The sequence below is a fragment of the Trichechus manatus genome, unplaced genomic scaffold (genome assembly GCF_000243295.1).
Source record: "Trichechus manatus latirostris isolate Lorelei unplaced genomic scaffold, TriManLat1.0 scaffold00015, whole genome shotgun sequence".
Classification (NCBI taxonomy): Eukaryota; Metazoa; Chordata; class Mammalia; order Sirenia; family Trichechidae; genus Trichechus; species Trichechus manatus.
The window spans coordinates 11,602,490-11,663,972 of NW_004443951.1; the positions used below are offsets into that span (position 1 = coordinate 11,602,490).

Genomic DNA, 61,483 nt, shown 5'->3' on the forward strand with positions numbered 1-61,483 from the left:
AGCCTATTTCTAATTTCCAGGCCTCTGCGCCCTCTTGTGGCCAACTGTTTACAAGACACTAGCTGGTCCCAGAGTAGACAAGAGGCTCAGAATGGTTATCTACCCTTTAGGCTCCGGGGTTCTGTGGCAGAAATGGTTCCCGGAGGTGTAAGCCCGGGGACCCCTGTTATCCACAGCCAGGGCCTTGAATAATAGACCCCTTTACCTCCCCTTTCCAGGCTCCCAACGTGGCTCAGGAGCTGAGCGGGGGCTGCCACGGCTTCTCCCACAAGTTCATGCGCTGGCAGGAGGAATTGCTGCTGGGGGGCATGGCCAGAGACCCCCAAGGACAGCTGCTGAGGTAGGACCGCCCTTGGGAGTTGGTGAGGAGACTCAGTCATGGGAATCCACACTCAGGTACCAGGCAACTCTGGCAGAAGCCCCCTGTACCCCCACCCCCATGATGGGGCCAGCTCTGACCCCTAGTTCCTTGCACCCTCACCAGGGCAGAGGCCCTGCAGAGCACCTTCCTGCTGATGAGTCCCCGCCAGCTGTATGAGCACTTCCGGGGTGACTACCAGACGCACGACATTGGCTGGAGCGAGGAGCAGGCCAGCACTGTGCTGCAGGCCTGGCAGCGGCGCTTTGTGCAGGTCAGTGTGGACACGGCCCAGGGGCTGCCCTGAGGCCACTCCTCCTCCACCTGCTCAAACCCACCCTGTCTCTCCAGCTGGCTCAGGAGGCCCTGCCGGAGAACACGACCCAGCAGATCCATGCCTTCTCCTCCACCACCCTGGATGACATCTTGCATGCCTTCTCTGAAGTCAGTGCTGCCCGTGTGGTGGGAGGCTATCTGCTCATGGTGGGTCCTGCCCCTGGCACCTTACCCCCACCTTCACCAGTGCCCACACTGGGAACCCCTGTCCAAGATGTGCCCTGTCTCCCACAGCTGGCGTATGCCTGCGTGACAATGCTGCGGTGGGACTGTGCCCAGTCCCAGGGTGCCGTGGGCCTGGCCGGGGTGCTGCTGGTGGCCCTGGCCGTGGCCTCAGGCCTCGGGCTCTGCGCGCTGCTCGGCCTTGCCTTCAATGCTGCCACCACCCAGGTACACCAGGGCCACAGGGCAGACTTGGGTGCTGACAGCCTAGACTGCACAGTCCCTCCAGCTGCCCACCCCTCTACCCCTTCAGGTGCTACCCTTCTTGGCGCTGGGCATCGGTGTGGATGACATATTCCTGCTGGCACATGCCTTCACGGAGGCTTCACCTGGCACCCCTCTCCAGGTGAGTCCTCATCCTCCAGCCTGTGCTCATGAGCCAGCTCAGCAGAGTGGTTAAGAGCCTCATGGCTCAAGTGACATTGGACTGGTACCTAACCTTTCTGTGCCTCAGTTTCCTCATCTGTAAAAGGGGATAATAACAGTGTTTGTGTCAGAAGGGTTGTTGTGTGTGTTCAGTGAGACAACGCAGGACAAGTGCTTAGAACAGTGCGTGACGCATACTTGATAATAAATGTTTGCTGCTGTGTTAGTATTGTGTCACCTCTACCACCCCAAGTTCCTGAGCCTCTGCATGACCCTACCTTAAAGACCCATGGCCTCCGCGCCCCTGTAACTGGAGGGCACGTCCCTGCCCCCCGCCCCATCCTGCAGGAGCGCACGGGCAAATGTCTGCAACGCACGGGCACCAGCGTCACACTCACGTCTATCAATAACATGGTTGCCTTCTTCATGGCGGCCCTAGTGCCCATCCCTGCATTGCGGGCCTTCTCCCTGCAGGTGAGGCCTCACAAATGGGCCTGGGCTTAGGGTGGGCTTGGCACTGTGCAGGCTTCATCCAGCCTTTGTGCCCCTCCTGTCCACCCCCAGGCAGCCATAGTGGTTGGCTGCAACTTTGCAGCCGTGATGCTTGTCTTCCCAGCCATCCTCAGCCTGGACCTGCACCGGCGCCACTGCCAGCGCCTTGATGTGCTCTGCTGCTTTCCTAGGTACTGTCCCCACAGCCCCCACCCCAGCCAGGTCTTCTTGACCCCCTCCCAGCCTGACCCCTGACCCACTCCCAGCCTGTCCCCTACCAGCATTTCAAGGCATGAGTGTGTCATCCCATCTCTGCCTCTTCCAGCCCCTGCTCTGCTCGAGTGATTCAGATTCTACCCCAGGAGCTGGGAGACAGGACAGTCCCAGTGGGCATTGCCCACCTGACTGCCACGGTTCAAGCCTTTACCCACTGTGATGCAAGCAGCCAGCATATGGTCACCATCCTGCCTCCTCAAGCCCACCTGGCACCCCCACCTTCTGACCCACTGGGCTCTGAGCTCTTCAGCCCAGGAGGGTCCACACGGGACCTTCTAGGCCAGGAGGAGGGGACAAGGCAGAAGGTGGCCTGCAGGTCCCTGCCCTGTGCCCACTGGAATCTTGCCCACTTCGCCCGCTATCAGTTTGCACCCTTGCTGCTCCAATTACACACCAAGGTAAGACTTCAGGCCTGGGGAGGGGATGGGATGGGGCTGGGTAGAGGCTTGAGTGTCTCTGGGCCCCAAGGAGGGCAGAGGACCTGGCCCACCACCAGAGGGCTGCATGGCCTCCTTAGGCCTCCAGCTTAGCTGCCATTTCCCACAGGCCCTGGTGCTGGTGCTCTTTGGGGCTCTTCTGGGCCTGAGCCTCTACGGAGCAACCTTGGTGCAGGATGGCCTGGCCCTGACCGATGTGGTGCCTCGGGGCACCAAGGAACATGCCTTCCTGAGCGCCCAGCTCAGGTACTTCTCCCTGTATGAGGTGGCCCTGGTGACCCAGGGTGGCTTCGACTACGCCCACTCCCAACGCGCCCTCTTTGATCTACACCAGCACTTCAGTTCCCTCAAGGCCGTGCTGCCCCCGCCAGCCACCCAGGCACCCCGCACCTGGCTGCACTATTACCGCAACTGGCTAGAGGGTGAGAGGCGAGAGGACCGCAGGGAGGGGTGCTGCAGGGAGAAGTCGCCAGGTCCACAGGCTGACCATCCCCTCTGCTTTGCTCCCCCAGGAATCCAGGCTGCGTTTGACCAGGACTGGGCTTCTGGGCGCATTACCCGCCACTCCTACCGCAATGGCTCAGAGGATGGGGCCCTGGCCTACAAGCTACTCATCCAGACCGGGGATGCCCAAGAGCCCCTGGATTTCAGCCAGGTTGGGAGAGGGCTGGAAGGGCCAGGGAGCCCAGCGAGGCGCTAGGCCTCACAAACCAGGCTGCTGGGGCCTGCACCCGCCTTCAGTCCTCTCTGCCTCTGCAGCTGACCACAAGGAAGCTAGTGGACAAGGAGGGCCTGATTCCCCCGGAGCTCTTCTACGTGGGGCTGACTGTGTGGGTTAGCAGTGACCCCCTGGGTCTGGCAGCCTCACAGGCCAACTTCTACCCGCCACCCCCTGAATGGCTGCATGACAAGTACGACACCACCGGGGAGAACTTTCGCAGTGAGTCCTTGGGGCACCCAGTGAGAGCCTCGGCCCCAGCCCATACAGGCCCCTGCCCTGCTCGGCCACCTATGCTCACTGCCACCCGTCTCGCCCTGCTTTCCCCTCCCCTCCACAGTCCCGGCGGCCCAGCCCCTGGAGTTTGCCCAGTTCCCCTTCCTGCTACGCGGCCTCCAGAAGACAGCAGACTTTGTGGAGGCCATTGAGGGGGCCCGGGCAGCATGCGCAGAGGCAAGCCGGGCTGGGGTGCGCGCCTACCCCAGCGGCTCCCCCTTCCTCTTCTGGGAGCAGTATCTGGGCCTCCGGCGCTGCTTCCTGCTGGCCGTCTGCATCCTGCTGGTGTGCACTTTCCTTGTCTGTGCCCTGCTGCTGCTCAACCCCTGGATGGCTGGCCTCATAGTGAGTACTTACAGGATGGGTCAGAGACCCAGTGGTCCTCCGTCCTCCCTCCTCCCAGGAGCCCTGGCTGAGCCCTGCCCTCCCCAGGTGCTGGTGCTGGCCATGATGACTGTGGAGCTCTTTGGCATCATGGGTTTCCTGGGCATCAAGCTGAGCGCCATCCCCGTGGTGATACTCGTGGCCTCTGTAGGCATCGGCGTGGAGTTCACGGTCCACGTGGCCCTGGTGAGCACAGGCCCCCAGGGGAGGGGGAGGTCAGCTCTTTCAGTTTCCAACAGGTATTTATCAAGCATCTACTATACGCAAGGGATTCCTAAGGATTGGGGCTCTAATAGCAATACGGTGTTTATTTTCAAGGAGTTTATATTCTAGGAGCTAGAGATAGGTAACAAACAAGTAAACAAGTAAATAAGCAGCCATTTCAGTATAGAGAAGGGGTCAAAGACCTGACTGGAATCGGCCGAGGACGGGAAGAGAGGTGGGAACGTGGGAACCAACAGTTCTCTTGAATGGTTCTGCTGTGCAGGGGATCAGAGAAAGGGGGTGGTAGCTGGATGGCAATGTGGGCTTGAAGGAGGATTTTACAGACGGAGATCCTAGAACTGAAGAAGGCGCTAGCCTCACTCTCCTAAGGCTTCATGCTTTCTGGCAGAGGCAGGAGTGGGAGGTGGGGGTGGGCACCACAGACCAGCCAGAAGACCCAACACACACCTGGCCACACCCCATAAATAGCTCCCTTGGGGAATAAAAACACAGCATGTAGAAAAGCACAAAGAACTAGAAATCCTCTCAAATACTACCCTGAGAAGTAACTATTATCACTTTGGTAATCATCCTTCTAGACCAGGGCTTGGCAAACTTTTTCCATAAAGCGCTTCGTGGGTTTTAAGGTCTTTGTCTTGGCTCTGCCTCGACTCTACCATTATAGCACAAAAGCAGCCGTAGACAGTAGGTAAACGAATGGGTGTGGCTGTGTTTCAACAAAATTTTATTTGTAAAAACACGTGGCAGGCTATAGTTTACGAACCCCCCTTCTTGACATCTCTCTGTGTCTGAGCTTACCAAACACGTCTATACAGTGTTACCTAAACGGGTTCATGCCTGCTTCCTGGACAGTTGCCACAAACTCAGTTCACCTGGCCCTTAGATCCTTCTGTGGGCCAAGGAGGCACTGGGGACGGAGGAGTAGAAGTTGGGGACATGGATAAGCTGGCCAGGGGCATGCAGGACCCCAGGTTGGCAGAGGAGCAGCCCTAGGTCTACTTTGTTCCTCCAGGGCTTCCTGACCACCCAGGGGAGCCAAAACCTGCGGGCCGCCCGGGCCCTGGAGCACACGTTTGCCCCCGTGACCGATGGGGCCGTCTCCACGTTGCTGGGTCTGCTCATGCTTGCTGGCTCCAGCTTTGACTTCATCGTAAGGTAGGGGAGGGCGCAGGGCAAGGAGGCAGGGCCTGCGGGTTTTGGCACAGGGCCCGCCCAGGCTGACCAGCCCACTCCACCCAGGTACTTCTTCGTGGTGCTGACGGTCCTCACACTCCTGGGCCTCCTCCATGGGCTCGTGCTGCTGCCTGTGCTGCTGTCCATCCTGGGTCCCCCGCCAGAGGTGACCACACCCTCCCTCCATTCCCAGCCCCGGGCATGGGGTGGGGACAGGCAAGGGAAGGGACAGAGCCAGGACAGAATGCCCTCAGTGGCTGGCAGACAGGGCTCAGCTCACAAGGACCCTTCCCATCTGAAGATGGCAGCCTCCTCCTTTTCCCAGACACCCTGTCCTGCCCCTCAGCCCTCCTGGTTTCTGCATGGAACCCCCCTCAGCCTTTCAGGGCTGCAAGCAAGGAGCAGGGTTTGCCCCAGACCTGACACCCTGAACCTTGTCAGCTCTGGTATCCTGCCGGAGACCAACAAGGGCCCCAGTTTCCCAACAGTCATGGTGATGGGGAGGGGTGAGGTTCCAGGGAGGTGCCAAAGGAGGGTTGTGGCCCCAGGAGCCTCTGGGCTCACTTGGCTGGTGTCTCCCTCCAGGTGGTACAGATCTACAAGGAGAGCCCAGAGATTCTGAGCCCCACAGCTCCACAAGGAGGGCTCAGGTGGGGCGCATCTCCCACCCTGCCCCAGAGCTTTGCCAGAGTGACTACCTCCATGACCGTGGCCCTGCACCCGCCCCCACTGCCTGGTGCCTACATCCACCCAGCCTCGGAGGAGCCTGCTTGGTCCTCTGCTGCCACCCCAGCTGCCTATGTCCCCGACAACCTCAGTTCTAGGGGACTGTGTACAGATACTGAGTGAAAGGGCAGCTGAAGCCTGGAGACCTTGCTTGGGCCACATGAAGTCCCTGGGAAGCAATGGCTGGGGTATTGAATTCAGGATGGACCTCTGAGGGGTCCTGCTGCTGCTGCTGTCTGCATCCCCTCCTCTGACTCAGCCATCACAGACCTCCTTGGTACCCATGCAAAACTGACACCCCAGGCTGTGAGCAGCCCTGCATGTCCCAGGGCCTGTGTGTGCAAATGCGTCTGCCTCTGCCTGGGGTTGAAAGCCTGGATGTGAGCGGATGTGAGCATGTGTGGAAGAAGTGCCTGGGCCTGTGTCACGGGGGGGGGGGGGGGGAAGAGGGGGGGGGGGGGGGGGGAATATTAAATAGGCAATAGACAAAAAAGGTGGGGGGGGGGGGGGGGTTGAAAGGCATGTTGTCCCCTCTCCCCACCCCCACTGCCTCCACTGCTGCCCTCACTGCTGCCCTCCAAGCAGACCAAGCCTAAGGGGCCCTCTAGCACCCTGGGCCAGTCGCAGCCCCCCACTGCTTGGTGACCCACCAGGTAGGCTCTGTGTATCCCTGTCTACCTTCTATCATAGAAATTATTTATATGAAGAGGTTTATTTTTGTAGTTTGTATAGGTGTTAGCTATGCTGAAAGTTTTATATTTAAAGAGTAAAATATATTCTATATGAACTCATCTCAAATGACTTCAGTGCTCTTCTTCCCGGCAGAGTTGGGAGGTTGCAGTTGGTGCTTAGATATTGGAGGTGGCTTTTGGGGCATCAGGGCCTGAGGTCCTGGGGCTTCCCTGGTCCATGGTGGGAAAAGATCCAAGTTCTGGATTTTAGTTGCATAACTTTGGTCTGTTTATTCACCTAGCAAGTGAAGATGATGCTCAGCAATCCTCTGTTGGTCATATACTTGGTAACAGGATGTGGGTTAGTGCTTAGTGTACAAAAATGATACAAACTTTTTTGGTCTCAAACCCTGCTGTGTGACTCAGAGCCATCATGATCCAGCCCTACTCACCTCTGCAGATTCATCTCCCACCTCCCTGTTTCAGCAGCAGAGGGGAGCAAAGCCAGACTGGAACGGTGGGTGGTAGAAGTAGACAGGGATGGGGACAGCAGGGTCTGGGAAGATCATTTAGGTTTGTGGATAGAAGGAAAGGAGCCAGGGCCCACAGGAACCTGTGGGGTCCCAGAAGCATCTTTGGCCAAACACCCAGGAATGAGGGAGGGGACCAGTACCAGTTGTCAATTCCAACTCATGGTGACCCCACATGTGTCTGAGTAGAACTGTGTTCCATAGAGTTTTCAGTGGCTGGTTTTTTAGAAGTAGATCACCAGGCCTTTCTTCCCAGGTGCATCTGGATGGGATCAAGCAAACCCCCAAACTTTAAGTTAGCGAGCACAGTAACCATGTGCACTAACCAACCAAAATCAAATCTGTTGCCATGGAGTAGATTCCAATTCATGGAAACCCCATGTGTTGCAGGGTAGAACTGCTCCAGAGGGTTTTCTCGGCTATAATCTTTACGGAAGCAGATTGCCAGGCCTTTCTTCTGCAACGCTGCCATGTGTGTTTGAATTACCACCCTTTTAAATTAACAGATGAGCGCAAACCATTTGCACCATCCAGGGACTCCCTAAACAGAGAAACTGCCCAGAAATTGAGATATTGCAAGCAACCAATGAGGGCTCTGGATTCTAACTGTGAAAGCTGAACAGCCCCCTTGTACAAAGGCCTAGAAGAGTCTGGCCACACCCGTGGGCTAGAGAACAGGGCCTCTCCCAATAGGGTGGGGAAATCTTTTATCATCCTTGCGCACCTGTCCCTTGGTTCAGTCTCAGCTGACACGTTAACACCCTTGGTTCCAGCTACCTACTCAACAAGAATGATCTCACTGCCCTCTCACCCCAACCCATCTCCAGGGGCCAGAATCTGTTCCCCAGCCAAAAGCCAGAAAGAAAATTATGTTCTGACTAAAAGTTAAGGAAAAAAACAAAATGAAAATTTAAAAACTTGCTGTAGCTAAATCGACACTAAAGTTGTCTAGAAAAAGAGGAGGAAGCAGGTGGTTGCCTTGTAACCTAGAGAAGGGGGTGAATTCAGCACTACCCAAAGGATAGAGACTGAATTGGGGTCCCTTAGTGTTTTGGTTGGAGCCCAGGTGGCGCAGTGGTTAAGTGCTTGGCTGCTAACCAAAAGGTCAATGGTTCGAACACCAGCTGCTCTGCGGGAAAAAGATGTGGCAGTCTGCTTCCCTAAAGATTGCAGCCTTGAAAACTCTATGGAGCAGTTCTACTCTGTCCTATAGGGTCGCTATGAGTAGGAATCGATGGCAATGGGTTTTTCAGTGTTTGGGTAAGAAGCCCGGGTGCGCAGTGGTTAAAGCGCTGGGCTGCTAACTGAAAGGTTGGCAGTTCAACCCACCAGCGGCTCTGTGGGAAAAAAGACCTGGCGATCTGCTCTCCTAAAGATTACAGCCTAGGAGACCCTATGGGGCAGTTCTACTCTGTCCTATAGGATCACTATGAGTTGACTCAACGGCACACAACAACAGTATTTGGGTCACTATGGAGAGGGTTTTGGGTGGGGCGGAGAGCTCACCAGGCTGAAGTAGTGTAAAAGATGTTACAGCCCACTGAGCCACTTACCAGCTGAATGATGTGGGCAAGTTTGCTGAACTCACCGAGCCTCTGTGTCTTCATCTGTGAAATGGAAAGATTAGAGTCTATACTGTAGAGTGCCTTTTTTTCCCTCCCCTCCCCCGCCCCCAGGATTTTTAAATTAAATAATTTGTGTAAGAAATTACCTGGGCATCATTCACAACAGACAGAAAGTAGAAACAACTCAAATGTCCACCAACAGGTGAATGAATGACAAAATGTAGTATATACATACAGTTAAATATTATTCAATCATAAAAATGAATGAAATTTTGATGCATGCTACGAAACGGATGAGCCTTGAAACATATCCTGAGTGAAATAATCCAGACACAAAAGGACAAATAGTGTATGATCCCACTTATATGAATATCTACAATAGGCAACTGCATAGAGACAGAAAGTAGATTGGTGGTTTCCATGGGCTGGGGAGGGGACAATGGGGAGCCATCGCTTAATGATATAGTTTCTGTTTGGGGTGATGATAGTTTTGGCAACAGATCGTGGTGATGGTTGCCCAACATTGTGAGAATAATGTCACTGAATTGTACACTTAAAAATGGTTAAAATGACAAGTTTTATGTCATATACATATTTTACCACAATTAAAAAAATAAAGAATGGCATAACAATATTGAAAACTTAAAAAGAAAGCAATCATTCCCAATCCCACCACTCTAGCAAATCGTTTTTACTCTCTCCTGCTCCCTTCCTGTGCTTAACCTGGGTAAGTTTTACTTAGTTGTGATCAGAACCTAGAAAGAAGAGAGAGAAAAGGAAAGAAACGGCACCTCATAGGTGCTCTCCTCCTTCCTTTGCTCTTTTTGCGTGCTTAGGGAATCTGGAAACATGGAAGGGTGTGCCTGGTGTGGCAGTAGCTTAAGGGATTCCAGGTTCAGACAGTTGGAGCTGGACGACCCAGGAGTGGCCATCCTTGGGGCACTGACCACGTCCAGTCTCAGGGGGCAAGGTCCCAGTACTGCCTGCAGGGCTGCCCACCCTTGCGTGGCACTTTGCACTGCTCAGCCCTTTGGCCTCAACACCCGTGGATGGCTTCTGGTCACTGATAGGATAAAATCCAAGCCCTTTCCAGGCCTCACCCAATCTGTCCCCTGCCTACCACCCCAGCCTCAGTTCTCCAGAAGACAGCCTTCTGGCCAAACACACTCTCATTTCAACACACCCACACTCCACTCTCTGGACCAGCTGAATTCCTGTTGATCTTTATCTCCATAATTTTGCATGTGCCCTCTCCTCTGCCTAGAACACCTCCTCACCTCCCCCTGACCTAATTCCAAATCATCCTTCAAGACAAATTGGATGCCAGGAGGGGTGGTGGTGACGTGCCTCTTAAGTGGTCCCACTGCCCCTGGGTGACTAGACTGGACTGTTTCCTCTTGTCTCCCTAGGACGGGGGTGCTCCCTGCCGGTATGGAATGATGCGACTGAACCTTAACAAATGGAACTAACACCGAACAATCCCAGCCCCCCTCAGGGACTCTGCACTCGGCTCCCGGCACCGGTGGGAAGCACCCACTCCTTTCCCGGCAAAAGCTGGCGCGGGTTCCCGGGCAAGGATCGCCGAGAAAAGAGGAAGGGAGAGAGGTGGCGCATGGGGTCCGGCGGTCCCGCCCGACGGCCCCACCTCCACTGATAACACGGACGCTCCCGGAGCCGCCTGTGATTTGCATACCCAGGGTGCACCACGAAAAGACAGCTCCACGATGCTTGAGTTCCAACCCCACGAGCATTTCTCCACTATTGTGAGGCATAAAGATAGATGGCATGTACGAAATACACGCAGTTAGCGCGTATAATGCAGTCAATTGAACAACCCTAAGTGCATTAAGAGTTATAGCCCTCTAGGAGATTGAAGCAGAAATAAACAACCGTACTCTGATTTTTTTCAGATCCCATTAGTTTTTGGAGTTTTATTAAAAATTTCAGTGGGTTATGACTTGTTGATCAATTTTTTAAAACTTGGCTTTTTGGGAGATTGTTTCTAAATATCAGAAAGCAAAACTTAGAGTTGGTTGGTGTGTTTGCTTATGGTTAGGTCTTTTTTTTCTGTGGAAACACTGTCAAAAACAACCATCATAAGTGTGTATGATACAGATTAGTGTTTTCCTCTTGTGCTTGTTATTATAACCTATTGTGGTTTGTGGTAATCTTGTTTATGTCAAAGTAAAATTGTGGTCCATGATATTTTAACGGCTGTTTTTTTGAAAGTAGATTGATAGGCACGTCTGGGTGAACTGGGTATATTAACCTGTTTGCACCTGTTATCTCATGTGTCTATAAGAGCTTTTTCCTCACTTGTCCACCCCTTCTCTTCTAAAGGAGGCAAGAGGAGAAGACAGTTGAACTGTGAAAGAGCAGGAGGTGAAAATCACCCAATATTCCAGCTGGCGTTCTGCATCCAACCACATTTTAGTGCCCCTACTGCTACCACCCTGGTCCAAAATCTCTTGCCTGCATTATCACAATAACCTCCTAACTGTTCTTCATGGACTAGTCTTGCCCCTTTCTCCCTCATCCCCTCCACCCCAATCCTCTCCACTGCAGCCAAATTAACTTTAAAAACGTAAATCCGATCACACATACCACTCTCCTGCACAAAACCCTCCAATGCCTTTCCCCAGGATACGTGGCTCACGCCCCTATTCCTTCAGATCTCTAGTCAAATGTTACCTCGTCAGAGGCCTTCACTCACCACCCTGTATGAAAACAGTCCCACTCCCACCACATCTACGTCTATCATTTTAACCTGCTTTATTTTTCTTCATAGCACAAACTACTCCCTCCCTGACATTATGTTGTTGTTATTAGTTGGTGTCAAGTCAGCTCCAACCCATGGCAACCATACGTATAACAGAATGGAACGCCTGAAATTACATAATTTATTTCTTGCTGTTTGTTGTTGTTGTTAGGTGCTGTCGTGTCAGTTCCAACTCATAGTGATCCTATGTACAACAGAACGAAACACTGCCCGGTCCTTCGCCATCTTCACAATAGTTGTTATGCTTGGCTTGAGCCCATTGTTGTAGCCACTGTGTCAATCTATCGCTTTGAGGGTCTTCCTCTCTTTTGCTGACCATCTACTTTACCAAGCATGATGTCCTTCTCCAGGGACTGATCCCTCCTGATAACATGTCCAAAGTATGTGAGACGTAGTCTTGCCATCCTTGCTTCTGAGAAGCATTCTGGCTGTATTTCTTCCAAGACAGATTTGTTCGTTCTTTTGGCAGTCCATGGTATATTCAGTATTTTCCACCAACACCATAATTCAAAGGCATCAATTCTTCTTCTGTCTTCCTTATTCATTGTCCAGCTTTCCCATACATATGAGGCGATTGAAAAGACCATGACTTGGGTCAGGTACACCTTAGTCTTCAAGGTGACATCTTTGCTTTTTAACACTTTAAAGAGGTCTTTCGCAGCAGATTTGCCCAACACAATGCGTCAATTGATTTCTTGACTGCTGCTTCCATGGGTGTTGATTGTAGATCCAAGTAAAATGAAATCCTTGACAACTTCAATATTTTCTCCGTTTATCATGATATTGCTTATTGGTCCAGTTGTGAGAATTTTTGTTTTCTTTATGTTGAGGTGTAATCCATACTGAAAGCTGTAGTCTTTAATCTTCATCAATAAGTGCTTCAAGTCCTCTTCACTTCAGCAAGCAAGGTTGTGTCATCTGTATAACGTAGGTTGTTAATGAGTCTTCCTCTAATCCTGGTGCCCCTTTCTTCTTCGTATAGTCCAACTTCTTGGATTATTTGCTTAACATACAGATTGAATAATGTGGTGAAAGGATACAACCCTGACGCACGCCCTTCCTGACTTTAAACCACACAGTATTCCCACATTCTGTTCAAACGACTGCCTCTTGATCTATGTACAGGTTCCTCCTCATGAGCACAATTAAGTGTTCTGGAATTCCCATTCTTTGCAACGTTAACCGTAATTTGTTATGATCTACACAGTCGAGTGCCTTTGCATAGCCAATAAAAGGACAGGTGATTTAGGAAATAATATTGGAGCCATTATTCCCTGTCCTGGAATGTAACCCAGCTGGAGCTGGACTCACGAGGACTCACAAGGACACATCAACTGGGCCTTGAGGTATAAAGACAATAGCTAGGACAATCTTGGAAAACATCTTTTAGGGACACTTTCACATAAACAAATCATAAAACACAGCACAAATGACCCACATACTTTCCACTCTTACCTTTGTCTATTAGCATTTAGTGTATAGAAGATTTGTTGGACCAATGAAGACCCACCTGACTTGTCATTATTGAAACCTGTACCAGTGATTACTAAGACAGACAATTCAAAATGTAGAATCACAGAGATTTAGCAGTTTCTAGCCAATCTGTGAAAAGGTGAAGCTTTCAATGGTTTTGCCAATTTTGTAACGTTAATATATACTGATGATTCTGTAACATTCTTCGGACACAGGCAGACATGACTATAGCAGCATGCTTGTCCGTTTCCCACTTTTGCCTCTTTGAATATATGCCAAATAAAACTTTCTTTTTGCTTTACTAAACTTTGTGATGTTTTTACCCTACAACACAGGTAAACATCCCACTGTATTCTCTGCTTTCAGCCAGGATCCATCTGACATCAACAATGATATCCCTGGTTCCACATCCTCTTCTGAATACGGCTTGGAATTCTGGCAGTTCCCTGTTGATGTACTGCTGCAGCTGCTTTTGATGATCTTCAGGAAAATTTTACTTGTGTGTGACATTAATGATCTTGTTTGATAATTTTGGCATTCTGTTGGATCACCTTTCTTTGGAATAGGCATAAATGTGGATCTCTTCCAGTCGGTTGGCCAGGTAGCTGTCTTCCAAATTTCTTCACATAGACGAGTGAGCACTTCCAGTGCTGCATCCGTTTGTTGAAACATCTCAATTGGTAGTCAGTCCTGGAGTGTTGTTTTTTGCCAATGCTTTCAATGCAGCTTGGTCCTCTTCCTTCAGTACCATCAGTTCCTGATGATACGGTACCTCCTGAAATGGTTGGAAGTCAACTAATTCTTTTTGGTATAGTGGCTCTGTGTATTCCTTCCATCTTCTTTTGATGCTTCCTGCCTTATTTAATATCTTGCCCATTGAATCCTTCAATATTGCAACTTGAGACTTTAATTTTTTCTTCAGTTCTTTCAGTTTGAGAAATGCCCTGCGTGTTCTTCCCTTTTGGTTTTCTATCTCCAGCTCTTTGCACATGTCATTATAATACTTTACTTTGTCTTCCTGAGCCACCCTTTGAAATCTTCTGTTCAGCTCTTTTACTTCATCATTTCTTCCACTCACTTTAGCTACTCTACATTCAAGAGCAAGTTCCAGAGTCTCTTCTGACATCCATTTTGGTCTTTTCTTTCTTTCCTGTTTAATGACCTCTTGCTTTTCTTCATGTATGATATCCTTGATGTCATCCCACAACTTGTCTTGTCTTCAGTCATTAGTGTTCAGCGCATGAAATCTACTCTTGTGATGGTCTCTAAATGCAGGTGGGATATACTCAAGGTCGTACTTTGGCTCTGGTGGATTTGTTCTAATTTTCCTCAGCTTCAACTTGAACTTGCATAGGAACAACTGATGATCTGTTCCACAGTCAGCTCCTGGTCTTGTTCTGATGATTTTGAGCTTTTCCATCATCTCTTTCCACACATGTAGTCGATCTGATTCCTGTGTATTCCATCTGGTGACGTCCACGTGTATAGTCACTGTTAATGTTGTTGAGAAAACGTATTTACAATGAAGAAGTCATTGGTCTTGCAAAATTCTATCATGCAATCTGGCATCATTCCTATCACTAAGGCCATATTTTCCAACTACTGATCCTTCTTCTTTGTTTCCAACTTTCACATTCCAATCACCAGTAACTATCAATGCATCCTGATTGCATGTTCGATCAATTTCAGACTGCAGAAGTTGGTAAAAATCTTCAATTTCTTCATCTTTGGCCTTAATGGTTGATGCGTAAATTTGAATAATAGTTGTATTAACTGGTCTTCCTTGTTGGCTTCTGAAAATTATCCTATCACTGACAGCGTTGTACTTCAGGATAGATCTTCAAATGTTCTTTTTGATGATGAACGCAACACCATTCCTCTTGAAGTTGTCATTCCCAGCATAGTAGGCCACATATTATCATTGTCCAATTCATAATGGCCAGTACCAGTCCATTTCAGCTCACTAATGCCTAGGATATCGATGTTTGTGTGTTCCATTTCATTTTTGACGATTTCCAATTTTCCGAGATTCACACTTTGTACATTCCACATTCTGATTATTAATGGATGTTTGCAGCTGTTTCTTCTCATTTTCAGTCATGCCACAACAGCAAACGAAGGTCCCAAAAGTTTGACTGCATCCACATCATTAAGGTTGACTCTACATTGAGGAGGCAGCTCTTTCCAGTTATCTTTTTACTGCCTTCCAACTTGAGGGGCTCATCTTCCAGCACTGTATCAGACAGTGTTCCACTGCTATTCATAAGGTTTTCATTGGCTAATTCTTTTCAGAAGTAGACTGCAAGTTCCTTCTCCTAGTCTGTCTTAGTCTGGAAGCTCAGCTGAAACCTGTCCACCATGGGCGACCCTGCCGGTATTTGAATACTGGTGGCATAGCTTCCAGCATCACAGCAACACGCAGGCCCCCACAGTACGACAAACTGACAGACATGTGAGGGCATTTCTTGTTTACTGTAGGTTTTCCCACTAGAATATAAGCTCCATGAGGCTGAGACTTTACCTAATTTGTTCTCTGATATATTTATTTCATGACCCTAAATCAATGCCGAGCACATTAAGACTCAATGAATATTTGTGAAGCAAATTAATATATTGAATTTATTTTCCAAACACATATACATTTAATCTGTACCACTACAGTTCTAAGCACTTTAAAAAAATTTCGTCTTCCTAAGAAAACTACTGGATCCCTGGTGGTGCAGTAGTTAAGAACTCGTCTACTAACTAAAAGGTTGGCAGTTTGAATCCACCAGCTGCTCTTTGGAAACCCTATGGGGCAGTTCTACTCTGTCCTATAGGGTCATTATGAGTCAGAATCAACTTCACGGCAACAGGTTTGTTTTTTAAGAACCCTACTAGGTGGTTCTATTATTCTCTCCATTTTTTATCAATAAAGAAACTGAGACATAGAAAGGCTAAGTAACCTCAATCAAGTCACAAAGCCAGGAAGTGGTGGATCTGGAATTCAAACCCAGCGGCCTGGATCCCAAAGACATACTCTTAATCACTACGTTACCTTTTCTTTTAACAAAAAGAATCATCCTCTACGCTTTTATTACCAAAGATCACGGATATCTCTTTATATCATTGTAGGAATATACCATATTTGATTTAATCAGTCCTGTACTGATGGACATATAGGTTCTTTTCAATTTTCATTATCCAAACAATGCTGCTATGAAATGGGTACTGCTGGGTAACCACATTTTCAGTCTTGAGAGATAATGCCAAATAACCCTCTTTGATCCATGTGGAATATATTTTTGTATAAAGTCCTTGAGATAAAAATCTAACTTTATTTTCTTCCAAATAATCGACTGTCCCTCCTTTTAGATTGATAGTATCTTGTTTTTCACCTTCTTTAAACTCTTTATGGAATAAAACCAAAAAAAAAAACACCGTTGCTGTCCAGTCAAGCCTGACATTTGGCGACCCCATGTGTTAGAGTAGAACTGCTCCATAGGGGTTTCTTGGCTGAAATCTTTGCAGAAGCAGGTCACCAGCCCTTTCTTCCACGGTGCTGCTGGGTGGGTTCAAACCTCCAACCTTTAGGTTAGTAGTCTAGTGGAAACAGTTTGCACCACCGAGGGAGCTTTATGGAATAAAGTGGCATTTACATATGAAAGCAAAGTCATTCATTTAACATTTACAAAGCGCTGAATATGAGACAGGGCATCACTCCAGGGATCTTTTTCCAGGAAGATTCGGATCCTCACAAGACAAGATGTCTAATGAATCAAAGAGGTAGCACAAGAGTCTTCAATACCCCTAAGAATAAATCCGGAGCTAGAAGACTAGGGGCTCCAGGAAGACAGAGTTTATGCAAAGGTAGTGGTTGAGAGAAGAGATGCTAGTGTTTGGTAACCACTAGTAGTTTTGAGTGCCCTGAAAGTGAAATAGATCGCATATACCGCAAGCAACGGGGATACTGAGGAGCTTAATACTAAAGGGAAGAGGACTAGAAAGGCCTGGCTTCAGAGTGGGAAATGGATTGGGGGAGGGATGGAGTGAAAGCAGGAAGACTAATTAGAGCCTATTTTAGCAGTCCCTGCAACAGACAAGTTGACTAAACCCAGGGCGGATAGAACTGAACCAACTGGAAAGGTCTCTTAGAAGGTAGAAGTGACAGAAGACAGGTGTGAGGCAGTACAAAGCAAGGATGAGATCCAAGTTTCTGTCCTGAGCTCTCACTGAGATGATAAATACGATGGGAACAGAACTGGAGAAAGATGGGGAGCTCGATTTCGGACTAAGCCTGAGGTGCCCGCAGGGCATTCAGGGAGAGCTCTTCCAGGAGGCAGGTCTGGAATTAGGGGGCTGAGCTGAAGATACCTGGGTGTCATCACCATAGATGGGGCAGATGACGATGCCTAAGGACAGGCTGTGCAGCGAGGTATTGAGTGACGCAAAAGAAACTTGTTTTCCGCGACTTGCTTTCCCCGAGAAGATAACCTCAACGCATGACCTCCTCTTCACGCCCCGCAACACACCCTGACGCCCACGTACAGGGCGCTGCGCATGACCGAGCGCGTTCCTTTAGGCGCCTCGCTCGCCAGGCATGCTGGGAGCGGAAGCCGGCTCCAAGCGCCGAGCATGTCGGGAGCTGTAGTTTTAGACAGGCCCGGCCAAGTAGGTCCAGGATTCCTCTCAAGTTGTGGCGCTGGATCCCTTGAAGGGCAGGTCCAGAAAGCGGTGATGCTCGCGGGGCACGGTGCCCCTCCGGCGGCGGCACAGGGCGCCCCGGGCCGCGTCCCCTCTCCGAAGAGCGTGACACTTCCAGGCCTCCACGATCTGCTCCACCTGCAGGGGAAGCCAGTCACCGCGGAGCCGGGCAGTGGCCCCTCTCCCCGCAGACCGTGGGCCGTGCCGTGCCCCCCACGCCCTTCCCCAACGCTGCTGAGTGGATCTGAGCCTGGTTCCTCGCTCCGCACCGGGATGAGCGGCTCCCGCCGGTTCTGCTCTTCCAGGGCGCTCAGCTCCGCCGGGGCCAGCAAAGCCAGTCTCAGCTCTCGCACCACCGGGGCCGCTACCTCAGCCACCGGCCGCTCCAACACCGCCTGTGAACGACAACCCTGAGTCCGGGCGGGGTCATCTGCCCCGCCGCCCCCTCGCTGGATTTCTGCCGCCTGCGCCTCCTTCAGGGCCCTCCTGCGTTCCCCCAGCCCCCACTCACAGCGCCCACGCGCGCCCAGCTCCGGGCCGCCCGGATTAGCTCAGCCTCGTCCACGCATAGCTTGTCGCTGCGCAGCAGGGGCAGCAGAGCGGCCGCTGACAGCTCTAGGAAGCCGCGGGTCCGAAGCACCTCCTGCAGGCCGGCATATGGGTCAGGGAGGAGAATGGGGTGTATGATGCTGGAAGTATGAAGAGGGGAGCAGTACCTGGCTGTGGGTCTCTATGAAGGTCATGCAGCGTTCCTGCAGCGGCCCCAGGCCAAAGGTTACGGCCACCTGGGAGCAGAACAAGGGAGGTCAAGTTGGAGACTGGAGAGGCTATTTAGCTTAGCCCTACACACTGGGAACTACCGCGGCAAGCCTGAGCCTAACCCAGATGGGGGACAGGGAGGCTGACAGGGCCATGGCCTCCCAGACTTAGTGAAGGCGTCAGTTTGCTCATGCAGATGCACTTACCCAACAACCTGCCCTTCACTTCTTCAAGAAGCCATGCATTGTCCTTCAAACCCCACCCTGGGGCCTATGCTTGGTTTCCAAACCCCACACTGTTCTTCACCTCCCCCTCACAAGTCCAGCTGAGAACCACTTCCCAGCCCTGACAGAGAAAAGGCCAGCAAAGACTTCCATTCCCTTAAACTGCTCCTGCACCTGATCCTGTTGATGTACCCAGGGTCCCACAGGTCTGGGCACAGTTCATCCCATAAATATCCTTGGAGCACTCCTGACCCCTGTGTGTCAAGGTCGTGTTAGGCCAGACAGGAGGTACAGGCTCCTGGCACCTTAGGAGCCTAGTTCACATGCTGAAAGCCAGACTCCTGAGCTTGGGGAACTCAGCAGGAAGAGACCTGGGTTTCTCCTCCCTGGCCTATCCAACAACACCCACCTGCAGAGCCTCGCAAACCAGTTCCGCGTCCAGCACCTTCACCACAAACTCTAGGCACAGCTGGGAATAGAAGTGGATGTGTGTTGTGTGAGGCGTCCCTGCTCAAGACCCCAGCCGCACCCCAGAAGCAGTGAGCAGGCTTGGAGCAGTGTCACCCAGAATCCCAGCAGCCCCAGGCCCATCCTGACCTCCCAGGCCAGGGGAGGCAGGGAATTGGCAGGGCCTGAGACTTGGCAAAGCCTGGAGGGACTGAGGACTAATGAGATCAAAACCAGCAGGACTCCTTCTAGGAGCACATTCTCCACTAATCAGATCAGATAGGAGCTGTGTAAAAATTCCGCTTTCCCCTTCTCTCAGGACGCTTATTTTCTTCCATCTGCTACCTTCTGACTCAAGGACATTTCTGTCTTAGCCAACAACTTGAGTTTCATTCATGACATCTCCCTCTCACCCTCACATCCAGGAAAGCACTAGGTCATGCCAGTTCTATCTCTTTCCTCCAAGCCATCCACCTCTCCCTTGGGTTTCCACTGCTACCCCCACTCCAGCCACATCATTCCCTGACTTGACTGCTGCATAAACTCCTGACTGGCGTGGTGAGCCCTTCCCATCTCTCCCGGTTCGTTCTCCCCTTCATTTCCAAATCTTCACTCCCTCTCTTGAATCCTTAAATAAATCTCACTGTTCTCTGGGCAAAAAAGTCCAAACTCTTAGGGGTTTAGAAGATCCTGCATGAACTGGTCCCTGCTACCCTCTCCAGTCTCATTTGTCCCTCTCCTCCTCTCATACTCCTATTCCAGTTACACTAAACATCTCACTAGCTCCTTTTGTGCCTCTGTGACTAGAATGCTATCTTCCCACTCCCTCTTAGAGCAAACTCCTACTCATTCTACCAGATTCAACACAAATGTTTCGCCCTCCTCTCTGGTGGCAGGACTGGTGAGACCCTCCATGCAGTTTCAGCACTGTTTACCCTCATCTATCACATGTCTCCTGTCACTGGGTTGTATTTCCATGTGTCTATCCCCTCTCTAGAGAACAGGGACCAAGGCTGACTTATCCTTGTATCTGCAGCACCACACATAAATACCCTATATACCTGCTCAGCATACACAGGGCACACACATGCCCTAGTTACAAAGAGAGAAACTCATACTTCTCTCTGCACTGGCACATGTTCCTCTCCAGGCCAGGGTGTGTGTGAGGCAGAGTGGGAGGTGAACCCATGAGAGGCAAGGGAAACGAGAGGAACCTGGCACAAAAACCCACCTCTCGCAGTTCCTCCAGCCCATACTCCACAGCCGCCGTCAGCACTTCCAGCACCTGCAGAGTGGGTGGTTGGAGAGCAAAAGGGAGTTTCGCCTGCCCCTCAGTGCACACTTGATGGACAAATTCTCCTGCCTCTTGCACCCCCAGCCTTTCCCACCCAGACCCCTGCTGATTGGGCTCACAGACTGGTAGTGCAGCTTGACGCTGTTGGTGTACAGGAACTCCAGCACTGCCAGGAAGGCCTCGGCTGGCACAGTGCTCAGCACCACGGGGCTAGGCACCCCGGAGCCCGGCTCCAAGCCCAGAAGTCGCTGGAAGAAGTTGCATCTACAGGCCAACAGGCACCGATGGGCAAATACCTCCCGCTGTTCTTGACCAACCACAAAGCGAACATCACTGTGGGAGAGAGGGGCAGAGAGCCAGAGGAGAAGAGAGCAGAGTCTAGGATGTGACTTGGGCTTTGTCTTTGCCCACTTTGGGCCTCAGTTTCTTTATCTTTAATAGAAGAGACTGGGTTTAGTCGTCCAGCAGAAGGTCTGGAACACACAGACTTGGGTTTTTATCCCAGCTCCACACTATGGTACTTCAGGCAAGTGACTTCCTATCTTTGAATCTTAGGTTTCTCACCCATAAAATGGGATGGTAATCCCAAACCCTCAGGTCTTGGAGGGGGTGGCTGTGCTTAATCACTGAGGGGTCACCAGAGCTGCTGCAAGCAGGAAAATCAGATTGATCCCACTTGGCCCTCTCTTCCCCAGCCTGAGTCTTGGGGGAAGGGAGGCGCCTTTTGGCTCCTCCTCCACTAGCTGCAAACTCAGCTTTTTCAGCCTTCCTCCAGGAAGAAGGGCATGGGGGCGGGAGGTGGGAGTGCAGAGTGTGCATTGGCTGCCAGCAGACACCACAGTGATGCACCATTATGAGGCCAGACCACATTTTCCATCTTCATGATCACTTCCGGTCCCAGCCTCTGGGTCTCCAAGCAGGGTAGGGGGTAGCAGCAGGAGATGAAGTTTAGGCTTCCTGGAGCCTCCTAGCTCCGGGTCCAAGGACTGGGGTTCCTACTACTCAGGCCAGATTGCCATCCCCGAAGAAGCGGGGCTATGGGAGGCCTCAGCCCTTGGGGAAGAGCCCAGCTCTGAGGCAGTGGGGACAGACAGCTGCCTTTTAGTTCCCCTGACCAGCCTGCCCCCTAGTTTCAACACCACTAGCATCCTGGGCAAGCTGTGAGGCCTCCTCAGCATACACAGGGCACACAACTATCCTTGAATTACTTCCTGTCTGGGACTCTGGCACAGTCCCTTGACTTTTGTTCCTCTTGTGAATCCCCACAGTAGGGTCATCTGCTCTTCTGCCTCCCCAGGCAGGGAAGCCCCAATACCAAGCTGAGTATAGAGAATCAAGTCACATTCCATTTCTCAGGAGTCAGGGAACAGAGGACTCTTTTTTTCTTCTGCTGAGAACATAAGACCCAGAAAAGGAAGGGCTTTGCTGAGGTTTGCACGGCAGCTCTGGGCTCCAGGTCCCACTGCCCTCCACCTCTGGCTCTCAGGATGTCATGAACACTGAGTGACCAGGAGCCGCCCTCAGCACTTGACTTCCCCATAGATTGAGTGCACCAAGAAGCAGGGTCAAGTCCCAATTCCCCACCTCTTCTGCACCCAGGGCTTTGTCACAGTCGTGGGGCCCAGCAGAGACAGCTAGGGAAAACCCGCAGACAGGGCCCACCCCCTCACCTGTATCGAGGGTTGTTGATGAGGCTTCGGAGTGCTGTGGAAAAGGGCTCAGCCTCCCCGTGCACAACCAATCCTGGGGTCTCCATGGGTGGGGTGGGGTGGGGGAAGTAAGTGGAGGGAGTGGCCCAGGAGGCCTGTTGTCTGTTGGTCTGTGAGAGGCAGGAGGTGGGAAGAAGCAGGAGCCTTGGCCAGGCTCTAGAGCTGGTGAGGAGACTGGAAAGGCCTGAGAAGGAGGGTCAGGAGCTTGGAAGCCCAGTTTGCTGAGAAGTTAAAATTCAGGGACAGGGCCTGGAGAGGCCCAGGTTCCTGAAGAAGACATCAGAGGCCGATAGAGGAGGCCACAGGCTTGGGGATGGGACAGATACAGGGAGGGGCCCAGGAAAGGCTGAGGCAGGAACAGCCAGTGGTCGGTGAGAAGAGGCTGGCAGCGGTTGAGGCCTCGGCTGGGAGCCTGGCCAGGCAGCAGCTGGGGTGGGAAGCCTATGGGTTTCCATGGAAACTGGAGCCCAGCCTAAGAGGAGGGCCTGCCCATCTCCCGAAGGCCTAGGCAAAACCTCAGCCCTCAGAGGGGCCCTAAGTGGAGTCAGAGGGTCCTAGCACCCTGGCGCCTGCCTGCCCTGGGTTCAGAGAGTACAAACTCCCTGCCTCTCCTCCCCGATATGCAGAGAGTCAGATCAGGTTACCCAGGCCTGGGAAATCCCCCTCAACTGGGAAACTCCTTGCCCTCATGGGATGGCTTTCAGGGCCCAAACCTGGGTTCTCTGGGAGGGGGCAGTCCCGTCGCTCCCAGAAGGGGGTCAGGTGAGGAGGCATCAGCTCTGACAGAGGCGTCACATCCTCTGGCATCCCTGAAATGCAACCGCCCTGTGTGCATGGGGCAGAGTGGGGGGGAGGGGTGGGGGCGGGAATGGGCACTGGGACACAGAAGAGGTGTGGCCAGCTGGGGACAAGCCCTAGGGCACTCGGGTCAGCAAAGGTCAAGAGGCCTGAGTCAGGTCACCTCCAAGTCACTGCTTCCTCAGCCCAGGCTCCCACCATCTGAGCCACTGGGCCTCCCCTCCCTGGCACACAGCTCTGGACTGAGGAAGTCATCCAAGCCCCACCCTAGCTCTGGCCCAGAGGGGAAATGTTTGTCCTTGTTGATGCTGATGAGGAGATGATAGAGCCCTGACGTGCTCCTTCCTGTGGGCCCAGATCCCAGATTCCCAAGCAGCCACCCCCACAACCTCAAGGTCTTCCCAGATCCCAGCCTCTGCGACTTGTTCACAAGAGTCAAGAGCCAGTTTTCAAGCCATTTCACAAGAGGAAAAACGGGACAGTTGCTCAACGGCCCTGGAGCACGGGAACACCTTTCTGGCCAGAGGCCCCCTCTCCTCTCTGCAACATCTCCCTCACCTCTACCCTGCCCCTCGGTCATCCTCATTTTGGTAGTTCACCCCTGAGCTCCAAGCCCCTGTTGCTACCCTCTTCCCTGATGACTCAGGGCACCACAGGCGCCTCACACTCAGCATGCGCTCATAATGGTAACACTCAGAAAGTTACGCCAGAGCCAGGACTGGAGGGAGGGAAGAAGAGAGGGAGGAGTGCTTGCCCCAGCAACCCATAGCAACCCCACAACAAGGTGAGGGCCCCTTCCCCCGCTGCCTCGCAGTCAGACCAGCTGGGCCAGGGCTGTGGAGCCAGGAAGAGAGCTCAGAGGCCAAAGTCTTGCAGGTGACTCAGGTGCCTGCGGGAGTTTCAGAAGAAGAGGGTGGCCATCCTAGAACTGATTCTGGAGGAGGTTGGGCCAGAGGAAGCCAAAGCAGAGGGCAAAAGGAGCTTCTAAGTCACCTGCCCCAGCCTCAGCCACTTGTGGGGGAGATCCTTTGCCAGCCACCCTAGGAACAGGTAGGGGTAGAAGATAACTGGATTCAATACCCTGGGAACAAAAGGATCTGTGGGGTTGAAGGAGCTGGGTCTGTCCGTCCCTCCTCCTTGTTAGGGATTACAGGCACAGGCCAGATATATCTCCCCCTTCTGCTGGTGAAGCCAGGAGGGAGAAAGAAAATATCAAGAGCTCACCTAGCTAACTTCCATAGTGCCCAAGGGAAAGTGGAGCTCAGAGAAGCAAGGACTTGCTCAAGATCATTGTCTGAGCAGCACACCTTCCCCCTGCATATGTCCCTAACAGCCTTTAACCTTCTAAGCAGGGGGATTCTAAGCACCAAGGAATCCACACGGCCCTGGACTATTTGATCCGGTTGTTCCAAAAACACAGGTAAGAAAGGGGTACCCATTGCCCATTGCCATCAAGTGGATTCCAACTTGTGCAACCCTACAAGACAGTGTACAACTGCCCATGGGGTTTCCAAGGCTGTAATCTTTACGGAAGCAGATTGCCACATCTTTCCCCTACAGAGCAGCTGGTGGGTTTGAACTAAAAACCTTTTGGTTAGCAGCCAAGCATTTAACCACTACAGCACCTGGGATCCTTAAAAAAGAGGTAGGGGCTAAAAATCCTTTACATAACTGAGTCAGAGCCCAGGTGGTGTGCGAAGATGGCCAGTGAAGGCCATCCTGCCTAAGTATGGGTCTTCCAGTTGGCAGGTCCATGGCTGGCAGGCCTCTGCCTCCCAGACTTCAGGAGGAGGAGAAGACTGCCAAAGACTCTGGGCCAAAACTACCATCGGTGAGGCCCCTAGGCCGCCTGCCTAGCATCGATGAGGCTCGACCCACAGGTCCTGGTCTGGGCCTGGCCTCCCGTCGTGGCTCCATGGGCCTGGCCACATCCTTGTCACGCTGCAACTCGCTGGTGGGGCCAGGCGCAGGCCCTGGGGGTCGGCAACCATCCCTGGGCCCCGTGCCCCCTCTAGGCTCCCGGGTCAGCTTCTCAGGGTTGCCCCTGGTTTCTGTGCACCGGGTGGCACCCTCGTACCGCACAGAACCCTCGCCCGGGGAGCGCTGGCAGGCTGCGCAGGCTCAAAGTGCTCTGGAGGCGGCGCTGGCCGTGGCGCTGCACAACATGTGCTACTCAGGCTCGGAGGCCGGGCCGCTAGCGCTGGAGCTCTGTGAGCAGGTGCGCCTGCGCCTGCGCGAGTTCAGCCCTCCACGCTACAAGCTAGTGTGCTGCGTCGTGCTGGGGTCGCGCGCCGGCCAGGACGTGCGCGTGGTGAGCCGAGCACTGTGGGACACGGCGTGCGACGGGCTGGCCTCGGCCACCTTTACCAACGCCTCGCTCTTCGCCGTGGCGACGGTCCACGGGCTCTATTGCGAGTGAGGAGGTCTCCAGTTTCTGCAAAACGGTTTATTTTCCCAGGAGGAGGCCAATAAATAAATGTCTGTTAATAAATAAAAGTGGTCCATAAATAACGCCCCCTAGCTGGGGGCTAAGGCTCAGGCTTATCTTGGAGAAGGGATAGGTGGCAGCGAGAACAGGCAGCCACCAACCCCAGTAAAGCTGGTCCCTGATTCCCTGGGGTATTCAGCCCAGAGCCCCCATTGAGGCACCAAAGGGAGGGCGAGGGCCACAAAGGCAAGGGTCCAGGCCTCAGAGACACAGGCCTCGGGCCTAAGGGCTTGGGTCAAGGCCTGCTCTGCAGGTTGGACCGTAGGCAGGGCTGCGGTCCCGGAGCAGACGCAGGGCATAGCAGAGCCGCTGCCGTAGGTCTGGGGAGCAGCCGAGCTGCCGAAGGTGGGAAGCAAGGTAAGTACAAGCACGGCGATTGCGGGCCACGAAAGTCACAAGGAGAGGCTCCCAGCCGCTGAGGATCAGCTTGGTGTGGTCCCCATAGAAGTTCACCTGTGCACAGGAGGGCAGCATGATCAGGGCCTCAGGTCCAGGACCAGTCTCTTTCCCAGCACCCTGGGCCTCCCAGACCTTCCCCCAACCCCAGGACCAGCTCTTACCTGGACAGTGCCATCACTAAACAGCATGAGTAGGGCCTGATCAGTCTTGACCCACTGCAGCAGCAACGGGGGGGCAGGCACCTCCACCTCTTCCACACTGGGCAGATCTCCACCCTGGGGGCAGGAGCAGGTCACCAGTCTGACATGAATCAGGTTCCCTCCCCACTGATGCCTCCCTTAGAGGTTCAGCCTCTAGCTTTGAGTGTATCTCCCTACCACCTAAAGGGGAATGGGAAGGGATTAGAATGTGTAAACCCTCCATGTGCCTCACCGCAACTCACACACCTTCATGAGGTGCTGTTCCATATAGGTGGCAAAATACCGCAGGACGCCCAGCTGAGGCTGCAGGGCCCGGGGTACAGCGCCCACAGAGAAGGAGAAGTGCTTTGTGCTGGTAGGGTTGTACTGCACAGTCCTAGGGGTGGGGGACAGAGGTCAGAGGAAGCCCTGCCCCAACGCACCTTCCCTGAGAGACCGCAAGCCCCTGAGCCCAGAAGCATACACCATGGCACAGCCCTTCTGGGTACAAGGCACACCATGACAGCACTTACTTTCTATTGGCCGACAGGGCCATGTGTGTGCCATCATTGAAGAGCACAGCCACACGGCGGCTGGACAGTTGATACCCAAAGCCAAACTTGTTGGAGTAGTCAACCCACTTGCTGACCCACACCAGAGGCTCTGGCTGTGCCAGGGGGGCTGGGTTCTGTTCCGCTGTCATGGGAGGGGAGGCAGTGAGGACCTGTCCCTGGCCTGCCAGCCAAAGAATTCCCACCATCATTCCCACATACTGGACCCCAGCCTTACCTGGAGGCATGAAAGCCACGCAGTTTCTCAGAGCACAGAGGGCTGACTCCACCACTGTGGCCACAGTCAGACCTTCTTCAAACCCTGAAGGAAACAGAGCACTGGGAATTAAGCATTAGTCCCTCAGGACCCAGGGCATGTCCCTCTGCCCACTTCCTTCATCTGGGCCTGGGTCTCAGCCCCAGCAATCTTTAGCACCTCTCACCCTCCCTGGCTCCTCACCATCTCCACTGCTCGCCAGTGTTCCCCGGGGTGAGCTGTCTTCAGGTGCTGTCTCTACCAGGGTGACAGGGGCTGGACCAGAAGCTGCTGGAGCCTGGAGTGTTGGGTAGGGGAAGGGAGTACGATAAGCCTTGAAATACAGATCCTTGGGAGCCCATGGCCCAGCCCTGTCCTGGCTCCCAGGACACCCCAGGTCAGCCTCGCCTGGCTAATGAGACACAGCCAATTAGGCCACCACGAGACTGGATGCTTCACCAGCCTTTTTTATCCTGGGCTTCCCGCAGCTACAAGGGCAAGGTGAGTCAAGGGACATTGCCCACGTGAGCACCTCACCTTGGGCCTGGCATCCTGATGGCCAATGGATGTCCGCATGAGGCCGCTCACCAAACAGGAGACCTCATCCCGTTCCTCAGTATGGTTCTTACCTTGGGGGGCAGGGGGTTGGGGAGATATAGCCCTCAGTGTCTTGCTCTGCCCGGCACGCCTGCTTCCCACAGGGATGACACAGAGATAGGCATACCCAAGTGCTCATATATAACACATACTCTCCCCAGGATGTTCACAGGCACCCACACAACATATATAACAGCCCCACCCCCACTCTATACCCACAACCCACTAACACCCCAGACTCACTCTTGTTCTTCTTCCTGCCAAAGAGGCTCTTGGTAACTTTGGCAAAGAGACTCCTGGCCGGATTGGGGGGTGTCAGGTCTGGGACTGTCATGCAGCTAGTGACAGGAAGCTGGTCTGGGGTGTAGCCCTGGGGAGGGAAGCCATGTGAGCAGAGAGGAGAGGCTCCAGGGGTCCTGTCACTTGCCCCTATTCAATCCCCTGAGGATAGGTAGACTTGACTTTGGTGTCTGGTGAGCCACAGACCTTGGTAAAGAAGTCATGGCGCAAAATCTGGTCGATCGAGGGGCGGTCTCGGGGCGAGGCCCGTAGGATGGCAGCCAGGAGCTGCCGGGCAGGCAGTGAGAGGCTAGCGGGCAGCTTGTAGTGAACCTGCTTGATGCAGCGGTATGTCTCCTTCAGGTCAGCTGTCTCAAAGGGGGGGCTCCCACACAGCAGTGTATACCTGTGGGGCAGGGGAAAGAGGTCAGGAGTAAAGTGGAGGGTATGTGTCACCCCTGCACTCACCTGTCTGCCTCTGTCCTAGGACTCACATGACACAGCCCAGCGACCACACATCTGCCTCGGGGCCGTGGCCCTGTCTCAGTAGCACTTCTGGAGCTACATAGTTGGGGGTGCCACAGATGGTCCTGAAAGGGGGCAAGGAGGAGGGGAAACAGGGGAAGGCTCAGCACCAGCTCTGCAGTCCCCCCATCCCTGCCCCCACTGTGAGTCCAGACAAAGCAGCTGCCTGTCACCAAAGGCCAGAGAGCTCCTGCTTGTCCTGGGACAATGGATGCCGGGTAAGGCAGCTGAGTCCCTGCCCACCCTTCCCGGCCCAGCTGCTCAGCTGCTCTGCAGAACAGGGGGAGCCCCTGACCTACAACGCAGCCCCCTCTCCAGGGTCAACAGACGGCCCATCACTGATTCCTCCTCCCCCTGCTGCCGTCTGTCAGGCACCCGTACAGGCTGTCACCTCCCACGGTCTATGTGACACACACACCAACACCAGCTGTCACATTCCCCCATAAACAGTCATCTGCCACACGTTATCTGTGTCACACACAGTCGTCGTGACCACATCAGGGTCTTCTTACACACCCATAGGGTGTCACATTCTGCCATTCCCATACACTGTCTCTCTCTCATACACACACACTGCCTGTGGCACCTTCCCATTGTCCACTCACAGGGTCAGCCAGACACCTCTGAGAATTCTTACACCTCCATCTGTCTCAGGAACTCAGAGTCACCCACCCCATCTGTGTCACACACCTGTAGGGCCCTCACCCCCACTGCCAGTCCCAGTAACCCAGGCTGTCACCTCCACCTTCATATGTAAACAGCCCATCACCCCCTTCCCATCTATCATACGCACACAACAGGCAGTCACCTTGCCTCCTACACGCACACACTCACTGTCACACACCCCATCTGTATCACATACAGACTGTGGCCACCTGTCTCAACACTCACTTCTTCCTCTGATCTGGGGGTTCCAACCGGGCTGCCAGGCCAAAATCTCCTACCTTCAACTCCATGTTCTCAGTGATGAAAAAATTTCCTGGACGGTGGAAGAGAGGTGTGTCAGACTCCTTCCTCCTTCCTCCTTCCCAACCCTCCCTACCCTCCTATCCTGCTGGCCCAGAAGTCTTACCCAGCTTGAGATCCCGGTGCAAGATGCCCCGCTGGTGCAGGTACTTGAGGCCAGAAAGGATCTGCCGCAGGTAGTAACGCACCTCTGGCTCCAACAGGGTGTGTCGGGCCTTCCAGATGTGGGCCAGGGACTGAGGAGAGCCACTGTCTCAGCCCCTGGCCCACCCTGCCAGACTCCCTGAGGAAGAGGCAGGGCCCCCAGCTTTGGGTCTTAAGACCCCTTTTCCTGACCCAGCTCCACCCGCATCACTGCCCCTCACCTTTCGGCTGCAGAGCTCCAGGAAAATGTATATGTTGTCATCATCCTCAAAGTGGTGCGAGAAACGCACGATATGGCGGTGCTGTAGATCTCGGTGCAGCTCAATCTCGTTTAGGATCTGCAATAGGGGCGGGGGGATTGTCATTCTTCAAGGGCCCCCGCGGTACTGTCTCCACCCTCCCACCACCATCCCGCGTTTGCCGGCCTAGACCCACCTTCTCGCGCTGATGCGACTTGGCGACGCGGCTCTGCGGGATGACTTTGACCGCGTAGGCGCTGCCAGTCTCTGTGTCAGTGGCCTCGTAGCAGCGAGCGAAGCCCCCCTACGAGGAGAGGGCATCAGACAGGGCGCTCACAGGGAGTCCGGGTCTGGCCCGCACACTTCCTGGAGTCGAGAACAAGCGCCCCCGCCCGGCCCGGCGCCGGAAAAAAGGCCGGCGGGGTCCCTCTCCCTGCCAGCATCACCTCCCGGGGCAGTCCCCGGCCCACCTTGCCCAACAAGCGGCCTTTGAAGTAGGTGCGGCCGCTTCGCGGGTCCGTGATGAGGCGCCCAGGGTCCGGCGCCGGTGCCCCGGCCAGCACCTCCAGCTCAGGTCCGGGAACCGCACTCCGAGGCGGCCCGGGCCCGGCGGGGGACGAGGGCGGGGCAGCCGCACGCGGGAAGGGACGCTGGGACAGGAAGCCGGCGGCGGGCTCCATGCGGCGGCGCGTCGCAGCGCGGGCCCAGCTTGGTCTCGGTCCCGCCAGGCCAGGGCCGCGCGTGGGCGCTGCCTGGATTCGCTACGCTGCACTCGCGCCCGAGGGAGCCCGGCGTTTTTATCAATGAACGCCTGCCCCCTCCCCGGTGTTACTTCACCCAGAACCCCGCCCCCTTCCTGGCGGCGAGTCGAAAAGCCACGCCTCCTCCCGGCCTTACGTCAACAAGAAGCTCCTCCTCTCACTCAACACACCTCGACGCCCAGCCTCCTGCTCGCGCCTTAAAGGCACAGCCATACTGCCAGTCACCTACTATGCCTGTGTAGGGACCAACTGTTTCCCCTTCCCCCCACCCACCCCGCCCCTGGGAACTGTGAGCCCCGCTAATAGGGGCTACTTTCTTCCCCCATCCTTCCGGGCGTATGCTGAAGTCGGAGTGGGAGGCCGGTACCTAGGGTTGTCTCCCCAGCAACTAGATGGACCAGCGTTCCAGGCGGAAGGGAAGAAGCAGAGCGGCGCTCGCTTTCGCTGGGGCGCGTCACCAATACTCCCCTTTCAGGCGCGAGATCCTGAGCGCGTCCCCCGCCCTCGATCGGAGCCCCAGGCCTAGTTCAGTGCTGGCCCCTTTAGGAACTGAGAGGGATTGCACACTCCCGAGCCCGGCTTCCCCGGCCCAGGGGCAGCTATGCAGCACTTTGGGTTGAGTAGGGTATTCGAGGCTTTTACCGTGCGCAGCGTCCCATCTGCTACCCATGTCCACACTCTTGCGGGGCGAATCCCGGGCTCCAGTGGGGTCCCTTATTCCCTTCCCCTGAAAACATCCATTGTCCGGGTTTAGCAACCGGTAAGCTAGAAAGTGAAGAATGGGGGCTCAATTTTCTCAAATGCTAGCGATGGGTAATTGGGCAGCTGGTCCCAGCACCATCTGGACCCTTAGACACCTACTCAATGCTCATCTTCCCACGGCCAGAGACAGAAGTGGGGTCTTAACCTGTCTGGCGGGTTTGTCCCAGGATCACCAACCTCTGGCCTTGTAGTCCCTCTCACCTCTCTGCCCTCGCACTGTACCATCCAATCAATAACTCATTAATAAGCCATTTGGTCCTCAAAGATTTCATTGCAAATACCAGCACACTGTTCGAATAAGACTGGCCAGGGTTGCAGCCCTCATTTATTTTACATTCCACTTGATGGAAACAGACAATGTTGTTAGGTGCCGTCCGGTCGGTTCCTACTCGTAGCGACCCTACGTACAACAGCACGAAACACTGATGGGTCCTGCACCATCCTCACAATCGTTGTTATGCTTGAGCCCATTGTTAAAGCCACTGTGTCAATCTACCTCGTTAAGGGTCTCCCTCTTTTTCGCTGACCCTCTACCTTACCAAGAGTGATGTCCTTCTCCAGGGACTGATCCCTCCTGATAACATGTCCAAAGTATGTGAGATGTAGTCTCACCACCCTTGCTTCTAAGGAGCATTCTGGCTGTACTTCTTCCAAGGCAGATTTGTTTGTTCTTCTGGCAGTCCATGGTATATCAATATTCATCCTGAACACCACAATTCAAAGGTGTTAATTCTTCTTTGGTCTTCCTTATTCATTGTCCAGCTTTCACATGCATATGAGGCAATTGAAAACAACATGGCTTGCATTAGGCACACCTTAGTCCTGAAAGTGACTTTTTTGCTTCTTAACACTTTAAAGAGGTCTTCTGCAGCAGATTTTCCCAATGCAATACATTGATTTCTTTGCTGCTTCCACGGGCATTGACTGTGGATCCAAGTAAAATGAAATCCTTGACAACTTCAAGCTTTCACCCATTTATCATGATGTTGCTTATTGGTCCGGTTGTGATGATTTTTGTTTTTTTTATGTTGAGGCGTAATCCATATTGAAGGCTGTAGTCTTTGATCTTCATCAGTAAGTGCTTCAAGTTCTCTACACTTTAGCAAGCAAGGTTGTTTCATCTGCATAACACAGGTTGTTAATGAGTCTTCCTCCAATCCTGATGCCCCCTTCTTCTTCATATAGTCCAGCTTCTCAGATTATTTGCTCCACAACAAACTGAATAAGTATGGTGAAAGGACACAAGCCTGACGCACACCTTTCTTGACTTTAAACCACACAGTACCCACTTGTTCTGTTCGAATGACTGCATTTTGATCTACGTACAGGTTCCTCATGAGCACAATTAAGTGTTTTGGAATTCCCATTCTTTGCAATGTTATACATAATTTGTTATGATCCACACAGTTGAATGCCTTTGCATAGTCAGTAAAGCACAGGTAAACATCTTTCTGGTATTCTCTGCTTTCAGCCAGCATCCATCTGACATCAGCTATGATATCCCTGGTTCCACATCCTCTTCTGAATCCGGCTTGGAATTCTGGCAGTTCCCTGTTGATGTACTGCTGCAGCCGCTTTTGAATGATCTTCAGCAAAATTTTACTTGTTTGTGACGTTAATGATATTGTTTGATAATTTCGGCATTCTGTTGGATCACCTTTCTTTGGAATAGGCATAAATATGGATCTCTTCCAGTCAGTTGGCCAGGTAGCTGTCTTCCAAATTTCTTCACATAGACGAGTGAGCACTTCCAGTGCTGCATCTGTTTGTTGAAACATCTCAGTTGGTAATTCTGTCATTTCCTGGAGCCTTGTTTTTCGCCAATGCCTTCAGTACAGCTTGGTCCTCTTCCTTCAGTACCATCCGTTCCTGATCATATGCTACTTCCTGAAACGGCTAAACATCGTCCAGTTCTTTTTGGTACAGTGACTGTGTGTATTCCTTCCATCTTCTTTTGATGCTTCCTGCGTTGTTTAACATTTTCCCCGCAGAATCCTCCAATATTGCAACTCAAGGCTTGAATCTTTTCTTCAGTTCTTTCAGCTTGAGAAATGCCAAGCATGTTGTTCCCTTTTGGTTTTCTATCTCCAGGTCTTTGCATTTGTCATTATAATACTTTACTTTGTCTTCTTGAGCCATCCTTTGAAATCTTCTGTTCAGCTCTTTTATTTCATTTGTTCCACTTGCTTTAGCTGCTCGATGTTCAACAGCAAGTTTCAGAGTCTCTTCTGAATCCATTTTGGTATTTTCTTTCTTTCCTGTCTTTTTAATGACCTCTTGCTTTCTTCATGTATGATGTCCTTGATGTCATTCCACAACTCATCTGGTCTTTGGTCATGATCATTAGTGTTCAACGCGTCAAATCTGTTCTTGAGATGGTCTCTAAATTCAGGTGGGGTATAATTAAGGTCGTACTTTGGCTCCAGTGGACTTGTTCTAATTTTCCTCAGCTTCAACTTGAACTTGCATATGAGCAATTGAAGGTCCCTTCTGCAGTCGGCCTTTGGCCTTGTTCTGACTGGTGATATTGAGCTTTTCTATCATCGCTTTCCACAGATGTACACGATTTGATTCCTGTATATTCTATCTGGTGACATCCACATGTACAGTGGTCATTTATGTTGTTGAAAAAATGTATTTGCAATGAAGAAATTGTTGGCCTTGCAAAATTCTATCATGGGATCTCTGACATGATTTCTATCACCAAGGCCATGTTTTCCAACTACCGGTCTTTTTTTTTTTTTTTTCCCAGCTTTCACATTCCAATCACCATTAATTATCAATGCATCCTGATTGCATGTTTGATCAATTTCAGACTGCAGAAATTGGTAAAAATCTTCAATTTCTTCTTCTTTCACCTTAGTGGTTGGTGATTAAATTTGAATAATAGTCACATTAACTGGTTGGTCTTCCTTGTAGGCGTAGGGTATTATACTATCACTGACAGCACTGAACTTCAGGATAGAACTGAAATGTTCTTTTTGAAGATGAATGCAATGCCATTCCTCTTCAAGTTGTCATTCCCAGCATAGTAGACCATATATGTCATTGTCCAGGTCAAAGTGGTCAATACCAGTCCATTTCAGCTCACTAATGCCTAGGATATAAACGTGTTCCATTTCTTTTCTGACGATTTCCAATTTTCCTAGATTCATACTTTGTACATTCCACTTTCCGATTATTAATGGATGTTTGCAGCTGTTTCTTCTCATCTTGAGTCATGCCACATCAGCAAATGAAGGTCCTGAAAGCTTGACTAAACCCACATCATTGAGGTTGCCTCTACTTTGAGGAGGCAGCTTTTCCCCAGTTGTCTTTTGAGTGACTTCCAACCTGAGGGGCTCATCTTCCAGCACTGTATCAGACAATGTTCCACTGCTATTCATAAGGTTTTCACTGGCTAATTCTTTTCAGAAATAGACCGCCAGGTACTTCTTCCTGGTCTGGCTTAGCCTAGAAGCTCAGCTGAAACCTGCCTATCACGGGCGACCCTGCTGGTATTTGAAAACTGGTAGCATAGCTTCCAGCATCACAGCAACATGCAAGCCCCACAGTATAAGAAACTGACAGACCCGTGGGGGAAACAGACAATAGGCAAGTCCATAAACAAGGTAACTGCAGACTGTGCAAAGTGCTATTAAGGAAGTAAACAGAAGAGTAACTAAAGAGCTTCCTTTAGAAAGAGAAGTCAGGAAAGTCAACAAATATTTATTGAGCACCTATTTTCCGTCAGTTTTATCTCCTAAATATCTCTAAAATCTATCCACTTTGATCCATCATCCCACCACACCCTTCTGTAGGGATTTTTGCCACAGTGCCTTGCTAGTCTCATCTCCATTTCATCTTCCCCCCATATAGATGCCAGAGGGATTTCACCCAATCCCTTATCATTGCTACAAGGGCCTACTTCTCCAGCCTTGCCTTTTCTGGTCGCTGAAAGGAGACCCTAAACACTCTGAGATGTGGGGAAATACCAGAAGCTCAGGATGAGTGAGGGGGAACTAAGGCATGAAGGTGGGCAGGAAGGCCTTAAGCACAATGCTCAGGAGTTTGGTCTTTATCCTGCAGGTCAGCAATTTTCCAGGGGGAGATGGTAGTGGTGGGGCCAAAAAGGACATATTCCCAGGGGACATGGGGCTGATGCATGAAGAGTTGAAAAAGCATTGTTATGGATTGAGTTGTGTCCCCCAAAAATATATGTTGTAAATCCTAACCCCTGTATTTGTGGATGTAATCCCATTTGGAAATAGTATTTTCTTTGTTATGTTAACGAGGCTGTATCAGTCTAGGGTGTGTCTTGAACCAAGCACTTCTGAGATATGAAAGAGCAAATTAGGCACAGAAGAAAGCAGACACAGGGAGAAGACCTACACTATCTGAAGACTACAGAGGCTGACCAGTCTACAAGCTCAGGAACACCAAGGATTACTGGCTAGAGAAACTAAGACCAAGATTTCTCCCCAGAGTAGACAGAAAGAGAAACTTGCCCTAGAGCCAGTAGCCTGAATTCAGACTTCTAGTCTCATAGAAGATCCATCCTGAAGTACAACGTTGTCAGCGATAGGATAATATCCATACGCCTACAAGGAAGACCAGTTAATACGACTATTATTCAAATTTATGCACAAACCACTAAGGCCAAAGATGAGGAAATTGAAGCTTATCAACTTTGGCAGTCTGAAACTGATCAAACATGCAGTCAAGATGCATTCATAATTACTGGTGATTGGAATGTGAAAGTTGGAAGCAAAAAAGAAGGATTGGTCATTGGAAAATATGACCTTGGTGCATATGATAGACTTTTGCAAGAACAATGACTTATTCACTGCAAATATCTTTTTCAACAACATAAATGGCAACTGTACATGTGGACCTCACCAAATGGAAAACACAGGAATCAAATCGACTACATCTGTGGAAAAAGATGATGGAGAAGCTCAACAACATCAGTTAAAACAAAGCTAGGGGCCAAGTGCAGAACAGACCATCAATTGCTCACGTGCAAGTTTAAGTTGAAGGTGAAGAAAATTAAAACAAGTCCATGAGAATCAAAATACAATCTTAAGAATATCCCACCTGAATTTGGAGACCATCTCAAGAATAGATTCGACGCATTGAACACTATGACCGAACACCAGATGGTGTTGTGGGATGACATCAAGGACATCATACATGAAGAAAGCAAGAGGTCATTAAAAAGACAGGAAAGAAAGAGAAGACCCAAATGGATGTCAGAAGAGACTCTGAAACTTGCTCATGAATGTAGTGTAGCTAAAGTGAGTAGAAGAAATGATGAAGTAAAAGAGCTGAACAGAAGATTTCAGAGGGTGGCTCAAGAAGACAAAGTAAAGTATTATAATGGCATATGCAAAGACCTGGAGTTAGAAAACCAAAAGGGAACAACATGCTTGGCATTTCTCAAGCTGAGAGAACTGAGGAAAAAATTCAAGCCTCGAGCTGCAGTGTTGAAGGACTCTACGGGCAAAATATTGAACGAAGCAGGAAGCATCAAAAGAAGATGGAAGGAATACACAGAGTCACTGTATTAAAAACAAGTAGTTGACATTCAACCATTCCAGGAGGTAGCATATGATCAAGAGTCGATGGTACTAAAGGAAGAAGTCCAAGCTGCTCTGAAGGCGTTGGCAAAAAACAAGTTTTCAGGAATTGACACAAAACCAACTGAGATGTTTCAACAAATGGATGCAAGGCTGGAAGCGCTCACTCGTCTGTGCCAAGAAATTTGGAAGACAGCTACCTGGCCAACTGACTGGAAGAAATCCATATTTGTGCCCTTTCCAAGGAAAGGTTATCCAACAGAATGTGGAATTTATCAAACAATATTAATATCACATGCAAGTAAAATTTTGTTGAAGATAAGTAAAAAATGCATGCAGCAGTACATCAACAGGGAACTGCCAGAAATTCAAATTGGATTCAGAAGAGGACATGGAAAGAGGGATATCATTGCTGATGTCAGATGGATTTTCGCTGAAAGCAGAGAATACCAGAAAGATGTTTACCGGTGTTTTATTGACTACGCAAAGGCATTGGACTTTGTGGATCATAACAAACATTGCAAAGAGTGGGAATTCCAGAACACTTAATTGTGCTTATGAGGAACCTGTACAGAGACCAAGAAGCAATCTTTCAAACAGAACAAGGGGATCCTTGCTTAAAGTTTCAAAGTGGTTTAAAGTTAAGAAAGGTGTGTGTCAGGGTTGTATCCTTTCACCATAATTATTCAATCTATATACTGAGCAAATAGTTTAAGAAGCTGGACTATATGAAGAAAAAAGAGGTATCAGTATTGGAGGAAAACTCATTAACAACCTGGGATATGCATATGCCACAGCCTTGCTTGCTGAAAGCGAAGAAGACTTGAAGCACTTACCGATGACGATCAAAGAATACAACCTTCAGCAAAAAGGGACAGGAGCTGGTTGAATGGACACGGGAAATCCAAGGTGGAAAGAAGGAGTGTGCTGTCACAGTACAGGGAGAGCAACGAGGGTCACATAACAATATGTGTATGAATTTTTGTATGAGAAACTAACTTGAACTTTAAACTTTCACTTAAAGCACAATAAAAAAAAGACTACAACCTTCAGTATGGATTACACCTTAACATAAAGAAAACAAAAATTCTCACAACCAGACCGATAAGCAGTATCATGATAAACAGAGAAAATATTGAAGTTGTCAAGGATTTCATTTTACTTGGATCCACAATCAATGTCCATGGAAGCAGCAGTCAAGAAATCAAGTGATGCACTGCATTGGGCAAATCTTCTACAAAAGACCTGCTTAAGGTGTTCAAGAGCAAAAATATCACTTTGAGGACTAAGGTTCGCCTGATTTAAGCCATGATATTTTCAATCATCTCATATGCATGTGAAAGCTGGACAATGAATAAGAAAGACAAAATTGATGCCTTTGAATTATGGTGTTGATGAAGAATGTTGAATAAATCCTGTACTGCTGGAAGAACGAACAAGTCTGTCTTGGAAGTAGTACAACCAAGGTGCTCCTTGGAAGCGAAGTTGGCAAGACTTCGTCTCAGGTACATTGAACTTGGTATCAGAGGGGACCAGTCCCTGGGGAAGGACATCATGCTTGGTAAAGCAGAGGGTCAGCAAAAAAGAGGAAGACCCTCAATGAGATAGATTGACACAGTGGCTGCAACAATGGGCTCAAACATAGCAATGATTGTGAGGGTGGTGCAGGACTGGGCAGTGTTTGGTTCTGTTGTACACTGGGTCACTAGGAGTCAGAATCCACTTGATGGCACCTAACAATAACACAAGTCTCCTAAACTGAGAAAATAAATTTCTGTTTGTTAAAACTAACCACTTGTCATATTTCTGTTATAGCAGCACTTAGAAACTAAGACAAGCAAAATGTCTTAATTTTATGGCAAAGTTTAGCAAGATTCAACAAACTATTTTGGCTGCGGTGAAAATCAGAAGATCTGCTACCTACAATTTGGGGGTCTCACTGGCCAGCTCAGAATCCTATGTCCCCAGACCTAAAAAACCCACTTTTACCCAGTTAAGGCACCAGCCTACTGAGGGGACTTGTTTAGGTTTTGCGGCAACCACATCTAGCAATGCTGAACAACTTGTACATTGGAAGTCACAGAATCTGCTGCCCCTTGCCCAAAGCTCTGGTCCGCGTGGGGTGTGGTTCCCAGGACAAGGGCACAGTTATCCCCAAAAGACATCCAAAGTTCCTACCTAGAGCAACGAAAATTGCTTCTTTTCCAGGCTTGAGACTTCCATCAATGCTCCAAAGGCCCTAAGGCTCAGATTTAGCCAATGGTCTACCATGGCAGCTTATCCAGGGCTTCCCCTCCCTAAGCAGCCTTGCCAGAAGAGAGCTGGTTCCTAGAGCAGGGACAAGGACAGGAGTTCAGCCATGGAATCAGTCATCCATTCTTTCACAAATGCTTTCCTATGTGTTAGATCCTGTGCTGTACCCTGTGGAGACCCATGGATACAGACTACTACACTGTACTGTAATTTGGTGTTATAATGGTGAAGGGGGTATGTTGTAGGGGTGGCCTACAGGAGCAGGAGTGAGATCTCACCCAGCCTGGGGAATCCAGTTAGGCCAAGATTTCTAAGCTGAGACATGAGATTTAGGAAACTGTTCCCAAGGAGGGACAGTGTGCTCCTTGAAGCCTGAAAGTAAGAACTCTTAGTTCTTGGAAGAACTGAAAGTTCAGAGTAACTGGAGGAGAAGGAGGACAGGAAGCTGGAACAGTTCAGGGGTCAGACCCCAAAAGGCCTTGCAAGGTATGTGGTGGAGTCAAAGGTCCTTCCCCAATTTCCAATATAGCCAGGGCGAGGGTTCCAGAAAGTGGCAAAGGGGACCTACTCAATGAGAGAGGAAGCGGATTTGTCCCCCAGGCCCTGTTTGCTTGTGCCTCCTACCCAAAGCTGAGAATCTCCTGACCATCCTGTAAGTGAAGTCTAAGGCTAGATTTTCCTCTCCTCCCAGGCCTGGGATTTAAGGCCGAGCTAGGCCGTCTGACGCATGCCTGTGTTAACTCTCTAATCCCTGTTGTGGAGGACATTGGCCAGGGGGTCTTGTAGTGGGCTGAATTGTTGTTAGGTGCTGCCAAGTTGGTTCGAACTCATAGCAACCCTATGTATGACAGAATGAAACACTGCTAGGTCCTGTGCCATCCTCACAATCAGCTTCAACTTGAACTTGCATATGAACAATTGATGGTCTGTTCCGCAGTCAGCCCCTGGTCTTGTTCTGACAGATATTGGGCTTCTCTGTCATCTCTTTGAACAGATGTAGTCAATTTGATTACTGTGTATTCCTGAATAAAACCCTCCCTCAAAAAAAAAAAGACTCCGTTCCAACTCATAGCAACCCTATAGGACAGAGTAGAACTGCCCCACAGGGTTTCCAAGGAGCAACTGGTAGGTTCGGACTACTGGCCTTTTTGTTAACAACCTTGGCACTGATATGTTCACATTCTAATCCCCAGAATCTGTGAATGTTACCTTATTTGGAAAAAGGGTCTTTGCAGATGCAATTAAATCAAGGATCTTAAGATGAACTAAGGATCACCTTGGATTATCCAGGTGGGCCCTAAATCCAATCACAAGTGTCACTAGAGAGGCAGAGAGAGTTTTGAGACAGACACACAGAAGAGAAGGAGATGTGAAGACAGAGACAGAGATTGGAGTGATGTGGCCACAGCCAAGGAATGCCTGCAGCCACCAGAAGCAGGAGGAGGCAAGGAATGGATTCTCTCCTAGAGCACTGAGAGGGAGCATGGCCCTGCCAAAGTTTGGACTTCTGGCATCCAAAATTGTGAGAGAATAAATTTGTGTTGTTTTAAGCCACCACATTTGTTATAGCAGCCCTAAGAAACTAATACAGGCCTCTGCTCAGAAATGAAATGAAGTCCCATCTGGGCTTTCCTGCTCTCTTTCTGTGCCTTCCTGGATGGGCTGGGTGGCCTCAGACCCAGGCTGGGTTGTGAGCCCACTCCCTTGTCTGCCCTTTTTTTTTTCTTAAATTATGGTAAAAATATACAAAACAAAATTTGTCAGTTCAATAATTTTTACATAAATAATTCAGTAACATTACATTCTTCATGTTGTGCGACCATTACCACTATCCTTTTCTGAATTATTCCTCCTCCATTAGCATAAACTCAGTGCACCCTAAATAAGAACTCTCCCCTTTCCCTTCCCTCTCATCTCTAATAGCTTTGGTTTCTATATATTTGCCTATTCATGTAAGGGAGATCATACAATAGCTATCCTTTTGTAAGTGACTTATTTCACTTGGCCTAATGTTTTCAAGTTCTTCCATGTTGTGGCATTTACCAGGACTTCATTTCTCTTTATGGCAGAGTAATATTCCATTGTACGTATATACCACATTTGGTTTATCCATTCATCTGTTGATGGATGTGTGTCCTTTTTCTGAGGTCTACTGCCCTTCTCCCCTGGGAGGTTAACAAGGTTCTTGAGCCCACCTCTGGGACTCAGGGAAGCAGGAGAGGGTCCTCCTGGACGCTGTAGTTTAAGAGCCTGACAGCTGCCCCTGCCTCCTCCCTCTGTATAACATAGGCTAACTTTTAATGGAGCTTATGCACCTGCCACATACCAGGTGCTGGGCTAAGCATTTATCTTATTGATTCCTCACAGTAACCGTATGATGTGAATGTGATTATTATCCCCATTTTATAAATGAGGAAACTGAGACTCAGGGGGGTGGGTGGGTAAGCAACTTGCCCAAGATCACACACAGCTACCAAGGGCAGAGTCAAGATCTGAACCCAAGACTATATGACTCCACTATTCACCACTGCCTCGCTTTTCTGGGGGTCATTCATTCCCTGTCCTTTGACCTGGCCTCCTCCTACGCGGTCCCCATCCCTCTTAGTAGCCCTTTCTCCTACCTCCAAGATTCTCACAACTTTTACCCAAGTTGAGTTTTTTGAGCTCTCTGGGCCTCCATCCCACCAAGGATGCTGTCAGGTGTGGTGCCCCTAGCTGAGTACATCCCACACTGCTTGCTCCCTTGGTAGCTCAGAGTCAGGATCTCTGACAGAAATTCAGGTCACAGAGGCTAAGGGAGGAGAGTCTTTCAAGAATAAGAGATACCAAGCAAGGTTAGGACTCAGAAGGGGGCACTGCATTCAGTAATAAGGAGATCTCCAGCATGCTCTGTGGATACAGAGGTAGTGGTGCTAAAGCTGGACAAAAGATGGGCTGTACTAACAGCTGAAGTAGCATTTAGTGCTTACCATGCACTATTCTGGATTCCCTGTGTGGTGCAAATGGTTAAAGCACTCAGCTGCTAACTAAAAGGTTAGAGGTTTGAGTCCACCTCAGAAAAAAGACCTGGTTATCTACCTCCCCAAAATCAGCCATTGAAAACCTAATTGTGCACAGTTCTATTTAGACATACATGGGGTTGCTGTAAGACAGGGTTGATTTGACAGCAACTGGTTTTGATTTATCTGCTATTCTGACCACTTTACAAATATTAACTCATTCAATATTCACAACAACCCTATAACAGAGAGGTTGAATGACTTGCCCAAGGTCACAAAGCTAGTATGTGGTGCAGTGGGATTGAAGAATCTGGACAGTCTGGCTCCAGACTCCATGCTTTAACTCCCAGGCCACATACACAACTCTCAGTTGTGAGGAGCACACGGGGCATTGATGGGCAGGACCAGCAGAGGGAGAGGCCAGAGCTGGAGGAGGATCAGGAGGGGTGGGGCAGGTAATTTACAGGCTGAATAGTTCCCTCTCCTGGACAATAAATGGTGGGGACCTGCCAGCAGCTGGGAATCAAGATAAGGTGACTCATGAGGGAGGGGCTAGGTGGGGGCCTGGGGACTATAGCCATCCTTTATCCATGGTTCTGTGGGAAATTCACAGCCCAGAGGTCCAGGGTGCTGGTAACAGGGAGCCATGTGGGCCACAGATGTGGGTGGGGCAGGGAATTGAAATGCAGCCAGCTGAGTTGTCCAGGGGCAGAGCAAGCTGTCAGAGAGAAGCTGTCAGGACAGCAGGGGCTGAGCTCCTCTGCCCCAGGGCCTGCTTTCCCAGGTACAAGAAAATCTTTAAGTGCTAAGCAGCCCTGAATGATCTAGGGCAGCTGCAGACCAGAGCTTGGGGAGGGGCTGCGCAGCCATGATGGCTGAGGCCCCAGCTGGTGTCTATCCCTCTCCAGGTCAGCCTGGGTCTTTCTGACTCCAGGACACACACAGAGCCCTGCTCTTTCCTCCTACTGACACCCCGCCTGGGCCTGGAAGAAGAATATACCTCCAGTCAGGCCCTGAGTCAGTTTCCAGACTTTGCTCTTCTTGGAAATCTTGCTCAAAAAGGAGAGGAGTGGAACCAAATGTCTTTCAGGTTAAAACATTAAAAAAAAAAACAAAACGAAACTCGTTGTCGTGGAGCTGATTCCAACTCCAGCAACCCTGTAAGACAGAATAGACCTGCCCCATAGGGTTTCCAAGGAACGGCTGATGGATTCGAACTGCCGACCTTTGGTTAGCAGCCAAATGCTTAACCATTGGGCTACCAGGGCTCCGTATTTAGGTTAAAAGGGCCTCACCAAAAAAAGAAAAAGAAAAAAGGACCTGACTGGTTTCAAGTCCTCCCCAGCTTTACTGAGTCAGATCAATCCTGCCCTCAGGGGCTGTTGGGCTGAAGGGGAGACCTCCCTGTAAAGGGATCACAGACCAGTGTGAGGAGCTGTGACAAGAGAGGAAGCCTAGCGGGCTTTGAGAAGTCATCTGGTGAAGATGCTGGCAGGCTTCCCAGAGGATGTTGTGTTGGATCTGGACCTTGAAGTTTCAGTAAAAATGAGCTAGGCCAGAGGCTGGTGAGGGTGATGAGCCTGGAGGGTTATAAGTGGAGGCAGCCTGAGAGGGGAGAAAACACTCCTCAGGAGATCTACCCAGGATGCATGGGGTGTGGTGGAGAGAAGCCAGGGGCTCTCAGAGGGCCTGGAGTATCCAGCTTCAAAGCTGGGACCTGGCAATATTTGGCGTGGGGACAAGCTGTAGGGCATCAGAGTAAAGGCCTCTATGTCCGTATCTCTGAAGGGTTGTTCTGAGAGAAAGTGTCAGGCTGGTTCTGAAGGGCCTGCAGGTGAAAATTGAAGGGAACAGATTCAGTTTTTCAGAGCACTGAATGCTTGCAGAAGGAGCCCTGGTGGTGCAGGGGTTAAAGCGCGCTCAGCTACAGTTCAAACCCACCAGCCACTCTGAGGGAGAAAGATGTAGCAGTCTGCTCCCATAAAGATTTACAACCTTGGAAACTCTATGGGGGCAGTTCTACTCTGTCCTACAGGGTCACTATGAGTCGGAATCAAATTGACAGCAACGGGTTTGGTTTTTCTGGTTTTGGGATGCCTGCACAGTCTTTCTGAATACTCACAAGTGCCCTGTGAAGTAGGTGTTATTGATCCTGTTTGCAGATGAGGAAACTGAGGTTCAGAGAGAGAGATTAGGTAACTTACACAAGGCCACAGAGAGCTGGAAATCAAACCCAGGCTTGTCTGACTCCCAGCCTATACTCCTAACCACCTCACCACACTTCCTCACTTTAGGAACACCTGCAGGTTACAACTGTCCCACAGTGTCAGGAAGATGCTTCCCAAGACAGGTCAGCAGCAGGACCACTACTCCTGGATTTTTGCACAGGGACCTCCACATGAGGTGGATAATTGAGCTACCTGGTTCTCTTCCCATTCTGAGGTTCTTAATTCTAATTCTTCCAGTGACTCTGGTATTATTTCCTCTGTTTGACAAATGAAGAAATTGAGGCCCAGAGGTAGAAGTGGCCACCCAAGATCCTGGGCAATCCTAGGAGTCAGCATGCTGGACACAGGGCTGAGGGGGTCCAGCATCCCTAGGCCTGCATACCCAGATCTGTGGCTTTGTCAGCCTTGCTGCATGGGGATGGGGAAGGGCCTGGCCAGGATCCCCAGAGCCTGGACTAGAAGCCTGTGTGGCCAGTGCACAGGACCCTGCTCTCGGAGCTCAAGTCCTTGTCTAGGCCCAATTTGGCCACTTCCAGCCTCTGAAGTCCATCAGCTCTGGCTTTGAATCCCGCCTCTGACATATGCTAGCGTGTGATCGTGGACAAGTACTTTACCACTTGGAGCCTCATCTGTGAAATGGGGACAATTCCTACCTCATGGGGTTGTGATAAGGATTCCATGAGAGAATGATATAGTAGTGCCCTTGGCACAGTGCCTATCACTTAGTCACTGCTCAGTGACCACCAGCTTTTATTATTACAATAGTTTATCATGTATCTGTCATCTCACCTGGAGCATGGGACAGTAATTCCTGTCATCCTGGCCTCGAGGACATGGTGTTGTCTGTGTGAGCTGTGGGGTCAGTGCAGATGGCAGTTCTGCCACTCAAAGGCCAGCCCAGCCCTGCAGGAGTAGGGAGACACACCCAGTTCCCAGGACTAAGGAAGCTGGGATGATAGCCTCAATCCATCAATGATAGCCTCAGTACAGCCTAACTTTATGGACCCAGGAGGTACTTAAGTTTGTGGGGGTGAAGGCTAGCCCAGTTCTACATCTGCACAGGCTGCTGCCCTGATCGGGCAGGCAGGTATGGAGTGGGGGGTGGAGGGAGAGTGTCCTGGCCTTTGGGAGACCAGCTAATCAGCTTTGAGAGCAAGGCCCCAAGAGATAGTGGTAGGTCTGGGCTGGAGCTGGGTCTCTGTCCTCAGCAGTTCAGGGTCTGGTTACTCTTAGCCCTGCAGGGAAGAGGAGCCTGGAAAGCCTCATGCATGAGAAGGGGCATAGATCTTAGCTCCTTCTTGCCCAGTCTCATCTTGGCTTGACCCCTGTACCACTGGGTGGGTGGGGTTGGGGGCCAGGGAGAGGATGGAGCTGTGTGTCATCTGCTTTGCAGTTTCCTCCCCATCCTTCACTGACCCAGGGTGAAGGCTGGGGTGTATTGATCAAAGCTGAAGGGAGATTGCCTGTGGAACCAAGTGTGGGGATGGGAAGGCAAGCTAAAGAGAAGGCTTGCTGGAGAAGGGGACAGCCATGGGGGCAGCTCTTGTGACCTCCTGTCCCAGGCCCTCAGCACGATGACCGTTTCATACACTCTCAAAGTGGCAGAGGCCCGCTTTGGCGGCTTCTCTGCCCTACTTCTCCGCTGGAGGGGAAGCATCTATAAGCTCCTCTACAAGGAATTCCTACTCTTTGTCGCCCTGTATGCTGTGCTCAGCATCACCTACCGGTGAGGATGGGGTCTCAGGGCTGGTCCGTGGGGGGCAAGGCTGCCCATCTCCCTCTAACCCAGGCCCAAACCTGACCCTCCCCAGACTGCTGCTGACCCAGGAGCAGAGGTATGTGTACGCCCAGGTGGCCCGCTACTGCAACCGCTCTGCCGACCTCATTCCCTTGTCCTTTGTACTGGGTAAGGCCTCCCTCTCCATTCTGCCCCATATGCTCCTTACCATCTTCCCTGACCTTTGGGTTGGGTTGGCAGCTCTGAGGGTCAGAATTACCCCAGCGGCACAGCCTGCAGGTCAATCGGAGCAGGCACAGCAGTCCCAGGAGCTGAGTACCAGGCCCAGGATTTCCAGATCCTGGACTGCTCTCCACAGAAGGCACAAGGCACCTGCTGGCCTCATAACCCCACCGTGGGTACCGGAGGGGAGCTGAGAGGTGACACCTCCCTACTCTTGTAGGAAACAGGTCTCAGAGTTAACCATTACCCTGCCACCACTTTCCCTTCTGCCTGAGAAAGTTGGCACCCCTCCCTCTTCCCAGCCTGGCCCAGCAGGCAGGACCCAGAGGAAGAGGCTGTGGGCTGACAGCCAATGAGGCAGGGCACTGGAGTTGGAATGTGTCCTTCCCCCTGCCTTTGTGATACCTGGCTTGGACTAGGCTCTCAGGCTGCGGGGAAGGCATGCTGGCTCCCAGGCCCTCCATCTTCCTTTCCTGTCCCCCATATCTATGGCGGCCAACCAGGTTTCTATGTGACCCTGGTGGTGAACCGTTGGTGGGCCCAGTACACAAGCATTCCGCTGCCGGACCAGCTGATGTGCGTCATCTCGGCCAGCGTGCACGGTGTGGACCAGCGCGGCCGCCTGCTGCGCCGCACTCTCATCCGATACGCCAACCTGGCGTCGGTGCTGGTGCTGCGCTCGGTCAGCACCCGTGTGCTCAAGCGCTTCCCTACCATGGACCACGTGGTAGACGCAGGTGCGCGGCTGGGAGCCCCTGGGGGCCAGGCCCATGGCCGGATACAGGTTCCGCGCACTGAAGCTCTGGGGCGGGCGGAGGCCAGGACTTGTCCCAGGAAGTGTCCCGCGGGCCTCCTAGGGAGGGGAGGGCTGACCGCCAGGGGGCGCTCCAGTGCGGCGAGCCCTGGGGCGGCTGGTGAATGCGAATGAGCGCCGTGATGCGGCAAAACAGCTTCTTCTCTGGCGGCAGAAGATGAGTCTTTGCCCTACCCACTCTACCCCCGCAGGTTTCATGTCCCAGGAAGAGAGAAAAAAGTTCGAGAGCCTGAAATCTGACTTCAACAAGTACTGGATCCCCTGCGTCTGGTTCACCAACTTGGCAGCCCAGGCCCGGAGGGATGGGCGAATCCACGACGACATCGCTCTCTGCCTGCTTCTGAAAGTGAGTCCGCCTAGGACCAGGCCCATCTGCCCTCTCCCTCTAGCTCTGTGAACTAGAGTAAGAATTTTAGTTGGTAACACTTAGACTTATGCCAGCTATGTACCAAGCACTCTGGAGGCACTGTGCCCATATTAACTCATTTAACCTTCACAATAGCTCTTGAGATAGGTATTATCATGATCATCTCTCTTTCACAGATGAGGAAACTGAGGCACAGGGTGGAAAAGAAACTTGCCCAAGTCACACAGCCAGTTAGTGGAGCTGGGAGATTCATATCTAGACATTCTAGCTCTAAAATCTTTGCTAAATTGCTCCCCATCACAAGCACCTCAGCCTGATAACACCTCTAAGAACAGAATGAGCCTCCAGACCTGGCCCAGGCCTAGCTTGTGCTGAGCTCCTCTCCGCCCTCCTCATTGTTCCTTGCTCACCTCGGCTGACTTCCTCTTCCTGCTGTTCCACCAGGAGCTGAACAAGTACCGTGCCAAGTGCAGCATGCTGTTCCACTATGACTGGATCAGCATTCCCCTCGTCTACACCCAAGTAACTGCCTCTCACCTCTTCAGCCCCCAGTGCCTACTGTATACACTATGCTGTATGTGAGATACCGTACAAATTAGACATGATTCCTGCCCTGGGGTAGTTCAGTCTGGTGAGAAACTGAACGGCCAAGGGCTTATCCTCAAAACCTCTCTCCCCCCGCCCCGCAGCAAGATGACCCTACCTCTTATGGTGTTGCCATATCCTGCAACGTATTTTAATTACTTGTCAGACTCCCTCACAGGTACATAGAGGCAGGGAAAGATTTCTCCCTGTTCCACTACCCTATGCCCTGAGCCTGGCTCTCCCCTCTCCAGGTGGTGACCATAGCAGTATACTCCTTCTTTGCCCTCTCCCTGGTTGGCCGACAGTTTGTGGAGCCAGAGGCAGGAGCTGCGGAGCCTCAGGAGCCTCTGGAGGCAGGTCAGGAGCCAGCACCAGTCCTAGGAGACTTGGACATGTACGTGCCTCTCACCACCCTGCTGCAGTTCTTCTTCTATGCTGGCTGGCTCAAGGTGGGCACTTCGTTTAGGTGGTCATGCCAACCTGCAACCTTGGGAACACAGAGTAGGGCTCTGAGCCCAGAAAACACTGTCTCTGCAACCTGCAGGTAGCTGAACAGATCATCAACCCGTTTGGTGAAGATGATGATGACTTTGAGACCAACCAGCTTATAGACCGCAACCTGCAGGTGTGCAGGGGTCAGGGTACAGCTCTTTGCACTCCCCTTCCCCACCAGTTCTCAGCTTGGGTGTGAAGAGGAGGGTGGGGGTCCTGGTGACCTGCTGCCTGCCCCTCTGCTGGACCAGGTGTCCCTGCTATCTGTGGACGACATGTACCAGAACCTGCCTCCCGCTGAGAAGGACCCATACTGGGACGAGGACTTGGCGCAGCCACCCTACACTGTGGCCACCGCAGCCGAGACGCTTCGGCCTTCCTTCTTGGGCTCCACTTTCAACTTGCGGTGAGTGGCCCATGCTGACTGAGGCCGAGGCCAGACTTCACCCGGCCCGCGGGCCCCAGGTCCCAGCCCACTCTCTGGGGAGCCAGTGGCTCAATCCCTCCGGTCCCCACCTTGTAAAAGGACAATTCACCGCCCCAGCCCGTGGTCCTGGCCCCGGGGCGGAGTCTCCCTGAGCCCACCCTGCCGTCCACAGAATGAGCGACGACCCTGAGCAAAGCCTGCAGGTGGAGGCGTCCCCCGGGTTGGCCCAGCGGCCTGGCGGGCAAACCCCGCTGCTCGGCCGCTTTTTGGGCGCAGGAGCGCCCTCCCCCGCCATCAGCCTCCGGAACTTCGGCCGCACACGAGGACCCCCCCGCACCCCTCATCTGCTGCGCTTCCGGGCTGAAGAGGGTGGTGACCCCGAGGCTGCCGACCGCATTGAGGAGGAGACAGCGGAGTCAGCGGACAAGACCCTGGATCCCTGAGCAGAGGGAGCCGAGCCCAGACTGTCCTACCTGCTCCCACCAGGCCCGCCCTCGCCGGCTTCCCTCCACCTTCCTGGCTGCCCGGGCCTGCCCTCCAGCGCTGTTAGAACAGCGTTTCCGTGTGCTCTGAGCAGACTTTGAAAGACGAAGGTGGCGGGAAGAGCCTGAGCCAGGGCTGGGAGTATGTCCACCTACCTTGGTGGGAGTGAAGGTAGAATGGGCTGCTTAGGGGAGGTGAAGCTAGAAGGATAAATGAGGCCAGGCATAAGAAGACCAGTGTCCAGGTGCAATTTAATTTCCTGGGCAGTGGGGAGCTGGTGAAGTCTTAGGCCAGTTGTTTTCAAACTTGACCGAGCATCAGCATCACAGGGAGGTCTTGTTAAAAGAGTGTTGGGCACCACTCCCAGTGTTTCTGATTTACTAGATCTGAGGTGGAGCTAAAGAATTTGCATTTCTAACAAGTTCCCCAGTGACGCTGATGCTGCTGGTCTGAGGACCACAGTTTGAGAATCGTACATAAAAATATTTGGAAGGATATACCTTATCCTGCTAACAGTAGCTACTTCTGATGAGGGAACTGATGGTCTAAGTGTGTGTGTTGGGGGACTTCTGCTTTATCTGTAATGTTCAATTTTTTTTTCACAATGAGAATATATTCACTATGTGTACAATTATGTTTAAAAGTGAACTGGCACACATACAGTAAGATGAAGAGGAAGCAAGGGTTGGGGAATCTGCTCTGGAGGGTGATCAAACCGAGATGTGAAGATGCTGAAAGTCCAAGGCACCCACCCTCAACCTTCAGCATTTGGACTTCAGGATGCCAAGCCCTTCTCTGCTCCCACCAACCAAAAGGGAAAGAAAAGATAGCTTAAGGGGTGGAGGCTGCAGGTCCATCTCCATGGGGAGCCTGCAGTGCTGGGAGCACTCAGCTCTCAGAGTAAGAGAAGGGCCCTTGTGGAGACAGCCCCACAGAACACTAGATTGGTTACTCGGTTCCACCAAGATTCTTGCCTTCTAAGCTCAGCTTCCATCTGAAAGGACTGTTGAATGCCAGAACTGAACCTTAAGGTCAAAGGACGACAAGCGCCAGAACCCAAAGAAAGATAAAGGAGGGTATGCACTAGAGTAGAGGTTTAAGAGTGCAGCCTCTAGCAGTGTCGATTAATTGGGTTCTAATCCTGGCTTTGCCACATTCTAGCTGGGTGATCATGAGATACTGATCATCTTCTAAGCCTGTTTCCACATCTACAAAGAGAACCATTCAACCATTCATTCAAAAGGTATTTGAGGTTTTTTGCTGAGTTTACAAGGATAGCCTTGCTCTAGGGAGAGAATGAACATCTGTGAAGGCCTGCAAGATCATAGTAAAGTAGTACTTATTTTATTATAAGCATAACAGCTACTAATGGGTTTTAAGCAGAGAAGTGACAGAATCTGGTTTAAAGACTCATATGGAAAGTAGAGGGCCAGAGACAAAGAAGTAAGATCAAGCAGGCCAATGCTTGTCTAGGGAAGAGGAGGTAACTTGAACAAAAGGTAGGGGCAGTGGAGATGGAGTGGCTGGCTCTTTAGAGAAGAACCCACTGGTCTCGATGGATTAGAGGTAGAGGTAAGGAAAGAGGAATAAAGATGCTTTATAGAGTTATGGTGTTGGCGAAGAATATTGAATATACCATGGACTGCGAGACAAACAAATCTGTCTTGGAAGAAGTACAGCCAGAATGCTCCTTAGAAGCGAGGACGGCAAAACTATGTCTCACAAAGTTTGGACGTTATCAGGAGGCACCAGTCCCTAGAGAAGAACATCGTGCTTGGTAGAGGGTCAGCAAAAAAGAGGAAGACCCTTAATGAGATGGACTGACACAGTGGCTGCAACTATGGGCTCAAGCATAACTATTGTGAGGATCGTGAAGGATTGGGCAGTGTTTCAATCTGTTGTACATAGGGTCACTATGAGTCAGAACCAACTTAATAGTACCTAACAACAGAGCTCAAATTAGACAGTAAAGGCAAAATGCAGAGTGTTGCTTTGCTGTGTCTGTCTGACATGTGTGCCACTGTGTTAATTTTGACTCCCAAAAAACCTATAGGACAGAAGAGAACTGCCCCATAGGGTCTCCTAGGCTGTAACCTTTACTGAAGCTGATTGCCAAGTCTTTTCTCCCATGGAGCCAGTGGCAGGTTTGAACCACCGACCTTTCAGTTAGCAGCCAACATATGGCTCTCAGTAAATGTTAGCTAATATTAAGGTGGACAAAGATCAACACTGGGTGGGCAGGTGGGGGCCAGGCCTCTTCAGAGTCAAAGTTAAGGTTTTACAGGGCTGGGAAATTTTGTGCTTGGAAAAAGGTGATCTCCTAGTTCAACTTTCCTACAGAAGTCTGCAACTTTGGTCACCCAAATGGATTTTGTACTTCTTTGGCTCATATGTACTTAGATTTTCCATCAACTTTAAATTTTATCTCAAGCTTTTAAAAATTAAGTTAGCACAACAGCTAGATGGTACCCGGCTACCACCGACTGCTCTGACCAGGATCACAACAGAGGGTCCTGGACAGAGCTGTAAAATTCTAACTCACAAAAAAATACCAGATTTACTGGCCTGACAGACTGGATAAGCCCCGAGTATGGCCCCGGCCACCCTTTTAACTCAGTGGTGAAGTCACTCCCGAGGTTCACCGTCCAGACGGATATTGGACAGCCCCATAAAACAAAACGGGACTAATGAGGCAGGAGAGGACAAAAAAGCTGGTGATTGGGAACCTAAGGTTGAGAAGGGACAGTGTTGACATGTCGTGGGGTTAACCATCGTCATAGGGCAATATGTGTACTATTTAATGAGAAACTGTTTGTTCTGTAAACCTTCATCTAAGGTATAAAAAAAAAAGCATTATTGATTTGAGATCAAATTGACAACAGCAACTCAAAAGGTTTGATGGGAAGCCTAGTGGGCAGAGTTGAAGATAATGGTGATGGAATAATTTGGAAAAGGATAGTGAGAATAGCAGCACAACTGGAAGAATGTAATTGATGTCACTGAATTGTACATGTAGAAACTTTTGAAATGGTGTAACTTTGGCTGTGTATATTTTCACCAAAAAAAAAGGTCCTTCAAAGTCAAGGAGGGAGTGTTGACATGTTGTGGGGTTGTTAACCAATATCATAAAACAGTATGTGTACTGACTGTTTAATGAGAAACTGTTCTGTAAACCTTCATCTAAAGTACAATAAAAAAATTTAAAAAAAAAGTTAGCACAAACTTGAGTGCCTAGTACACTGTCAAAGGAGCCCTGGTGGTGCAATGGTTAAACACTTGGCCGCTAACCAAAAGGTTGGCAGTTTGAACCCACCAGTGGCTCCGTAGAAGAAAAGACCTGGAGATCTGCTCCTGTAAGCATTATAGCCTAGGAAACCCTATGGGGGCAGTTCTACTACAACCTATAGCGTTGCTGAGTCAGAATCAACGGCAAGGAACAAATGCCTGCTCTCCCAGAGTCATTCTAATAGGGAGGAGAGAAAGATCAACAAGCAAATAAAATGAGCAAAATTTACATCAGGTTCAAGGAGGAGGAAAAAAAGGGGAAGGATGGTGTTGGGAAGAGTACAATTAAAAATGTGGTGATCAGGGAAAGACTAAAGACCTGGAGTTACATGGCTATTTGGAAGAGATCCCAAAAAAGGGAATTACGAATCAGCCTGTGTTCAGTAAGGCTAGATCATGTTTCGCTTCATATAATTTTGTAAGAATTTTTATGATGGGAAGCTGTTGTGTCATAACCTAATCTTTAATGCTATTGTTAACAATCTAGGCAAAGAAGTGATCAGATGGTAGAGGTGGCGTTGACAAGTGATGGGAGTGAGAATGTATTCTGAAGGCTGGGCCAACAAGATCTGGCGACACATTTAGTGTGAAGTGCAAGAATGAGGGAGTGGCGGCTCACCCAAGATTTTGATTTAAGCAACTGTAGTAGTTATTTGCTACAATTGGGGGAAAACAGGAACGTTGGGTGAGAGGGAATCCAGAGAAAGATCAATTGTTATGACATCAGAAGCCCTGGTGGCGAAGTAGTTAAGAGACTTGGCTACTAACCAAAAGGTTGGCAGTTCAAATCCACCAGCCTCTCCTTGGAAACCCTACAGGGCAGGTTCTGCTCTGTCCTATGTAATCGACTATTAGACAGTGGGTTTATGACATCAAAGTAGATGCATACGCAACATTTAAATGCTGGTAGGGTAAATGGACAAAGAATTTATTGAAGATTTTACAATGCAGAAGTCACTGGTAATCTTGAGTACTTTTAATTTTAGGTGGTGAGGGAAAAAAGGATTAGAGTTCAAACGAAAAATGAAAGGATATGTAAATCTCCAAATAACTTTAAAGACTTTCAAAACTGACAGGATCCTGGTATGTAAATATTACCTGTAATCTGCTCACGACAATGCAAAACACAAATCAGAATACAATTTCAAGGTTTAACTGAATCCTTAGAACCATTTTCATGGAAGCAATATGACCTGAGCCTCCAGTTACGGTCCAATATTGGGAGGGGCCCCAATGCTGGGATACCTCCCTCATACAGCCTCTGCTGGGCCTGCATCCCTATATTCCCACTGAAACAAGCCTTCAGGGTGAGAAATGTTCTCCCAACTTCAGAAAGGCAGAGCCCACAAAATAAGCCTGGCCTTCACAGAGAGGGCATTGGGGCCAATGAAGCACTCTACAGTGCTGAAGTAGGGGTGGGGGTCTAGTTCCAGCCATCACTACATCTATTTTGTTCAGCACAGGGAACCAAATTGAGAAATTAAGTCAAATACTCAGACAACATAAACACAAGATATAGAATAAACACCTTTAATACATGTGCTAAGATGGGAGAGCAGAGGATTTATTTGCCTTTCCGGGCCTTGATTTTCCTCAGATAGAACTCCAGCTCCTTGCCCTCTAGCACATAGCCATCTGCTCGGCCACACTGGCCTGGCCTTGAAGCGATACACGCTGTAAGAGAGGACATGGTCCTTAGCAAAATGATAAAGTGGCCTCACCCAAACCTATCCCCTTAAAAGTCCACGTTGGCTCAGGTACCTTGAGGGCAAGCATAAAGCCCACTGTCTCCTCAGATAATGCTTTATCATCAAGTCAAGTCAGTAGCAGAACTGGACAAAGTTTTCATCATTGAGACGGCTCCCTCAGCCTGGGCATGGACTTCCCAAAATTATGAAACCCAGAGGCAGAGAACATGCACCAAGCACAACCCTATGGACTCCTGCCCAACATTTTTCATTTTAGCTTCTCACTAATGGGGTGACCGAACACCCTGCTTTGTGTTTGAATCCTGGTATCATTAATAGTATCCCTTTCAATTTCAGAAGTTTCAGTATAGTAAATGGTATGGTCACCTTACCCATTCAACTCTCCTAGTGAACCCTAGATCACATGGCTGGCAATCACACTACAACTATGTGACACCCCTCCCCCTACATGCAACAGCCATCTCACCAAGAAGCTTGCCCTGCTGGAACTGCTCCTCCAGAAGACTGCTGATTTTTGCATTCTTTTTCCTTTCATCATATTTTTTCTGAATTTTCTTCGATCGCTTTTTGTTTAAAATCTCTTCCTCCTCAGGAGTCTGAACAGGAGGGGTACAGATGGGTGGTTAGCTGGGGCCCCAAACCCTAGCTCGAGAAAGAAAGGTCACCACAGCCAGCCTTCTCAAACTCTTGAGCACCCCAACCCCAGCCTTCCTCAGCACTAAAGGCTTTCATCTCTCTCCCTTCAGTAGCAGAACTGGACAGAGTTTTCATCACAAGAAGGCTGGAGCCTGGCTGCCCTCCCCACTGTCCCTAAAGGGGAGCTGGCTGCCCACTCACTCACCAGTTTGGCTCCCTTCTTGCGGCCCAGGGGCAGCGCATAGTGGGACTCGTACCACTGCCGGTATGGTGTGCTGTCAACGAGTACGATGCAGTTCTTCACCAGGGTCTTGGTGCGGACCAGCTCATTATTGGATGCATTGTACACAACATCAATGATCCTCGTTTTTCGAGTACAACCTGCTCACAGAAAAAATCCAGAATTAAACTGTGTAAACCAGAGGCCAAATGGTCTCACCCCCAACTCCAGGCTCTTCTGCCCTAATAGGGCCTAAGGAGGTGGCTCTCCCGAGGAAAAGCAGCAAGAGAACTCTCAGCCTCTCCCCAGCCATGGGCATCAGCTTGTCTTTCACACACCCATCTCTCACCAGGGGTGGCTGGCAACCACACAGTCTCTAAATTTAGCCACAATCACTGAGGCTGCAGGAGTTAAGAGCTTAGAGACTGGTCAGGGTGGGGAGACCTCTCCAGCCATCTCAAGGTCTTTCAGCAAGCAGTGTCCTCAGGTACTTTGGTCTGGGCCAGGAATTCCTACTAACACTCACTGAGGCTTAGAAAGGTTTAGGTGCCAATTCCCACCCACTTCTGAAGAGCCTTACTCACACTCAGAGCCCCAAGAGAAGTTCCCCACATCCAGCCTCAGGGCCCGGTACTTCTTGTTGCCTCCTCTCACACGAACAGTGTGTATGCGGCGGGGACCGATCTGGGAAACACAAGAGACAGGAACTAGGTTATCAAGGAGAGGAACAGAAGAGAGAGAGGGAACCTGGGCTGGATGGAGGCAACATAGTCAGTGTAACTATGACAAGCCCTAACATTGGCAAGTGGCACACAAGTGACCAAGACAGTCACAACCACACCTAAGGATACTTTTTCATCACTCTAGTTACCTCCAAGAGAGAAAATCTGACTCTAAACAGTAAACATTATGTTTCCATGCAACAACTGACTAACACGAGAGGAGGCCACTCCTTCCCGGGACCCTTCAACTAGTGGTACATAGCACCTAATCCCATTATTAGAAACTAAGCTAGGGGTGGGAGAGAACAGAGGCCATGCAAGCTTTTTACTATTTACTCAACACGTAAAGATGTGGAACCTGCCCAGTGCCAACCATTAAGAGAAATTACAGAAACTACAAAGAATCCGCAACACGCACACGCTGAAAAGAACCGACCACGCACGCACCTTAGTGTTGGCAGCCGGGCGTCCCAGCTCATACTTCCGCTTCTTGTGGTAGGGCTTTCTCTTGCCCCCGGTCTTGCGGCGCTTGTGCCAGTTGTCCCGGGAGATGCCTGTTTGTGAAGGCAAGAGCAGAAGCTTGAGGCATTGGGACTCGGGGCCGGTGCGTCGCCAGCTCCAAGAGCCCACACGCCGGGCGGACCGCAGGCTCAGCTCTCCAAGGTTGGCTTCCCCACTGCGCACTCGGGGATTTGCAGCATTACCGAGATGTCATCATGCCGTGCGGCCCAGCCCAGACCTCCCTTCCCGCGGCAGCCATGTTGGTGCAGCAGGCAACCCAGCGCCCTTGCGGTCCCCGGAGCGGACCGCGCCTGTGAAAACCCGCGGACCACCCCTCCGCATCGCTATTCGTTGCCGGGGACCGGGGCGCCCGCACTCCTAACTTGGCTGCCAGTCAGGATGGCGCTGGATTGAACTCAACCCCCTAGCATGGCTGCAACACAGAGCGAGACTCACCCATCCCTCAGCGCTGGCTGGAAAGAGAAAACGCAAAGCTTCACGGTCCGGTTTGTAAAACAAAGGCCCGCCCCGTTTACGTATATTCCGGGCGCTGTTAGAACGGCTCCAACTACGACGTCACTGATGTTTCAGCGGCAGCGCCGAATGCCCCAGAGGCTGGGAGGGTGCTTCTGCTTCATGAGCCCCCAGCCCGTTTAGCTCTCTGATCTCTGAAGTCCTTTAGGGAAAGGCTGGGTGGGCGAATCCTGCGGGGTTGATAGGTGTGCAAGGTTTCGGTAGAAGTTGAGGGATTCAGGGCACAACAGAGGGGAGTAGCATGGTTTTATTTACGTTTTTAAAAGACAAGTTTCAGAGTGTGTAACAGTATTCCAAGAGAGATGTGTGCGTTGGGAAGGGGTCGAAGGCGATATAGGTGGCAACGAGTAATGGAATTTTTTTTTTTTTAATATCGTGGTTAAAATATGTACACCAAAACATTCACCAACACAGCTTCCACATTTACAATTCAGTTACACTGATTACATTTTTCATATTGTGCCACCATTATCACTATCCTTTTCCAAAATATTAGACCACCATTAACATAAACTCAGTGCCCCCCTCCCTCCCCCCCAGAAAAGAAAACTCTTTCCCTCTACCTCCTACCCCTGGTAACTGTTAATAATCTTTGGTTTCTATATACAGTATTTGCTTATTTCATATAAGTGAGATCCTTTTGCGGCCGACATATTTCATTTAGCATAATGTTTTCAAGGTTCATCCATGTTGTGGCATATATCAGAACTGCATTTCTGTTCATGGCTGCATAATATTCCATTGTATGTATAGGCCACATTTTGTTTATCCATTCATCTGTTGATGGACATTTAGGTTGTTTCCACCTTTTGGCTATTATGAAAAGTGCTGCAGTGAACATTGGTGTACAAATTTCTATTTGGGTTCCTGCCTTGGCTTCTGGGTATTTGCCTAGGGCTGGGATTGCTGGATCATATGGTAATTCTATGTTCAACCTTTTGAGGAACCGCCCAACTGTTTTCCACAGTGGCTGCACCATTTGGGAATTAGGTTTTGTTTTAAAGGGTTTTGTAATAGATTGGACAAGAAGGTTGCAGGAAAGGGAGATGTCAAGGATTACTAGATTTCTCACTTGATAAGTGGATGGATATTGATGCCATTTACTGAGATGGAAAGGAGCCCTGGCAGCACAATGGTTAAGGGCTCCGATGCTAACCAAAAGGTTGGAGGTTCAAACCCATCAGTGCCTCTGCCCGAGAAAAGACCTGGTGATCAGCCTAGAAAACCCTATGGGGCAGTTCTACTCTGTCCTGTAGGGTTGCTATGAGTCATGAGTCAGAATCAACTCGATGGCACACAACAATAACAACACTGAGATGGGGTAGACTAAGGCAGGAGTTGTTGGGTATGATCATTTTGAGATCTTGATAAGTCATCAAAGTGGATAGGCTGGATATTCACATCTTGTCTTATAGAAGAGATCTCAACTCAAGATGTTCCTTTGTGAATATATATATGTGTGTGTATAAATACATATGCATATACGTATATACACACACACATATATATTCATATATGTACGTATATAAAAGCCACGAGAATGAATGGTACCTAGGGAGACAGCATAAAGCAAGGGTTGACAAACTTTTCCTGTAAAGGGCCAGTAGGTAAATACTTTAGGCTTTGTGGGCTACAGATCTCTGTTGCAACTACTCAATTCTGGCATTGTAGTGTGAAAGCAATCACCAAAACCAAAAAAACTAAACCTGTTGCCGTCGAGTCGATTATAGGACAGAATAGAATTGCCCCCTAGGGTTTCCAAGGAGTGGCTAGTGGATTCGAACTGCCAACCTTTTGGTTAGCAGATGAACTCTTAACCACTATGCCACCAGGGCTCCAACAGACAATAGTAAACAAATGGATCTGGCTGTTCCAATAAAGCTTTATTTATGGATATGGGATTTGAATTTCATATAATTTTCACGTTGTGAAATATGCTTTTGATTTTTTAACCATTTAAAAATGTAAAACCATGTAAAAATGTACATGTACAAAATGTAGAAAGCTTATGGGCCTAGTCAGTGGGCGGTAGTTTGCCAAGCCCTGGCTTAAAAGTAATACCAGAAGAGGGCCTGTGTCCAAGATTTGAGGAAGGTCAATATTTCAAAGCCAGGCAGAGAAAAAATAAGCTGGCAAAGGAAACAGAAGGAGCAATTAGCGTGGCACGAGGAAAGACAGCACAGGGTAGTGTCATGGAAGCCAAGAAAGAGAGTAGATCTGTTGTGTGTCTAGTTAAAATGAGGACTAAAATGTTACTATTGGATTAGTAACCCAGAAGTCCTTGGTGACACTGGAAAAAAGCAGTTTCCATGTAGTGGGATGGGCAAAAACTTGATTAGAAGGAGTTAAAAAAAGAGAGAGAGATACAGTATATGTAGACAATTCTTTTGAGAAATGTGATTTTAAAAGGAAGAGAGAATTATGCTGGTGGCAGCTGGAGAGGAATACAGAGCAGAAGGGCAGTTTTGTAAACTGAACTCCAGGGATGGGTAGACCCTCCTACATTTGACTCCAGATCCTGTCCCATCCTTTGGAAGTGATTTTCTCAACATTTTCTCCCTTTCTTCTGTATCTTCAACTTTCCACTGACTTCCCAGCACACTCAGGATAAAACCTAAATTCCTTACTATGCCTAGAAGACCCAGGATTATCTGGCCTTTGCTAATCTCTTTGGTTTTATCTCCTACCCCTCCCAGTCACTCAGCTCCAAGCACACTGACCTTGCTATTCTTGCCTAAAGCCTTCATAGTCTGACAGAAATTCTCCTCTCTTAGGTCTTTGCATAGCTCCCTCTCTCACTTCATTCAGGTCTCTGCTTAAATGTCACCCCCCGTACACACTAGGAGGACTTCTCTGAGCCTGCTTTTTAAAGTAGCAACACTCCCTCATCTTTCTCTACTCAATACTACCTAATATTGTTTTGGCATGCTCATTCATTATCTGTCCTCCCCGCTAAAATTTAATAAGCATAAGGGTATAGACTTTGTCTCGTTCACCACTCTATCTCCAACACCTAGAAAAATGACTGGCATTTAGTAGGCACTCAATAAGTATTGGAATGGTAGTCAAAGAGTTGAACAAATTACTGTCTGGCTTACAGAATTGTATTCATTTGGTTTTCTCAGTAGACCATGAGATCTTAGAGTACAGTGTGTGTATGTCATTTATTTCTCTATCTCCAGCCCCTTGAAACGAGAAGAAAAAGGCAATTGCATTGGGAATAAAAAGAAGATGGATTCAAGGAGCACTTGTTAGGTGATGAAATTTTGCGATAGGTTGGATTATGGAGATGAGAGAAGAGTGACCATGAGGTTTTTTCCCTGGGAAATTGCATGAATGGTGGGGTGACACCAATTAATAAAGACCACAAGAGAGGCAGGTTTCTAGGAAGTTCAGTTTTAGGATGAGTTAGAGATGCCCATGAGACATATAGGTGGCTATTCTTTGTATTACAAATAGTTGGAAAGATGAGCCTGAAGCTTCGAAGAGGATGGAACTGATATTTCTTTCACTGTCTGTAATCTAGAAGTACTGGAAGTCCTTTGACTTCAGGAGGAATGTTACAGCTCTCTGTCTCCTGGGTCTAGGAGGTTCTCAGCACAGGGACCGCAGGTCCAAAAGATGCACTTCACTCCAGACTCTTCTTGATGGTAGTAAGGTCCCCCTCAACCTCTGTGGGATTTGCCCTTTTATAAGCCTACCTCTCCCACCAAGACCATGAACTGACCAATAACTTCAGTAGGCCACTGTAACCTAATATGAATAGTAATTGACCAATCCACACAAGGGTTTTACGTATCTTATTTGAATAGTAAACTGTCCAATCCCTTTGCAAGATTGTGGTCTAGCAAATCATCTTGGCAGAACTACAAACCCAAGGCCAGGAAGGCCATATATAAAGAGAAACCCATTACACTACTCTCTCTCTGTCTCTCACACACCCACACACACACACACACACACACCATGGCCTCAGTCTTCTATCCACCTAGACCCAGTGGTTCATGGTTCACCCCTTCAGCCTGTCTGCATGACGCAAGTAGCTTCAGCTCCCTCAACCTTAACCTTTCACCAGCCCCTCATCTGTAAATCTTTAAACCTGGAATCAATCCAACCTCTTATACCTGACACCTAGGTTGCAGAGTGCTGCTGGATAAAGTCATATAGCTCTGTAGACTGACTGGTGCCACTAGAAATGAAGAACAACAATTGGTACTAGGCACTGTGCTAGGCCGTGGAGAATCTTTACAATAAAAGACTTACTTGGAGCATAAACTCTACTGAGGGAGACAAAATATTTAGATTATAATAAAGGTGAAGAAAATAAATAATGTTCTGTCATGGGGCAGAAGATTGAACTTTAGACAGGACGTTCTGAGATGGCTTCTCTGGGTTGACATTTAAACTGAGACCTGAAAAAAAAATGAGCCATTTCGCTTCCTTAAAAAGCTAGAAATAGAAGTACCATACGATCCAGCTATCCCGCTCCTTGGAATATATCCTAGAGAAACAAGAACCGTCACACGAATAGGTATATGCACACCCATGTTCATCGCAGCACTGTTCACGATAGCCAAAAGATGGAAGCAACCTAACTGCCCATCGATGGACGAATGGATAAACAAACTATGGTATATCCACAC

General features: G+C 50.2%; 6 protein-coding genes and 4 non-coding genes across 12 annotated transcripts in view; 3 read left to right on the forward strand and 7 right to left on the reverse strand.

The window, feature by feature from the left end:
* The window catches only part of PTCH2 (patched 2), a 14,410-nt gene extending 8,298 nt beyond the window's left edge, over positions 1 to 6,112 (forward strand). The window contains exons 7-22 of the mRNA XM_004372059.1: positions 219 to 340; positions 485 to 632; positions 710 to 841; positions 929 to 1,084; positions 1,170 to 1,262; positions 1,631 to 1,756; positions 1,847 to 1,965; positions 2,100 to 2,448; positions 2,597 to 2,909; positions 3,000 to 3,142; positions 3,247 to 3,427; positions 3,546 to 3,826; positions 3,914 to 4,051; positions 5,103 to 5,245; positions 5,330 to 5,429; positions 5,849 to 6,112. Of these exons, the coding sequence (XP_004372116.1) occupies positions 219 to 340; positions 485 to 632; positions 710 to 841; positions 929 to 1,084; positions 1,170 to 1,262; positions 1,631 to 1,756; positions 1,847 to 1,965; positions 2,100 to 2,448; positions 2,597 to 2,909; positions 3,000 to 3,142; positions 3,247 to 3,427; positions 3,546 to 3,826; positions 3,914 to 4,051; positions 5,103 to 5,245; positions 5,330 to 5,429; positions 5,849 to 6,112 (2,808 nt within the window). The remainder of the gene's footprint in view (positions 1 to 218; positions 341 to 484; positions 633 to 709; positions 842 to 928; positions 1,085 to 1,169; positions 1,263 to 1,630; positions 1,757 to 1,846; positions 1,966 to 2,099; positions 2,449 to 2,596; positions 2,910 to 2,999; positions 3,143 to 3,246; positions 3,428 to 3,545; positions 3,827 to 3,913; positions 4,052 to 5,102; positions 5,246 to 5,329; positions 5,430 to 5,848) is intronic.
* Positions 6,113 to 17,675: 11,563 nt separating this feature from the next.
* Positions 17,676 to 22,930, reverse strand: BTBD19 (BTB domain containing 19). The gene is made up of 8 exons (XM_023727037.1): positions 22,837 to 22,930; positions 20,534 to 20,832; positions 20,352 to 20,405; positions 19,083 to 19,142; positions 18,407 to 18,475; positions 18,202 to 18,333; positions 17,960 to 18,085; positions 17,676 to 17,828 (listed from the first exon to the last, which is right to left on the reverse strand). Exons 1-8 carry the CDS (start codon positions 22,928 to 22,930, stop codon positions 17,676 to 17,678), a joined length of 987 nt encoding a protein of 328 aa, XP_023582805.1.
* Positions 22,931 to 24,008: 1,078 nt separating this feature from the next.
* On the forward strand, positions 24,009 to 25,362 carry DYNLT4 (dynein light chain Tctex-type 4). The gene has a single exon (XM_004371809.2). It carries the CDS (start codon positions 24,651 to 24,653, stop codon positions 25,338 to 25,340), a length of 690 nt encoding a protein of 229 aa, XP_004371866.2. The 5' UTR covers positions 24,009 to 24,650; the 3' UTR covers positions 25,341 to 25,362.
* PLK3 (polo like kinase 3) lies at positions 25,353 to 30,557 on the reverse strand. 2 transcript variants are annotated; one of them, XM_004371810.2, is made up of 15 exons: positions 30,015 to 30,557; positions 29,741 to 29,848; positions 29,527 to 29,643; positions 29,268 to 29,397; positions 29,087 to 29,174; positions 28,165 to 28,260; positions 27,878 to 28,076; positions 27,635 to 27,761; positions 27,332 to 27,423; positions 26,999 to 27,092; positions 26,777 to 26,860; positions 26,521 to 26,683; positions 26,255 to 26,384; positions 25,970 to 26,083; positions 25,353 to 25,862 (listed from the first exon to the last, which is right to left on the reverse strand). In XM_004371810.2, exons 1-15 carry the CDS (start codon positions 30,222 to 30,224, stop codon positions 25,632 to 25,634), a joined length of 1,983 nt encoding a protein of 660 aa, XP_004371867.1. In that variant the 5' UTR covers positions 30,225 to 30,557; the 3' UTR covers positions 25,353 to 25,631. The 2 variants fall into 2 exon arrangements, with proteins under 2 accessions (XP_004371867.1, XP_023582895.1); XM_023727127.1 differs by having other exon boundaries at positions 26,521 to 26,860; positions 30,015 to 30,283.
* A 15,079-nt stretch (positions 30,558 to 45,636) lies between these two features.
* BEST4 (bestrophin 4) lies at positions 45,637 to 49,292 on the forward strand. Of its 2 annotated transcripts, none has more exons than XM_012554300.2 (9): positions 45,637 to 45,831; positions 45,917 to 46,011; positions 46,569 to 46,802; positions 47,071 to 47,225; positions 47,691 to 47,768; positions 48,083 to 48,284; positions 48,380 to 48,456; positions 48,575 to 48,729; positions 48,923 to 49,292. In XM_012554300.2, the coding sequence occupies exons 1-9, from the start codon at positions 45,680 to 45,682 to the stop codon at positions 49,191 to 49,193; spliced, it is 1,419 nt and encodes a 472-aa protein (XP_012409754.1). In that variant the 5' UTR covers positions 45,637 to 45,679; the 3' UTR covers positions 49,194 to 49,292. The 2 variants fall into 2 exon arrangements, with proteins under 2 accessions (XP_012409754.1, XP_004371868.1); XM_004371811.2 differs by having other exon boundaries at positions 45,680 to 45,831; positions 48,083 to 48,280; positions 48,376 to 48,456.
* Positions 49,293 to 54,032: 4,740 nt separating this feature from the next.
* On the reverse strand, positions 54,033 to 56,820 carry RPS8 (ribosomal protein S8). The gene is made up of 6 exons (XM_004371812.2): positions 56,763 to 56,820; positions 56,253 to 56,359; positions 55,668 to 55,767; positions 55,069 to 55,244; positions 54,694 to 54,823; positions 54,033 to 54,192 (listed from the first exon to the last, which is right to left on the reverse strand). The coding sequence occupies exons 1-6, from the start codon at positions 56,764 to 56,766 to the stop codon at positions 54,083 to 54,085; spliced, it is 627 nt and encodes a 208-aa protein (XP_004371869.1). The 5' UTR covers positions 56,767 to 56,820; the 3' UTR covers positions 54,033 to 54,082.
* On the reverse strand, positions 54,306 to 54,375 carry LOC111819684 (small nucleolar RNA SNORD38). The gene has a single exon (XR_002823266.1). It is a non-coding gene; the product is annotated as a small nucleolar RNA SNORD38 (small nucleolar RNA).
* LOC111819685 (small nucleolar RNA SNORD38) lies at positions 54,936 to 55,005 on the reverse strand. Its single transcript, XR_002823267.1, has one exon. It is a non-coding gene; the product is annotated as a small nucleolar RNA SNORD38 (small nucleolar RNA).
* On the reverse strand, positions 55,849 to 55,952 carry LOC111819687 (small nucleolar RNA SNORD46). The gene has a single exon (XR_002823269.1). It is a non-coding gene; the product is annotated as a small nucleolar RNA SNORD46 (small nucleolar RNA).
* LOC111819680 (small nucleolar RNA SNORD55/SNORD39) lies at positions 56,449 to 56,531 on the reverse strand. The gene has a single exon (XR_002823262.1). It is a non-coding gene; the product is annotated as a small nucleolar RNA SNORD55/SNORD39 (small nucleolar RNA).
* Positions 56,821 to 61,483: the final 4,663 nt, after the last annotated feature.

Bases quoted from the DNA above. Each gene is read 5' to 3' on its own strand.
- BTBD19 (XM_023727037.1), bottom strand. From the start codon at position 22,930: ATGCCAGAGGATGTGACGCCTCTGTCAGAGCTGATGCCTCCTCACCTG. The intron at 20,833-22,836 runs GTTTGGGCCCTG...AAAGAAACTGAG, and splicing joins CCCCCTCCCAGAGAACCCAG to GCCCAAAGTGGGCAAAGACA. The intron at 17,829-17,959 runs GTGCGGAGCGAG...CTTCCCCTGCAG, and splicing joins GGCGGGAGCCGCTCATCCCG to GTGGAGCAGATCGTGGAGGC.
- DYNLT4 (XM_004371809.2), top strand. From the start codon at position 24,651: ATGGGTCTTCCAGTTGGCAGGTCCATGGCTGGCAGGCCTCTGCCTCCC.
- PLK3 (XM_023727127.1), bottom strand. From the start codon at position 30,224: ATGGAGCCCGCCGCCGGCTTCCTGTCCCAGCGTCCCTTCCCGCGTGCG. The intron at 26,385-26,520 runs GTAAGTGCTGTC...CCCCACCCCTAG, and splicing joins GCCCTGTCGGCCAATAGAAA to GACTGTGCAGTACAACCCTA. The intron at 25,863-25,969 runs GTAAGAGCTGGT...TCCTGTGCACAG, and splicing joins TTAGTGATGGCACTGTCCAG to GTGAACTTCTATGGGGACCA.
- BEST4 (XM_012554300.2), top strand. From the start codon at position 45,680: ATGACCGTTTCATACACTCTCAAAGTGGCAGAGGCCCGCTTTGGCGGC. The intron at 46,012-46,568 runs GTAAGGCCTCCC...GCGGCCAACCAG, and splicing joins TCCCTTGTCCTTTGTACTGG to GTTTCTATGTGACCCTGGTG. The intron at 48,457-48,574 runs GTGTGCAGGGGT...CTGCTGGACCAG, and splicing joins TTATAGACCGCAACCTGCAG to GTGTCCCTGCTATCTGTGGA.
- RPS8 (XM_004371812.2), bottom strand. The intron at 55,768-56,252 runs GTGCGTGCGTGG...TGTGTTTCCCAG, and splicing joins GCCCGGCTGCCAACACTAAG to ATCGGTCCCCGCCGCATACA. The intron at 54,193-54,693 runs GTGAGATGGCTG...CCTCTCTTACAG, and splicing joins CCAGCAGGGCAAGCTTCTTG to CGTGTATCGCTTCAAGGCCA.